The sequence below is a fragment of the Pezoporus occidentalis genome, unplaced genomic scaffold (assembly GCF_034315485.1).
Source record: "Pezoporus occidentalis ecotype Australia unplaced genomic scaffold, CSIRO_AGI_Poc_V1 ctg13, whole genome shotgun sequence".
Classification (NCBI taxonomy): Eukaryota; Metazoa; Chordata; class Aves; order Psittaciformes; family Psittacidae; genus Pezoporus; species Pezoporus occidentalis.
Window position 1 is genome coordinate 9,349,833 of NW_026913103.1, and position 65,557 is coordinate 9,415,389.

Consider the following 65,557-nt stretch of genomic DNA (forward strand, 5'->3'; position numbering starts at 1 on the left):
AATTTGAAAGCTATTGGTAAGCATAGTTTTCTGAGAAATATTCCCCTGGAAGACAGAAGCTTAATATTTCTTGTCATTCAAAACAAAATGATGAAAATTGCTGAAGTTCATAGAGTGCCTCCGACTTGGCTCTGTCCTGCCCATTTCCTACTCACCCCAGCTTGCAGTTCTACAGGAACACCAAGGTGACTTCTGATGCTTCGCAAAACCCTGAAAACTATCTTCATCATCAGGAAAATATGTAATTATTATATTGTACATTCAAAGTTGGTACTTATTTACCTACGTATTGTAGCATGTCATCAAAGAGTAAAATGGAAATGCTATACAAAGTAGTTTGTTCATTAGAAGGGCTCAAGTACTGTGACGACGTTAACCCCAAAGCGTAAAAGAAAAATAAAAGTGCCCACAACTTGGTAGTCTTTTCCTATCAGAATGTATTAGGGATAAATCTTCTGAAGTCAACAGAATTACACTGGTATAAAAGATAGCTTTAAAAAAAGCTCTTATTTTTATTAAGAGGATTTCTTATGTCAGCTGCTCCAAATCTCTAACTAAAAATACTTGGTCAAATCTGTCTTGATGTGTGACTGAATGAGAAATAAAAGAATGTGGCTCATTGTTCGGTTGGTTTTGTTTGGGGGGGGAAGGGGAAAACCCTCTTTAAACAGGGTATTTTTACATCATTTAGCAACACTCTCATAGGTTTTTGCACACTCTGATATTATGATTTTATGATCTATATAAGCATACAGATGAAAAGGTTAAGTATGTATGCCAAACTGGACCATCAAATATGCTTTGCCAAGACCAGTATTTTGCTTCCTATTTGTAGGAGCAGAAAAAGCCATTCTGAGGTGGAAAAAGGCAACAAACTGCTAAAATTGTCAGGTTTATTTGAGGCCATTATGTTCCTAAATTTGTCTGGGACTCTATTAAGGAGCATAAGTGAAACTAAAATTAGAACTTGTTACGAGTGAAATCAGTGTGAGCTCAGCACTTATATATTACGGAGTTTCAACTTTTGGCTCTTCTCTAAGAGCTGGATTCCCACAGTTCCTTCTCTGGCTTTCTCTGGAAAGGAGAGTTCACATCTCTTCCCTTGCTCTGCCAGATGCTTCTTAGAGTATCTGTCCTACTTCCCTACTTAGTCGCATCTGCTTATCTCCAGGCTGCTTTCTGATGCTGCCTAGTCAGAGGAAAGGTTTTCTGTCTGGCCACTCAGCACTAACAGTGCTGGACACCCTCTGAAATGGAAAAGGCTCTCTTGCTTCACAAGATAAACTCTTCTGCTCAGAAATAACTTCATTCAATCAATAAATACACCCCCAGTGTGGTCACAGATCAGCACTATAAAACCTACTTTTAATAAGGGCAATACAAGGTTTGCTATACCTTACCCCAGCAGTAAAGACAGTTCAGAGCACACCTACTTCTTTTGGTTTTATCACTGCTGCATTCATCAGAACCATTCCTGCTTGCTTTCTTGGTTTTCCTATAGTTTGTAGATAAACAAAGGAGAAGCAGCAAAAAGTTCTGACAGCATTTTTGGCTTGGATGGGCACAAATTGAATTCTGATAGACCTTTTTTCTTTTTTTATAATAATTAAATCATATTCAAGAACTTCCTCCAAATGCAGCCAAAATCCATCATTCATCATTTGTGCAACTCAGAAAACAGCAGGCCCCCATCTGAGAATGGAATGGCTCACCGAACGCCAGAAACTCCTTTCTTCTTCTCCCTTGCAGTCTTTGAATACCTCTTTGGTTCTTTGTCCAGCCCTGCCCTAAAAGCTGACGCAGCACCCACAGGTCTGAGCCTGCAATGGACCCTGAGCCAGATGCGTCCTGAAGCACCGGTACTATCTCTTACATTTTGGGTGTCACTTCCTTTGTTTCTCATGTTATCTTCCTAGCATGCCAGGAGAAGAGAGGCTCCCACATACCGCATACCACAGGCTGCTCTGCACTGACGCAGGCAAATTATCAGAGTTGCTAAAGAGAGATAACAACAAAAGGCCCCACCAGAATGAGTGAGAGAATATCCTGGAGAGAAAATTTTACAGCGGTTCAAGCAAAAAGAAGTAACTTGAATCTTAAACAAAAAGATGTGCATCTATTTCAATACTTCACTGAGCCTCCCTACTCCTTCCCAGTTTGCTTGTAACTTTTCCAGTTGCCCTCCATCTATTCCCAGAGACAGTAACAACATCTCAGTAGATACACACTTAAACAAGACTCCCCAAGGCAACAGAAAAAACAGATAAACACCATTTTCAAGTCAAGAGCTCCTGTCTCCCAAAATACCTCATACCTCTTACGTGGAGAGCGAAAGCCAAGTCTTCTGTTTTTATTGATATTTTCAACGGATTATCTAAAATTATCTCTCAAAGCAATACTTTTTGGCCTCATCCTCCCCTGCTTAAAATCAATGGGAATTCTGCTATTATTTTAAATGACACTGGATCAGGACTTTTAAGATTAGCTATTACTGTTCTCAAGCTTCAGCCAAACATTGATTATTCTGAGATAATACGGCTTTCAGTACTTACTGCACATAAATAATTGACTGCAAAGTCTCTCTTACTCTAAAACCATAGTGTAAAGAGGGTTCACTAATACATATCTTTTTTGTTGTTGTTTTTAAAGTAATTAAGATTACAGATGATGACACTTGAGAAATATGTGCAATAATCACTATTTCACCAAAGCTAAGTACAAATTGTGCCTCAGAAGAAAAACAGTAAGATTATAAGGAATACAAACACTCTTTCCCCCTTTTAGACTGTAACCTGTCAAGGTCAAAATGTTTAATCATGACATCTTATCAAGCATCTTATGGTACTAAGAGGATGATAGCTTCTCTTTAGCTCTGTTTTCATGCTTCTTTTTGGAATAGGTTTATTTGAAATCCAATTCCTTTGAGCAAAATCAAAACAGATAGATAATATTACAACTGTCACAGCACTGTGGAACAGCAAACAAAATGCCATTAATGTGTAGGTTTGACCTCAAGGACTTCAGAAATTGTATTTCAATATTCTTTTTCTCTACTTTTTAATTAATAAAAATAACTACACCTCATAGAATGACTAAACCAGCTCACAAGGTCATTCCTGTTATGCACAATGCTGTTCTGTTGAAGTAAGCAGGTTTGTTGGACTCCTGAAACATTAAGTGCACAGAAGTAAAACACTAGACTAGATGGACTACTGATCAAGCTGATCATGCCAATGAATATGTTCCTGTACCATAAGGGAGCCCATGAGAGAGAGACAATGCAGCCTTTAAACATATTTTGGTATTTAGCTTTTTCATGGTAAAGACAAACACCATCACAAGCCGTATGAATGCATCACTGCATGTCAGGTTTAGATCTGATAAACAGCCATGTAAAAGTGAAATGTATACTTGCAGTGCAGCTAAAACAAAGAAGCCTGATCAATAATGCAGGATGTCTCATTTATACAACCAGCTATTTCAGCAGCTCTCGCTATCTAATACAGAAATAATTGTTCAGACAATTAGCTGTTACCTTTCTCTAGCCCCAAACCAGAACACTTCCGTATGCTCACTGTATCACCTCTTCTATTAGTAGAGATTTCTAGCATGAATTGCTTTCACATTTCATAGAACTGCATTTCTTGCTTTTAGCAAATGAAAGCAGAAAAAATGCCTAAGTTCATCCAATTCTGATCAAATTGCAGCAAGCAAGAAGTAGGCTATGGTGCTGATAATAAAAAAATGCATTGTTATAGAAATGTAGCTGGAAAAGGGATTCTGAAGAAAATAGCTTATTTCTATCACATAACCAGAGGCTCATTGCCAGGTTGCTGTTGCCCTCTCCATCATCACTGAACAGAGAAACCTGACTGCCAGGTCATTCAGCTGAATAAAAAAAAAATCACTGTATTTCCGATCCATATTGCAGCAGCACCTAAGAAACCCACACTGAAACCAAGCAGAGATGCCCCCCTGCCCCAGAGAACTCACCATCTCAGAGCGGGCTTGGAGAAGCAGGAACTCCTGTTTCACTCATGTAGCCATTTCTGTGAAGACATCAAATCTCTTGTTCTGGGTGTCACCAAAATTTATAGATGAGGTTCTAGATCTGCATAGTGCAGCAGGTCAGTTCCCACATTCACAGTGGTCTCTTCTGATCACACATCTAAGCAATCCCTTCATACAGATACCTGCCTGCCAGAAGAACTGTAGGTAGCATACGCTTCACATTTCCCAAAGACTTTCAGAGCAACAACGAAGGGAATTATACATGGTCCTTGGTTATCAGCATGACTCAGCGCATGGGAAATGGGCACTGTGTTATAATAAATGCCATATTGGAAAGTAAAGCAGGCCAATATTGCCCACCTCCATACAGTTGTCTTTCAGAAATAAAAAAGGGCTTACATTTACATAATGATGCATCAAGACAGATCTTACAGTGCTTTGGAAGCTGGATATTGAGAGTTGATTACCCACATTGCTCAAAGTTAACCACTCTCAAAAGGCAGGATAGTAGCCATGCATCACCAGCAACTTTATATGGCTGTCCTCCAAAGGCCTGCTATGAATCACAGTTATGTCACAAATTTAAGCTAAATGTCTATCTAAGCAGACTGTAAAGGTCTAAGCTGTAAATTTGGGGAAAGGGAGAGGGCAGGGAAGGTGGTCTGAAAACCAGTGAAAATGTAAAAGATTCTATTTTATATTATTTTGTGGTCCAGCCTACTCCTAAAGCTGTGCTTAAATTGTAAAATGAAGAGCTGAGAGAAGACTGAATAAAATCTCCTAGTTCAAATGATCTAGATGGTGCATGTATCCTCCTTCCAGACATGAGAAATGCAGTGGCAAATGCTTCAGGGGATCACTCCCTGCTTCAACACTCGGGAATTATTTTGTGTACGCAAACTTCCATGTGCCTTTTAGTAATAAGCTGCCAAGAACTACAGGGTATTGGTATCTTCCCCTTGCACAAGTGCACAGAAGGAGAAAAAAATATCACAGTAGGATTCAATTCCCCCCCACTTTAGCCATCAGAGGTACAGATGGCAAATGACCAAGATGGTTGCACTGGCTACCTCTACGGTCAATGGCAAGATACAGGCATTTTCAGGGTGCAGTCCATCTAACCTATTCTATCACTCTCCTTAGAATGAAATGGGTGATGCTATACAATTGCTTATTTCTCTCCATTGGTTATAGACAGGTCAAGAAACGTGGCTTTGACAGTCCTATCCAGTTTTTAAGATATTCACCCTTGACCAGACGAATCCAGCCCAAAGAACCCTTAATTTTGTGGCCAATATGCCAGGAATACATACAATCATGGTGGGGTTTTTTTATACTTATACAACCTGAAGTCCATGATGTTTCCCAAGTTCTCTGTAACTCCCTACAGCCGATCCAGGAGGTTAGGAAGGGGAAGAAGGTGAAAATAGATCTTATCTGTTAATTGCCTCCTAGATTCTTTCCCTTTGTCTGTGCTCATTTGTCATCTTTCATCTTGTTTGGTATTTAGCCTTAAAATTCTCTGAAGCAAAGACTATCCTTTCATTCAAACTATTTTTAACCATGACAAGGGCTCCTAGACAGTGTAACTATTAAAGACCAACACTGTTTGCTGGGAACGCATCGTATCCTTCTAAAGGATGGTGCTGCAAGTACAGCTGCTGTGATGACAGTAAGCAGACTTTCAGCAACATAACTTCCCGTAGCTACTCCCAGAGATATATAGGCAGGGATAACTTCACAGAGACCTAGAGCCTGCACAGAGAAACTCCCAGACTAATGCAAAATGCATTTAATCGCACTTGTTTTGATTTCACAGAAATACATACTGAGGTCCTTCGGCTTCTAGTCTTTGGTACAGACAGATACTCACAGACCAGTGAAAAACTGTGCTGGTAAGTGACACACAAGATCCTGCAAGCAACCCTCAGCTGCAACCTCAGGATATTCACGTCTTTTTCAGGAGTGCACCACACACTGCTTTAATGAAGGCAGCCAGAGCTTTTCACTACCAAGCTAATAAAAACATTTCAATGCTACCATTTGCTAATGGACTGTACTTTTTTCCTGGGAATATCCTTTAGAGTTGTTTTGGTATTTTTTAAACATTTTAAATGCCATATCTAAATGTTAGATGGGAAATTCAAAAGGCAGCACAACTTTGCTACTTCTATTGGCTAGTATCAAATACCACCAACTGAAGTATGACTAGGTAACAAATGTTAGTATTCGATATGCCCTATCAAGCTGAAACATGCATTTTTAATTTTAAACAGAGCTTCACTGCAGCACTGAAGCAGGCAGAGCACCGATGAAAACAGATTTGCTGCTCTTTGATGTGCTGCAGAACATGGCAATACAACTGATTCATTACAGCAAATAAGGTCACGAGTCTGCCATTGATTTATTGGTTTAAAGGGTCGTGTGTGTGAAATCAGCTCACTCTGACAGGGAAAAGGAAAGCTCGGTGTCAATGTCTTTGTGTTTTAACAGTTTCCTGGCTCTCTGCTTTAGTTTTTCCACCAATGTTGCTTTAATGTGCAACAAAACAGGTGAAGCAATGTCCTTGGGAACTTTTGCAGCTCTGATACCCATTAGTGTGCTTTAAAAAGCTATATTAAGCAAATAATGAATTAAGACTCTTAGATGTGTAATCAGTAGTCCTTAGAGCATACCTTCTCTTTGCAAATGGGCAGCATAGGCAAGGTAGTGAGCAATGCATTCAGTTTCCTGGGGTGTACAAAAAGAGTCTTCTGTGCCTACCTTCAATTTAAGTTACTTACCAATCCTGCTGTCTGTCACACTGCTGGGTCACAGAATATCTGGGTGACGGTCTAGCAAATGTTTACATGAAGAAGTTTAAATCCTCCCACTCAACTAAATCCTTCATACAGAGTGGCAATCAGTACCATCTATAAATGAGTAATGAGCAAGCACTAACCATGAGGAAAGTGATTCATCAGTCTAGCAAATTAAAGTCCAACAGAATAAAACTGAATGCAGATGAAAGAGAGTGGAAGAGAAATTAAAACAAACACACAGGCATGGACACAAACTGATACTTTCATTATTTACTATATCTGGTATGTATCTTTGAGGGTACGGCTACATGCATTCTGCAAAGCTTCCTTGAATAAGACTGAGATTTGTCTGATCGGATGCACACAGCTGCAATGCCATATAGACACCCGAGCTGGATGTCTAGATCCCCTCAGAATCAAAAGAGAAAAAAAGGCCATTTTTAGACCTATTTTTGACAAGCAGCTCAGGACAAGATAAACTGACCACTCTCCTTGGTTATAATGGCAACCTAGACAACTATCTCAGATGCAGGCATCTACAGCTGCACTTCAGATCCTTACATTTGGCCATGTAAAGCTCACAGCAAAACCCAAAAGAGCAAAAAGACTCGTTTAGCAGCCTGGCTAAATTTACTTCATCTATTGCCTATTTCAACCACTACATCTTTTCTTAGAACATCGTTACAGATACTGAGGTTCTAAAAACAGGTTAAAAAAGGGCAAGGGAGGGTATCAACACAGGATCTAGAAGCCATTCTGCAGGCACTAAATGGCACCAGGACATCCACCAGTGCGGTATGGCTCTGTACGAACACACTGACTACAAAAGAAGTAGAGACACATCAGTGTGCTGCCACACCTGAATTACTAAGTTCAGCTGAGAAGCAAGGTTTGTCACTGAAGTCACAGAGTTACACTGCAACCGCATTGTGCCTGTACATAGGACCAGCACAGCTTTGGTGCCTCTGTACATGTTTCCTTGCTCATCCTGGAACTCACCCAATCAATCTGCCCGAGGCCAAAGACAAGACTTGGTTCTTGAGGCTAGGCTGACACACATCCTGGTTCAACACCTCGGCGCGCAACCTATTCATGCCCAGCAGTAACTATGCTCACCTCTGCTCTCCTTTCCCACCAACATACCCTTTCCTTCTACTCCTGTATGCAGACAGAGAGATCATTTCCAACAGCAAGCAGACATTCAAATACAATTTAGGGCAGGGGATCACACTGGTCCCCAACTGAGCAGTCTGCAGTTGTTTGCAGAGCAGCCACTGGTGTGAAGTCTCATTAACTTTGGTAATGTAGCAAGTCCCAGTGATTTCAGAAGCATTTAATCATGTACTTACACGTTGCCTGAGCAGGGGCGTACATAAGCACACATGCTTTGCTGATTACAACAATTTTTTGACACTAAGCACACACACTGCAGAATGGTATCGGGATTGTCAAGTACAAGCTTAGAGAGCCCAGCCCTTGATCCCATGATACTTAGAGGTGTTTAAGTTAGTGGGCTGTGACAGAATTCACCATGAAGGTTCAGAGAACTGCCTGAAGTAATGTTTGAATCACTGATTGGTTTTAAGAAACAACAGCAAGCAAGGAAGGTTCTAACCCTAGGAAAGTATAAATGCAATCCTTATTTTTAAGAGAGGGTGGAGGACTCAGAGCATTTCAGACCTGTCTACCTAACTTCTATCCCTTGAAACGGAACAAATTATTAAACAACAAGCTTGTAAATACCTGGAAGATGATGACAATTATTAAACAGTCGAAATTGGTTTGTCGTGAAAAGACTCATATCAGCTGATGATAATCTCCTTCTCTGACAGGATAATTGCTCTAGCAAGTAAGTGCAAATAGCAGATATGATGCATATTGACAATGACAAGCTTTTGACACTGTCCCACACAGCATTTTCGCACTAAGCCACGACAGTGCATTCCAGGGGTAAGCAGCAACCCAGTAGGTGCACACAGCGTTTGAAAAACTGTTCTCAAAGCTCAGTAATTGGTGGTTTGCTGTCAATCTGGGAAGGTTTCTCTGGAGAAGAACCACAGGACTTTGTCCTGGGGCCAGTTTTATTTCCCACATCCATTAACAGCCTGGGTGATGGCACATGGGTGTGCTGCCACAGCTCCGTGGTGACATCAGATTGGGGAAAGTGGCAAAGTGCTCTAAGGATGGAAATAGCACTAAAAACAGGCCCCAACAATTGAAGCAGAAGCCAGACAAAATACAAACCAGACAACGTTTTGGAAAGAGAAATCTAATGAGGGCAGAAAGTTAAATATAGAATAGGAAATGACTGTGTAGGCAGAAAACAATGTGGGAGATCACAAACTAAAGAGTCAACAATGTAACAGTGACACAAGGAGTAATTATTCCACTTAGCTCTGGCAAAGTCCCAGCAAACGTAGTACTGGGTTGGGCATTGGTCACTGTAGTCCAAGAAACATAGCAGCAATCCATAGAAGAGCCATATGACAGCAAGGAGCATTTAGGAAATACCGGTTGTGAGGAAAGGTGAAGGAACGGGGTTTGCGTGACTTAGAGCAGTAAATTGAGAAATGAAGAGATCAAGGTGGAACATTATAGCAGCACTCCAAAATGTAGGAAGCTGCTATAGAAGATTTGATGGCCATTGCTCCACCCTGACAACTAGAGGAAGGACAAAGATCAGTCAGATTTGCAGCAGAGATTTAAATTGGGTATTAAGATTCAATTCAGTTAGCACTGAATTGCACTGAATTCAGCTGCAAAGCACTGAAAGACTATTTCAGAGGCTGTGAAATCTTCCTCCCAGAAGCCCTGATCCCACTTCCTTTGAAATAGCACATAGAAACTTTGTATGATTAATAATACTACCAAAGGTGTATGTGGTCATCAGCGAGTCTGAAAGGTCTGTTTGGTCTCTGCAAGCCAAAAGTTACTCAGCTCCTAATAACTCTACATCACCACAACTCCACATCGCAATGATTCAATGTTTCTGTAAGCATGGACTTGAATGGCAACAGGATCAGACCTACATTTTTCCTTATACAATGGTGCCTAAGTAATGGAATGTGTGTCTCAGATCTCTTAATGTAACACAATTTAATGCAATTTTTGTATCTGAATAGTATGCATAAATCACTGCAAAAGAAGTGCCCTCTCACAGTAAGAAGAGAGCTACTAAACTGTGTGTCCTAGACAAAGGAAATATTTTTCAAGTGGTTTGCCTGAGGGGGGATTTAACAGAGGAAGTTAATGCATTCCAGCAAGAATCTCCATCTCTATAATACCAGTGGATTAATTGTAAGTAAAGCTAAAGCCATGAGTGAGGAAAATTTGCAGCATAAGGAATGTTGATGAAAAGTGTGGGATGGTTGTTGAAGATAAAAACATAATTTGAAACGAATTTTAAAATAGTTGTATTTTTTTTCAGCATTTTGTTATTCCCATGACTCACTGTCAGCTATAAGAATGAGGTTTCCATTTTATTCCAAGAAATCATTTTTGAATCAAGAATTCATTACATTTCCATCTTTTCATTTTCACTGCAGTGGTTTCTTTCTCTGTGCAATGATTTTATCATCTGATTGCAATCAATATTGCTGTAAGAGGCAGTACATGTAGTTCATCAGCAGTCAGAGAATGGTAAGGGATTACAGAGCATTTATACTATCCAGGCTTAAAATCCATCCCTTACTTCCTCCTGCCCTTTGCCAGCTGTACCTTTTTTTCCATCTATTGGCACTGGCATCTGTATTACACCAAAGGTTTTCAGTATTAATTTGCTGAAGAAAGAAATCCATGAAATATTCGTTTTTTAAATAAATATGTTGCTGTAAAACATACTCTTGGAAAGCATTTTTATGCTTTATCACAGCAAAGAGCTGTGTGCCACTATTAAGTAATAAACTGACCATAAAACAGCTAAATCACAGAGCATCAGCAATGCAGAATGCTGATCCAACATGAAAAAAAAAGTCTTTATTTCATTTACCTCACACCTACCAGCGAATTCTTCCTTTACCTCTTAGCAAGATACTCACAGTAGTTATGTCAAATAAACTCCCTCCCCAAGCTGTTTACAAAACCTGCCCTATCCTGACGCCAAATCCCTTTTTCTGCACCCATGAAAAATGATCCAGTTCTTAAACACACAAAACTAAAAGAAGTGCTACTGTGGAATCCTCCTAATGTAAATGCTTATCTTGTCAAACGGGAAGGGAATGAAGAAAAGAACGCAATGAGGGGAACACATTTCCATCTCCAGGATTCCCTTTCTTCCCTTTAATTTTTTAAGTACAGCTAGAACTCTGTTAAGATCGTCTCAATGAGAATAAAACTATTAAGGATTCAGGCAGTGTGCACTGGGAAGTGAACAAAGGAAAATGATAAGCAGAAAAGACAACTGGAAAGGAAAAAAGGCACCATTAATTACAGGTAATAGCACTGTGGTTTGTATTGAGTTATGTAAAATGAGAACAAAACCACTCCCTTGCTTTTAAGATAGCTCTGAAACTATTTTGTAGGAACAAAACTTTTTGAGAAAACAGCTCAAGCCATGACCCAGGCTGTATTTTCAAATGGGCTGTCCCCCGTCGTCGTTAATTTGCTCCCTCTGGAATAAGAAGATTCTCCATGGGGTCTGAAAATGGATGTTGCAAAACTTTCTGCTTTCTTCCTCCCAGCTCATGCAGAAGACAACCTACAGACCACACCCTGCACAGCTGTTTTGTTTCCTTGATGCCAGACAATTAAACCTCTTTGATTACTGAATAATATATATAGACATGCATCAGTGATTTTGAATATGGGTGAAAATGGCCTCAGCCTTGACAAAAGCCAGCAGTATCATTAAAAAAGGTGCGACTACATGAGATTAATTTTCTTCCCCCTTTTGGAGTTAATGTTTCACTTGCAATCAGTTTTCAGGACCTGATCCCCGTCCTCAAACGTACCATTTTTCTGTTTTCTTTTGTAATGTTGTGGAGGAACACACAAGTGCCTTAGAAATAACACTGTTTATTGTCTAACATGATAGCTAAGTCTGTTTCAACATACTCAGCAATCAGTTAACACCAGGTTTTCTTCACATGGCACCATCCTTTAGCTTGAAAAGCTTTTGTCCTAACTGATGCTGACTTTTAGTGTTTCTAGGCTGAAATTATACTTCTTCTCACCTTTTGTTTCGCTAAGCTACATGAACCATTTTTATTCTCCTCTCATAAAACAGCACCTCCATTTTACTGATCATCCTTTGAGTGTTTCCCTGTACCTCCAGCAGTGTGAGCTCACCTTTCCCGAATAACAGTGACCAGAATCACACAAATTGTTTCAGACAAGATGAGACCAATGTTTTTATCTGCAGTATCGAATGGAAATAGCTGACCTGGCATGTTGTGTGATTTTAGTAACTTTTTTTGTAGCTGGATCATATCTGTGACTTGGTCATCATCAACCAATACAATGAGCACTTTCTATCCACTGTCACTTCCAACTAATGAGGCTCCCCCCTATCAGAAAGTACTGCTATCAGTCTCCTTGTGTGTTGTGTTATTAAAATTGATTCATCCTATTATTTAGGTTCTCAAGGTCACCTAGTCTTGATCCTTCTCATATTGAAAGTGTCTCACTATTTTGTGTCATCAGCACATTTCATTATTACAGCTCATCTTTTTGTACCTACATCATTAATGGAAATTTCTGGCTGAATAAAGGTCTTCTGATGTTTCAGATGGGTATGCGATCCATGTTTTCCTTTCATCTCAAATGTGGAAACATTTGTTTTCATAGCTTCTTTCTCATTAGCCGCTGCTTTAATTTCCTTTGTAAGGAAACTCAGCTGGGCTTCTGGCAATTCTCACTTTATCCTTAACCTTCTTAATATTTTTCAAGCAATCATTTTGTTCCATTCCCTTCAAGCTTTTGATTGTTCCCAATAACCCTTTTGAAGTGGCTATTTATCCAGCTGGGACTGACTGTCCCTCTTGAGATACTTGTTTTTCAGAGAGACTTGACAGATGCCAAGCCTTCTCCACATGCAAGTCCTTGACCACCTAGATGCAGCTGTCGTCAGCAACTCATTCCCCTAATTTGTCAGAATTTGACCTTTGAAATTAAGGACCACAGTAATTAACCTACTTTTGCTCCAATATTTTCCTAATACCTTACAAAAACTATTTCTCTTCAGACTTTGAACCTTTGATATTGGACATCTCCAACACATCTTCATGCTCTCAAACAGAAGATCTTTGCTGCATTTCCCCAACGCTGACTCAAACAACTTCTACTTCATCTTTCCTATCCTTTGTTTCTTTATCACATTGTAAATTCTAATCCTCCATCAATCCCCTTTGCCTCCCAAACACCATGGATGTTTTAATATTGGTGTACTCCTGTCCCAGGTTCTGTTCTGTCCTATCTTCTGTTATGTTGGGGGTTGGACTAGATGACCTTTGAAGGTCCCTTCCAACCCATACTATTCTTTGATTCTATGCCTAAAAGATCTAGCTTTGTTGCCAGGGCTCCAATGATACATAAACATCACAGTCGTTTCTTGCTAACACAACATTCTCCCTGGAAGAGTTTATAGTCCTTCTCCCAGCTACCATCTACATACAATCTAAGTAACACTTTCATCACTATACCAACTTTTTCTCCTTGCTGTCATCCTAACCTCTGGTACTCCTCTTGCTATTCATTAGGATTTTTCTCTTCCAGCATCTTAAAACCCGTAGTGGGACATCACATAAATCGTTTCTGTTTTTTTTTTAAAGTGATTTCAAGCAACTATTAGGTAAATAACCCACATACAGGGGATCTTAGATCATGAAGACTCCTTTTTCTCTTACACATTTATAGCCAGACCCAGCATCCCAAAACATACAACCAGAGCATCTGAAGAGCCGTAAGATACGCCTCCTCCTAATGACAGGTTTATTTGAAACATGAGAATTGAAATGTGGAGTTAGGAAAATACCACACTGTGGAAATACTGAGTCAGTCAAGGAAGTGACAAGAGTAAGAGTGGGGAAGAGTGTATCTAAATCCCAAAGGAATTTCTGATGATGAGGAATCTTTATTGCCACAAGCCTTTATCTTAAATCTGTATTTCTAGCACATCCTAGTAACAAGCCTGTCAATTCCTTTTAACAGGAAATTCCACCTTTGTAGTGGTGTAAAACTCGTGTCCTTCCCCTTCCAGTCTTCCATCATTTTTTTTATTCTTTCTCACTGCCTCTACCCTCTTTTTATTATTTATACTGTTTCAGTTGGTTTGTTGTCATCTTTTCCTCTCCCACCTCCCCAGATTCATTGCCCTTCCCCGTATGCATATCTTCCTCATCTTATTCTTTCTTCTCTGTATTTTCCAGCCCAGCAAATGCCTTCCTTGACGTTATTTCCCCTGCAGTAGTAAGCCTCCTCTCTCTTACATTAATTTTTTCACTGATAGCCTGCCTCACAAATCCATGGAGAAAAGAGGTATCTGAACAGACTGTCTTCTTTGCACAATTTCTTTCTCTCCTGTCACCACCAGGCACCAGTTTTTCTCTTCTATGAGCTCTATCTACCACAACGTATAATACTCTTATTCACTGCCGTTTGTGGTTATTCCTTCTACTTACTAATTCCTTCCTTGGCCTCTCAGGTGTAAGCTTAGCAATTATCTGCCTGTGAACCACGATTCTCCCTTGACCAAAGCCCCCGGAGGCCTAAGTGCAAGTCCTGTTCAGGATAGACAGCTGAAAGGCAGGGTCCTTTCTGCTTGACCCTGATGAAAACAAAACAAATGACCCTCACCCTACCATCTCCAAGTGCTAACCTTTTGCCTGAGCAAGAAATTCATATTCCATGTCTCTCCTTGCTTCCTGGCCTGGGCTCAATTCAGAAAACCCTCTGGGCAAGGAGGAAACAAGACAGCAAGCTAAACCAAGGACTATAAGTATGAATTTGGCTTTTGTGGTTTACCCTGAAGTGAAAATAATTACACATATCACAACATAGGACTGAAAGAGTTATCCATAGGAGAAACTGTTTGAGCTCTTGTAGATAAATTAAGTGATTGGGAAAGAACAAATGGGTCTTCACGCAGTTGCTTCTAGTATTTGCATCACTCATTAGCACTCGTGCTACAAGCAGTTTAGTGGTGAGAAATACATACAGACCAGACATTTTTCTGGTACTACGTTAAGCCTTAAATGGGAAAGTTGGAAGTTTTATCTTCTGCTGCTTAGAACAGAATGGGTATCATATACAACAAATATCAGAAACTTAGGTTTCAGGCTTACAACAGCAAACAAAATATTTACTTGGTTACTTGTATGGGAAACTAGAAACACACTACTTTGGGTTTACTGCTATGACCCAGAATGTGACCATTTTTGGACCAGACCCCCAGGGCCATCTCCAAAATGGTGCATATTTAATACTATCACTGTGAATGTCTACAGTTACAGAATAACATTTCTGCAAACTCAGAGAAACCTCTTTTCTTTCTAGCTCAGATTCAACGTTCAGTCCATCACACCGCCCAGCTTTCAACTGTACACAGTTGAAAGTAGGCAGCCCCATTTTTCCTTTGTGACAAAGAGTACATAATTATCAAATCAGTCCAGTGGGTATACAAGTTAGCTGGTGTAGGATGTTGTATTAGACCTTGTCCAAGCAAGACTGGCTGCCATACGTAGGAGCCTGCAGCTACAGTCTCTTACAGCCAAAAACCTCTGCAGCCAGTTGAAGTTAGTGCGATACAGTAGTATTCCTTATTTTTCAGATAACGTGAAATGCCCCACTTAACACACTGCGCATTCTATCACTGCTGGCAATTTAGTCCTGACAGACAACACTCTTGCAGCAGTAACACATTTCTTCCTCTGTTCCACAGTGAACACTGGCGACACGAAGAGTGTGAAGTCATCAACCTGTGTCAACCTATACAGCACAGAAGACTACAAAGCATGTATCCATGCCAATTCAGTTCCCATCAGGTCCATGTTTTCCTCCTCATCAGAGTCAATGCCTCAGGCCAACCACTGTGATGGGTGAGTTTCCTCTGCTTCTTTAACGCCCATCACTGGAGCTCTCCACTGATCTGAGGACACCAGTAGTGCGTGAGAGGGTTCTTGGCACAGCACCAGGATGGTGTGGGCAACCAAGCCCTCCAGATCTCAACTGCTTCACTTGAAGAGAAAAACCACACTTCTCACTTCCAGTTATAATAAAAGCAGGTGGATGCAGGTATGAAGACAACAACTCGGCGGCATCCTCGAGGCTAGCACACTCTGTTACCTCCTGCAGAGGAAGAAAGTGAACACCACGCAGCACAACTCCAGCAGGGCTGACCACAGCTGACTCGGCGTCATGTAGCCTCCTCGGGCAGGAGCATGGAGAAAACAGCACGGCCTCCCAACGCAGCCTTGCACCACACTGTGGCAGCTGGCGTGAGGAAAGCAGCTCCAGCGCTACCAGTGCCCACAGAGCTGGAGGGGCAGCAGCGATGGCGGCCTCAGCAGACCCCTTCCTGCCGGGCACCACCGACAAGCACGCACCGACATCGCCACCATTTCCTGCCGTTTGCCGCCAAAACCCGTCGGCGGGAGGGTGGGGAGGGCAGTCACGTGGGGGCTGGCGCGTGGCGCTCCCGGTCACGTGACGGGCGGAGGCGCGCCCCCTTTCGCGTTCTAGCCCCGCCCCCCTGCCCTGTTCTACGCCGCGGGGAACGCGCGAGCGCCCCCTCGCCCCCCCCCCGCGTCGTCTCTAGGCACGTGACCCCTCCCTGGAACGTGGCATTGTGTAATCACGTGACCTGGAAACGGAGTGGTGGGGGCCGAGAGGCCGAGGCAGCGGGGGGGGGGTTGCGTACGCGACAGAGCGGGGTGCGAAGATGGCGGACGAGGAAGCCGAGCAGGAGAGCGGCAGTCTAGGTGGCGACCTCCTGGAGATGCAGCGCCTGCGGGAGCGGCTGGTGGAGCTAGAGACGGGGCTGCGGGAGAGCCCCGAGCCCTCCGTGCAGGCGGCTACCGAGTACTGCGCGCAGCTCTGTCAGGTCAGGCCGCCTCTTCCCTTCCCTTCCTTGGGCCCGCCCGCGGTCTTCCCTCCCCCGCGGGGTGTGTGTATGTGCTGTGTGTGTGCACGGGTGACAGGGAGTGCGGGGGGCCGGGCGGGAGCAGCGCCGCCCTCGCCGAGGCGCCCCGGGGGAAGCCGCAACCAACGGGCCGGTGCGGCGGTTGGCCCGGGCGGGTTGAAGGGAGTGGGGGGGGGACGGGGACAGCGCTGGGAGTTAGTGCCCCGGGCCGGGCTGGGCTCCGCCGGGTGGTTGACGCCGCCGCCGTTCATTGTGGGCTGAGATGAAACGGCCCGCCCCCCTGCGTCGGGGCCGCTCCGGGCCGGCCTGTAATCCCCTTCCCCCGCCTCTCCCCCTCCCCGTCCATCCCCGGCGGCCGCCCCGGTTCTCGCGGTCTCTAGGCCCCTTTGTTGTGCTCTGCGGCTCGGCTTATCGAAGGGCCCTTTGTTCCTGGCGGTGGCGGACCGAGGCCCCCCCCCTCCCCGTCCCCTTCCTTTCGGCACCCCTCCTCCCCTGGAGGCGAAGGGAGAAGGAGGGAGTCGGCAGTCCGGGGGATGGAGGCTCCGCTTCTCCGCCGAGGGGTCGCGGAGGAGCTGAAAGTGCGTTTCGGGTCCCGTTTGTACGAGGCTCCCGCTCTGTGCCCCCCGACCTTTCCCCTCTCCCTTCCCCATCTCGTACCCTGGAGGGATAGCGGAGTTGTTGCCATCCTGGGAAAGGGGGCGGTGAAGTGGTGGTTGGCTACATTAAGTCTCTGGTGGTGGTGGGCAGGTCTGTGGGTCTGCGATGCTGCTCGTCGTTTTCTCGCCCTGTCAAGGGAACGCAGTCACACCTCAGGAGAGGACTCCTGGGCTGGCACCGTTGGAAGCACCATTGTGTGTAATTAGTCTGGCTGCGACTGCCTCGGGGAAAGGCCTGCTTCTCGAGGGCTGGTCCTGTTCCTAAAGCAGGGATGCTGGCAGGTGTGTCTGCTGAACTGGTGACCCTGCTTAGTATCCCTTTCTAAACAAACTTTGTGGTGCTAGCTCTACAGTTAAAACAAACTGATTCATTTTAGTCATGTATGTGTCTATACGTTGCCCCGATTTCCCTTAGATGGCCTTTCTCAGCTGGGTATAAAACAAGTCCTTAATTATTTTAGGCCGCAGAAAATCACAGAAATGGCTACTTCTGCAGTCTGTCTGATAAAAGCAATGATTTTGTTTACACATCTCTGTCATCCATTTATGGAATGTAGGCAAATTGTTAAAAGGTGGAAGGCATAAGAATGAATTCACATGGTTGGTTTGAATTGTGTTTGATTTGTGATTTATTTTTTTTTTATCTCTTTCCTCAAAGAGTTGATTCTTGGTGGTAGCCATTGTACCATGCTAATTTACATGTCTGTCACTTCTGGATTTAACTGGGGTCTACTTTTTGCTAAGCAGGGAAATTGACTGCTAAATATTTTAAGCATATTCCTTTCTCATTTCATATATACAGGAGCTGGATTTCTCTTCAGTCAAAATTTATCATGCTTTATTTAGGCAGAATGTCTATGTAAGTGCACAGAAACAAGGTTGGGTTATGTTGGCTCAGATCACTGTGTTCTCAGTCTATTTAATCTTTGTGCCTGCTGTCTTAAATTCATACACTGGGAGGTGGAAATCTGACTTTCCTGGCTCCGGCTTGACTCTAGCTTGTGAATGAGCTGTTCATTGAACTGAAGTAGTTGGGAAGGTGGGAATGAATACACTATCATGTACAGAGTAGATTACTGGTCTGAAGCAGATTTATCACTGAAATTATGGGTGCATGTGCTTACTGTGCACTTCAGTAGTTGACTGATTTAAAGTGTAACAAAAATTAATTTTTTTATTTTAATGGCTGTTGCAAAAGTCAGTTGCAATGCCCAAGTTCACTAATTTTCTTAACCATAAACCTTTTAAAAACAAGTTTCATTGAAGGAAACAGTTGTGTAGAAACTGACTTAGATAAAAAATCTGTGCTGTTTTGAAATGTTATTGTCTCTTCTAGACCAAGATTTGTAAGAAGGCTGTATCTGTTTTTGCAGGCTGAAGACTGATACTGAAAGAATCTGATTTCAAATGGTGAAGCGTCTGTTCAGACCTTGGTTTATGTATTAAATAGAGGTGATGCTGGATGGATGGGGTTTTATACTAGTTCAACAGAGATTTTTTTTTTTTTTTTTTACATCTGTTCACCTGTGCTGGTGGTGCCAAAATACTTATTCCACCTCTTCTGCAGTTTTAATCCTTTATGGGGCCTAAAGCAATAAAGTATTCATGGTTCATATAGTATGTTTAGCTTGCATTGAACAACAGAGGTTATAGAAAATCCATGTAATTGTGAAAGCCATCTCAGAAATATTTTTTAAGTAGCAGCTTAAAGACACCTGCCATGATTTCTAGGATAAAGTCTTTGCATATATATGCATGAAAGAATAATTTGGTTAGTCATGTATACAAAACTTAGAGTCTTATTTATATCCTAAGCCTGGAAGCGCATTGCTGAAAAAATATTTTAGTGTTTATCTCAGTATGATTTCACTTGCCTATTTTTTTTTTTTTTTTTAATGTTTAGTTTCTAGGTATAAAATAACTACAGAGAACTTGGAAAGTCTTGTGTCTTTATTTTGCCAGGTAGTGATGCTGGAGCCTAGAAACCACACAGCTTGTTGCCATAAATCAACTATTTATTTAATTTATTTTTTTTAATTGAAGTGCATAGCTTAATGTTCAAGAAATAAGCGTATTTTCATACTGAAGAAAGCTAAAGAATATGCAGCAGAGCACTGAAGGTTCCTTAGGTTCAAAGGTGAATAAGGGATTTTAGTACTCTATGCTCATTAAATTAAATGGGAATTGTACAGCCAAATCCCTTATCTGGTTTTGAAAAATCTCAATTTGAACTATTTTGGTGTTTATAAGGAAGACATTGACTCTTTTTCTTGATATCACACATGGTCTCTTACTCCAAAGAACATTTATCAAACTCTTTTGAGTGTGTAGACTTCCACCCTTAATTTTGTTTGGCTCAACAGCTACAAGTATGTAATATAGTCACAAAGTGCTGGAATGTGAATGTTGATAAGGTTTCTATTTTTTTTTTAGGTTTCAGCTCAATAAATTCTGGTGTAACCAGGTCTCCATCTCTTCTTTTGAGTGCACGCAAATTCTGGAGCTTCTACTTTTTAAGTAGGAAAAAAGTGTTCTCTTTTGAGTCCAGTGAGTGATTTCTACACTGAGCCAACCCTTAAAAGCTTCTGTTTTTATATTTCTGTGTTTGCACATTTGTCTCTACCACATTTTGTTTCTTCCTGGTTTCACAGTTGCTAGTTTTTTTTCTACATACATTAACACAAGTGTAAGATTTCCATCATAACTTCTAATAGTTTTCCATTTTGCATTCCCACGTGTGACCTCCAGATGATCTGCAATTCAGGGAGAGATGTACAGCTGCCAGAAATCACAAGGAATCTGCTAAAATGCAGTATACCACAGAGAATTCCCAAATGCACGGAGAAAAACAACTGTCATCACTCTGTCATCTCATGCAAACTTTGAGCTGCCTCAGGCAGTTTTGTGTTCCTTCATCATTGTAAGACCTTCTATGTCAAACAGTCATTATCTTATTGACTGGGGGTGGGGGAGAGAAAAAGACACCCCCTGATTTTTTTTTTTTTTAAGTTAAACTATGGGGAGTCAGGGAAGTTGTCTTGGTTTCAAGTAAAATTGTATGTGTGCATGCCTGGGTATAATGTGTATATGCTTAGCAAAACACCCTCACTATTTAGGGTAAGTCTAATCAAATGAGCAAAGTTGATTTAGTCCTTGTCCTCAGTAATGGCATTGAGCTTCAGTGTCATGCCACATCAGAGCTGGTCTTCATTAGAACTTCTGAGCTCTGTACTCTAAGTTTTTAATTTTCCTGTATCAAAGTGAGTCAGCCAGGCCATGATTCCTAACCTAATCATTAATAGGATTAATTATTGGTAAGCCATAGCTACAAATGCTTGTTTAACCTGTTGCCAGAAATTTCCAGTGGAAAACATTAAAAAACATCCCTGGATAATACCTTTCAGTTCAGTTATCTTCGCCTTCAGATCTTCCTCTGCACCCACTGCAGTCTAACTTGATCTCTAATTTCTTGCTGCAGTTTAAGGCTATGGAGATTCGTCCTATCCCATGTAATTGTGGAAAGTAGCACACCCCTTTTCTGTTGGAAGCACCTTAGATTTTCAAGTCTATTTTCAGTCTTTCTCTAGTTTTCACTTTTGTGAACAGAGTCTTTACAGTCCTTGATTTTATTTTTTGTCCCTTTTTGCTTTGTTACTACATCCTTATAATGGTTTAGAAGTATGTACCTGCAGGAATTCGGAAAGAAGGTGACAACTTACGTAAGATTTAGGATTTAAGTACTTTTCCTGTAAAACATACTATTTTTCCTTCCTAGTACAAAGAGTCCAGAGAAGAGTGATGGTTCTCAAAAGCATAAAAAATTAAGGTAGTTAAGAAGATGGTACAATGTAGACGGAGGTATTAAAATTAATAAAACTTTAGAATTTTGACAAAACACACTTTTTTTTGTATAAGGTGCTGCATATAATACTAAAATCAAGCGTTCCACTTAGTTACTGTTGGAAAGAAAAAAGATTGCCCTTTGGCAAATAGATGTTTAGTTTCATAGTTACCTTGATGGGCCCTGATGCACAGTTTTTGCTGGGTTACAGATGATGCTTTTACTGAAATTAGGAAAACCTCTCCTGTCAACAAACTACCATTTCCCTGAGAAATACTTTTAGCCAAAAGGTAGTACTTCCAGGGTATGAAGTGTGGTTGCAGTTAGTTTTCCTCCATAATATCCTTGGTGATTATTGCCCTTTCAAAGACTGGGAGCCCTTCTGCTTTCCATAGTCCTTCAGCCATTAAAAAAAAAATAAAAAATCTGAAGACTTCACTGTAGATTTCAATTCACCCGTTGTAGCTGGCTGTAAACAATAGCTGCACAGCTCTATGCATAAGTAGCTCAGTATCTAAATGTTTTAGATACTTTCTGTACTGGCACATATGTTCCTGCCTTTACTTTTTTCCCACAAATCCAAACTTTATTCCCCACTTTTGAATAATGTGTATCAATGATGTCTAGGCTGCTTTCAAAAATATGGTTGCTGAAGATTCACTGTTTAAAAAACATGAAATGCTGACTATGGAAAACACCTTCCTTATTGTGCAGGACTGTACAAGGAATATATACATATGTTAATGCTCAGTAAGGCATCTCATTTTATTAAAATATCCACATTGTGTGTCTCAGTTCCTTGATAAGGAAATTATACATCTGTTTGACTATTCAGTCCATTTTTTTCCTCTATCTCTCAATATTTCTTTCTGGTGGTTGTTAGCGAATGAATATCTCATAAACCACAGATCTTGAGGGAAGGCAGCAAAAAAAAAAAGAAAAAGCAGCTAAAAAGCTCTTCTGGGGCATCTTTGCTTCCATTGTGACTAAGCATCGGGGAATTTCATCTGGCCTTTACCATTTACTCTGCCATTTAAATGTCATATTTTTTTACTCTAGGCTTTATGCAGCCATACTATATATTGTAGGTGGTTTCTACATAAGACTTCCCTAAATTAGGGATCAAGCTGGAACTGATAGGAGACATAACATACTCTTTTTTCAGCCAAAGAAATTAGCTCAAATTCATGTATATACAGAGACTGTCTTCAAGAAATAGCGTTCCAGGTATTGATTTATATCTATGAAAAGCTTTCTGTTAGCATAGTTTTTTTTAAAAGCCTCTGTATAAATCCTTGAGCAGTTACAGTACAGTGTGTATAATTCTTTGGTTTCCATGAGCGAAACTAGCATTACATTCTTATGCCATCAGCTTCCCTAAAATGATGATGTACAATAACTTGCAAATTTAAATTTAAATAGCAGGTAAACTATGACTTTAAACTCTCTTTTGAAATACTATCCCCTATTAGGTCTGTGCTTTTGCATATGTTATTAGCTTAATGCTTTGTGTTTTAAGAAGTGTGCAGGTGTGTTTTTGAGGTGTGTAATTTTTTTTTTTTTTTTTATTCACCTTTCTGAATGTGCATTAAAGGCAGCTCCATGGTATTATTTCCAGGATTTTTCAGCTCTAATGGTGAACTGCAGTGCTTTCATTTGGGAAGAGTTAATCTAATAACACCTAGTACTTGGCAGAACAAAGGCATTCAGAAAGAAGGTGTATGTAGCATCAAAAAGGCAATGGAGATTTATAAAGTTATTCTCTGAAAATAAGCCTGATCCAATAGAAAATGGGATTAAATTTGCAAAAATGTGTGCCTATAGGTTTTGGTTAGGAATAGTTTAAACAAATTTCTTCTCTATCTTCTCTTCTGTGACTATTGTGCAGTCTTTTGGTGTATAATGTTTCTGGCTTCATGATTCTCAGTATGAAGCTAAGGTAAGTGAATCTTTAATCAGAGAATCAGCAAAATCCTGTGCTAACTAATGTAGTTCTTGTTTGATTATTTTGTTAATTATTCTGAGCTAGTCAGAGAGTTCTTTGCCCGTAAAGGGACTCATGTAACATGGGCAACTTCTGCCAAAGCTCCATCCCGCCTCAGATACTGACTCATGGTGTTCATTCTCTCCTAGCTGATGGACAGATGTATTTCTTGCATTGAGAAACTTGACTCCCTGGAGTAAAATTCTTTAGGATTTCTTTAGGATAAAGACCAGTGTTTATTTTGTAGCTACTATAATTTGGGTTGAATATAGAGTTTTTATTTGAGCTGATAGCAAATATGGTGTTGCTTTCTCAATCTCCTTTATATCATAAAGAACAAAATTTTGGAAGACTTCTTTTGTCTTCTGTTATTCAAAATGGAGAGAATTGATTCTAGTGAATGGATAAATCCTGTTTGATATTTATGTATCTAATACACTGAATACTGTTTTGATGAATCAGTAAAGTACATTCAGTGAAAGTAAGGAGTTCCTCAGTCCTGTGATTTCTGCATGTCTCAGGAGCTCATGGTAGCACACTGTTTTATAACAGAATGAGCGCAAGAAGATGACGACAAGAAGAGATTAAATGTTCAGAATCACAAAAGACACAATCTGAACTTCATTTTTACTTTAATCGTTGGAGGATGGCTCTTATGAGGAGAATAGCTGAGATAGAAAGTAGCTTCTGATTACGAATCCATAATACTGAAGATGATAAAACTTAAATATCCCAATTCTACAGACCTGGAACTTGCATAATGTTTTAGTTGAAACTGACTTGGCAATTGAACCTTGCTTTTGGATACCCATTCAGACTTAATGAACCACATCACTGTGATGGCTGGAACTCAAGAGTTCTTCTCAGGGTTGCTAACATATTCAGGAGAAAGCGTAATCTTGGCTCCTCTCCTTCCTTGCACATGGACACAGTGGCCATACCGTGACACTGGTGTAAGGATACAGTTTGCTATTAAGACTCTGTGTGAATCAGGTGGGCATCACCTTGTTCTTTCACAGGAAATACAGATCAGATAGAAGCATCCTTTGGGATGCCAATTTGACTGTCCTGAATAGACAGGCTTAAAATGGCAATTAAGTAACCTTTCTGCTGAGGAAGAAGATTATCAATTATGTTCTTATCAGAATTAAAAAGGTTTGAAGTAGCAGTGGGAGAAGTTGTATTCAGCTGATAACTAATACAAAAACGTAGCATAGATCAACTATAGAAATATTTGTAATGTCTTATTTGACTGAGAGAGCAGGTTCAAGTCACCTGTATTGAAGGAAATGCACGTATTTTCGGATTAGACAGTTATTTCTGTCTTACTATTTTTAACCTGCCCATATGCCGGTCTAATAGTTAAAAGAATAGGTAAATTAGATTTCCTGGCAGTGGATAAAAGTTTGCTGTAATGAGCATCCCACTGCATTCCTGAAATGCCAGTTTAATAGCCAACTGCTGAATACTGCTTTTAACCAAACAGACTAAAATATGAAGGTCAGGGTGACAACATTAAATTTGAGACCTGAATGAAAAACTGAATGAGAAAAATGTAGCCTAGGACTATGACAAGTTCATTTCTTACATAAGGATGGAAGAGAGAAATCAGATACTATTGGCAAGGTCAGAAAAAGCATATTGAATGCAAAACATTGAAATATTGAAGAGAAGCTTAAAGAAGGATAATTTCTATTATTATATATGGCAGAGTCTGAGACTTAATAAAGTAATTTCCTGGTATTATAAATAATTGGTTTAAAACAGTTCGTGGGTGTGAGCAGAGACTATTTTCTGCGTGTTTTTTAGTTCTTTTTCTAAAACTAGGTGGGCTTTGAATTTTAAGCAAAATAGTGACTGAAGAATAACGGAAGGAAGTGGCACCAAGGTAATTTCTCTTTTGTTTTGCCTCTTTCAATTTAATTATTAGCAATCTGATCTCATGCAGTGTGTTCAGCATGCCCAGGTGAAAAACATACAAACTGCTTGCACCTTCGGACTTACATTTGGGGAGAGAATTCTAACAGAAGGTTCTGTGTTTGGTAATTAACTTTCCAGAGTCACTCGTGTCTCTTCCATGCTGTGTTTTTTGTGGTGTTTTCTTGGTGATGGTAGATGGTGTAGTTACTGCTATGAGAGTCATAGCAGTCCCCCACAAGCTCTGCTATATCTGCTGAGGTGGTGTGTTGTTTTTTTTTCCAAAACCTTCCTCCAGTGTAAACTCTGCTTTAGAAATGTAAATGTATTTTTCAGTCTCACACTTAAATCTGACTTGGGTTTCTATCTGTAAATTGTGGGCAGTGGTACTTCCCTGCTATTTGGTGTTACATGCATTAGAAAGCAAATGTGGAATTTTTTTGTTGTTACTTTATCTACCTAGTGAGGTATTAATGAGTAACTTCCTTATAGAAATAGAAATAGTTGGGTGAGAGGCGTGATTAACTTTTTACGCTGTGTGCTGAAGGCTCAGACTGCTCATGTACTTACAAATTGAATGATAGCAATAGTTAAAAAACCCTCAAAAAGTTAATCTTAAGGAAAGAGTTTCTTTATGTTGTTGATTATCGTTACATGGATTCTTCTTGGACTTAGTCTTAACTTTCGTTACCAGAGATGTGCACTCATGAGACAAGAAGTTCACTTTGGAAGTGATCTTCTGATCATCCCTGCTTACCACACTTTGTTGTACGTTGTGAAGCTCCTTTGCAGTGTGGAAATTGAATGTGTTTTGGGTGAAACTAAACCATAGGCTGTGCTTCTAAAGGGATTGCAGGCAGTCTGCTTCAGCCACTAATAGCTATCCAGTCAATGGAACAAGCTGAAAGCTAGATGGAAGCAAGTTGTCCTGTGATGGATACACTGGGGATTTGGGTTCTCAGCACCAGCTTTCTGCTGTATGGATCCTTGTGCAGTGCATTGCACTGAAGTCTGTCTTCATGAGTTTTTCTTGGACTCGCTAATCCAGTATTTACTGATCTTGACTTTACTTTCAACTGTATAGAGAAGCTGATGGTGTTAGGATGTGGGTGTAAAGTGTAAAAGCAGCTGCAGTTTTCTGTTTGAAGGAAAAGGCAAAAGCAGTGAAAAAGATTGGAACTGCAGCCTATCAGTGGAGAAGAGGAGTAGTAATGGGAAAAAAAACTGGATAGCTTTGCAGCATGTGTGCAGAAATTGAGAATGAAAACTACTGCTTAAATACAAGCTTGTAGTAAGTGATGGAATTGAGACTCTGGCTTCAGTCCTCTCTTCTGGGCACAAGTCAATATCTGTAAGAATTAAAGCAACATCAACTGACTTCAGCCAAAGGCATCTTGGCTTTCTAAAGCTATACTTTGCTTAACAACTTCATTGTGAAACAATTCAGAAGGCACATTGAAAGTAAAAATAGCACATCAGCAACCTAATCTTGAAAGGTTTTGAAAACTAAAATGGAGTACAAATTGGGAGTGATGTTCTTTGATCATAACCATTATTTAAATAGTACTTGTACATTAGCAAAAACTATCATATTTGGTTATGTCATCCGTTGTAAATGCAGTCTCGTATTCTGTACCTGCTGAAGTTCTGCTACTTGATTCTGGATTGTGTTGTATTATAATAACAAATATGTAAGAGTTAATATTCTTGCAGCACTTGCCCCACTACAAAATCAAGTCAACAGTGCTAAGCCTTGGTAAAGAAATACTGAATCAGTTAACTAATACCATTTTTAATTTGCCTAATTAAACTGCTTTGGCAGTGAATTAAAAATACAACGCTGAGTTGACTTCCTGTAAAATGACCTCTCAGTGCACAGTTCTAAATAAACAGAAATTGATTTTGCTGACTTACATCCGTATAACCTGGTTCTGTAATTTTGGCACACCTGTGAGAGCAGCAGTATTTCAGATGGTGCTGCTCTGTCTGATGCTTGCAGTGCACAGGTTTGAAATACCCATGCTTTCCTATGTAAGTTTTGTTCTAGTGTATCAGCTAGAATCAGCTTGCCTGCAGAGCATCCCAACTAACAAAAAAAAAAAAACCAAAACCAACAAATTGGAAACAGGTAATTTGTGTTTGAGGTTCTTTGTTGGAGGCAAAGGTGAAAGGGAAATAAAGATGGATTAGGATTATGGTGATAGGGAGAAATGCCTTGATCAGAGGGTTGTCATATCACAGAGAAAGGAACAGATACATATCTTTTTCTCCCCGTCCTTCCCCCCCACCTTTCCTCTGTGATCTTTAAATTAGGCAGGAGATATAGTGGGGTTCATACTGTATATAAGCATGTGGTTTACTCTTTAAAATGCTTTAAAAATCATCTGTCACAGTATTAGTTTCAGATGTCTTAGATAATGAAGTCTTGGGCAATCTGAGGTAGGCTTGGCTTAAATTAGACATTGTTTAGTAAGGGTTTTTTCTTTTAACATACAGAACTAGTTCAAGAACTGTTCAAGTTTTTACTTGAATATTCTATTCAATTGGCATCTTAGTTGGGTAGTCTGTCCTCATACATTGTGGACATAAATGCTGGTTGCATCCCAGCTACTCCTTAGCTGCCTCTAGCCCTCTTGATTAAAATGTCTTTCATGGGAATCTTAACCCAGCAACTTTTGAGGGTTTTGGGTTTTTCTTTGAGTTGGGGCAGTTACCAAAAGACTCCTCTGGTTTTTTTTTGTGATGAAAGGCTTGTTCTCCATCTTCTGGTTAAGTGCTGAACAGCAAGGAGATAGCACACACACAAAAAAGTGATCTTCACCTCTGTATCTTTGAGGCTGACAGTAATGGTGTTTCAACACCTGCAAAGGTTGTTTTGGTGTCCCTTTAGGATGTAGCTTTGTGAAGTCCCACAGCAAAGAGATCACCTCGTGCTGATGCACTGGAGTCAAGAGGTTTTGTTACGAGAGATCTCTATATATTTTTAGTATCCCAACTACGTAATTAGAAAGAGAACATGGTTCAAAGCTATTCTCAACCATTCAGTCCATTTTCCTCATGGTACAGACGAGAAGCATCACAGGAAATGTTGCTGCATTCACTTAGTGAAGTTTTGATGGTCTGTAAATGCTTCTTGAACCAATTCCTTTTTAGACACTGGGGCTTTGAGGACACAACTACCCAGTGCATCTTCTTTTGTTCATTGGTAGTGCCTACTATCATCCTAGTCAACTAATCAAAATTAGAGATTTACAATGGTTCTTGGGGCAGGGATGACTTCAGCATTGCAAACCAGTACTAATGCCGCTCTTTGGAAGGAGAGATCTGTCTGTTTACTTATTTACAGGTTTGCTTTTATTTTGCCAGTTCAGTTTCGTGATTGATTTTTCTTTTGATTCGATATTGGTACAGGCATCGTGTCTGGCTATACACAAGAGTCAAGGCCACAAGTCCAACTTAGTTTGTAAATGATCATAAATTGCACTTCGAAAGCAGACTGTTACCAGCTTTCCAGGAATTTGAGCAATGCTGTTTTCATCACATGCTCAGTTCTTTAATGGTTGCAGCAGCCAGTGAGATTATGCTTCAGTCTCACGGAGTTTTACTCTGAAAAACACAGCCCTCAAAAATGTACTTAATTTGAATGAGATGAATGTCCAACTCCAGCCCAAGAATCAGCATATTAGCTGTGTTTCCCAGGAAAAACAAAAAGAGTTAATTCCCCTATTGTAAAGTCAAAAGACATCATTAGTGTCACAGTTGTATACCTAAACTTGATCAAGAGTACAGATGAAGTCATCATGTTTCTTGTATTTCATTTCTTAGGGCTTTTTCATGAACTCAGATGTCATTCCATCCTGTTATCTTTGTTAGGAAAGCAGTGTCTTATACAGTGGACATTCAGCATTGTTTGACTCCTTTATCTAAAGGCTGTTGCTCCAGAGCCCGACCTTTTTGTGTGGACCTGTCATCACTTAGCTACCTTTGCTGCTGCTGTGGAAGTTGATTTCACAGAGGGAGTTCTTGCAGCCACCCTTTGTGTGCCTCCTGAAGGCTCATCTCCAGATGATTGTATCAAGCTTGTTGCTTGGACTCTTCTCCTGTATGGATGTGTTTGAGGAAAGTCATTGAAATAGAAGTTTTGCTAGTTACTAGAGTAGTTTGGGAGGTACAGCTTACCTGTGTGACTGCTGTCTGTCATTTTCCGTGTCTCTTAGTTCCTTGAGCAGGGAATGGAAATGTCAGTCCTAGTCATGTTCTAACATACTTAAGTAAGCTTGCTCTTACCTAGATACCTACGGGTATAAGAACCTGATCTTAAGAGCTGAAGAAACATGTAGATGTGGACTGTACATCTGAAACTCCAGTTACTAGTAAATTATACCTTGTTTTAGTATGAAACGTATTTTAATGCAGCTTGGATATCGTAGGGCTAGTTTTAGCCAAGAGGGTTGCTCAGTATAACTTTTGGAAGTAGGAAAGCATCCTCCAGTGATTGCATTTCTACAGCAACGTTCATGTAAGGGTAAAAGATTAAAAAAAAATATATTGTCTGAATATTACCCATGGTTAAATATTTTATGCAGTTTAAATCACAGATACAATACTCGCTGATTTTTAGTGCACAAATTGAGATTATTCCCTTTTTTGGTGCATTCTTGACTGTGTAAGCAGCTGCTGAAATATATATGCCTGTTTCAGCCTCACAGAGGAACAAAACTTTGCTGCTGTGCTCTTGAGTACAGGACTTGGCTTGATTAACAAGCATGCCCTGACTAGGGAGATAAATAACTTAATGAGGCCCAAGGCTGGGGGTAAAATTCTCTCTCTTTATGGTTGTAAGTAAGAGCACAACAATGATTCATTAAGCAAAGCGGAATGAATTCGATTTTCTTTGTGCAGTTGCAGTGCTGTATAGTCTAGGGACATCCAGACAAGGAAATCTGACAAACTGATGAATACTTTTGAAGGGTGTGGTGGGTGTAAGTGCTTAATATAGTTCATGTAATGGTTTGGAAATGGCTGATCTAGATATATGAGATAAAAATAGTACTATTTAACGCTGAAATTAGTGTCATTATGTTACAGTGTAAACTGCTTGCTTTATATAGTGTGTTTGCATCTGTACACACTGCTTTTAAAGTTCAGTATTGGTAGTAACAGTTCACCAAATATTTTTTGTTAGGTGGTAAATTCTTAGAATTTTCTAGTGTGCTGATTATATCTACTTTGGTTTTAATTAACTACTATTAAACCTTATATTTTCAAAATCAAATGTCATTTGCTTCAATTTATCCTTATTAATCTAGACATGATTGATGTAGTGTTGGTTCGGCTTTCATAGGTTCTGAAGGTGCTGTTGTAGTTTTTCCCTAATCCAGTTGTCTGGTATTAATGACTAAATGGTATTTCTGTAAGTTCCTAGTTAGCTGGGAGAATTCCAGCAGGGTTCCTTCATAATGGGCCTATGGTTTTCAGTATCCTTCCCTGTGCATATTGGATACTGCCTAGCTAGAGGGGTTTTTAGCATGGCAGCTACCTCTTTCCTGCCCCATGAAACTTGAGACCTTCTGATTAGTTGTTACAGGTCTCCATGGTTACTTGTCATGGTTTGCTTTATGAATCAGTGTATCTCTAGTGAGGCTTTTTCTTCTTTAGATTCTAGGTGTTGCTGTCTTTTCAAACAGCTGGTGAGAATCCTCTTGGTATTTCTTCAGTCATGCTTCTCAGATGACCAATTGCTTAGTTACATCTACACACTTCCTTCTCCTTCCTCATCCCTTTCTTCCCTTTTCTGCTCAACTTAAAACTCTTGGAGACTTTCAGCATATGTTGGCCTGGCTTGGTAGCTAGCTTTGAATGTCCTTCACTTGCCAAAGCTTGCAGTAGTCTTGTTGCTTATTGCAGTCTTCTAAAGAGGACATTAACAAAGGTGGACATCCAAGGGGGACATGGTTGGAATGTTGACGTGAGAACGTTACTAGCTGCTCCACCTTTGTGTGTGTTTGAGTCCTTTTTTCTTGGCCCTGACTGAAATGAATAGAAGACTTTCATACTTTGGGTGATGGTAGTTACTCCATCAGCTTTTTGACTAATGAGGTTTTTGTGTATAAATGGTGTCTTTAAAATATTCCTTTCAGGACCATGTATAATCAATCCTGAACATACTTGTATTGGCAAGGCAGCAAGAGGAAAGAAATGTAAAACTAGTCCTCAAAGTAGAGAACTTAAAGGCTAATACTTTCAAATTTAATTGCTTTAGAAGCTGAGCTGTAAGGCTGAATGTCTAAAAAATGAGTTTTCACTCCATTACAAACTTCTGAAAAAAGTTGGTACATGTTCCCAGATACGCTCTTCAGGCTTCTATATTTGGAAAATATGAATGTGAAATGAATTGTATGGAGATACATGTATAGTGACAGTCATAACATTTTTATGCGATCAGAGGCTGGTTGTGTGTGGAGTCTAATTTCCAGCAGTTAACGAAACAGTAAGTTTTAAGGAAAACAGTCATGCTTTGAGAACAAGTGATTCATATTAAGGAGATAGGTAGTGCACTGGTGAGGAGTATAAAACCAAGAACTTACATTTGTTCCTGAATTTTGTTTTTTTTGTTTCGTGTTTCGTTTTTCCCTTTTCCTAAACAGACTTTGCTGGAGTATGCACAAAAGTGGAAAACATTAGAAGACCCTCTCCCCCTGCTGGAGGTGTATACAGTGGCTATCCGAAGTTATGTTAAAGCCCGACCTTATCTTACCTCTGAGTGTGAAAATGTAGCCTTTGTGCTTGAACGTTTAGCACTGTGAGTATGTTTTTTGGTTACTGAAAACAACCTGTATGGTGCTAAATTTTCACTGCCTAAATGCTTTCCCAGTCCAGTTCATAACCTATAGACATTCTAAATAGATTGGGAAGTATTTTCTTTCCTCAAGGTAGATGTTGAATGTGAGAGAGAATATCTTTGGTTGGAAATGGGGCAGTCTTGAGCACTACTCATCTAGGACAAGCCAATATCTCTGGCTTGAAACACTTTGATGCTATTAGTCTGCATGCAGTCTAAAGTGCATCAAACGTTTCTGGGTTTGATTTGGTTTTTTTTTTTTTAATGTTTCTCTTAAAGAGTTTGATTTTTGCAGTTTCTGCAAGTCTCCATGACCTTGTTTTCTTTGTATATAAATAAAGCAAACTGGTTGTGATTTGGGCATTTCAAACAAATAACTATTTGGATACTAGAATAAAGAATTGCTTTTTAAAAGGAAAATTTGTCTCAAATAATATTCCCATTTGAATTCCAGAAGCTGTATTGAACTTCTACTGTGTCTGCCTGTTGATTTTCCTGACAGTAAATGGGAAGAATTTCAGGCTTTTGTGCAGGTGAGTTTGATTCATGAAATGAAGACTTAATACCTTTTAAGAGTGGTTTGGAAACCTAGGGATATTAAGTATGTAGCATGTATGAGGACTGGTGCCCTGGTGGCTGATAGAGATCAAGACCTTTAGCTGGAAATCCTCTGAATGACAGCAGTTACTGCGGAGTATGTATCCTTTGTCTGTCATAGTTCATGTAGCAGCTGCACAGAAAATACTTTCAGGTACTTGAACTTCATGTTTTAAAGTATATTTGCCTATTAACACTGTTAGAAATGAAATAATATGTAAGTCATTCTTTACTATTTATGGTTGTACAATTGTGATGTATTATGAACGAAGGATCTGTCATTACTGCAGGATTGTTAGATCTCCCACTAACAAGAGCACTAGCTGGTTAAGGATTAGAGTTCTTCTTTAAAGGAGGGTGTTGAAACAAGTTGTGCTCCTCAGTATTTATCAGAAATACGTAGTAGGAGGTCCTACCTACAGTTAAAAATGGAAAAAAAAATTGAAGTGGGGGTTAGGGAGGAGGAAGGAATAATAGTGGAAAAGACCAGATACAGTTACCTTGGGATTCTCAGCCTAAATAACATAGGGGGTTGCAAGACTGATTTTTAGAGTGAATTTTGACTAGCAACTGCCTTATGTGAATCAATTCTGGAGAGATGTACATGGTGCTGGGAGGTTCCACAGCCTTCAGAGTGGGGAGAAAAGTAAAAGTAAAGGTGAGAAAGAGGTGAGCCCTTTCTGTTGGTTTTTTTTTTTTTTTTAAGGACCAGTGTTGTGCATTGGTACTTAAGCCACAGATTTTTTCAGGTATTTAGTGTGCTCCCAAGCATACATCTGCTTCCAGAATTTATTCTAGTATCTAAAGGCAGTAGAAAGAGCATAAATCTTTCACCTTTACAAAAATATTTTTTTCAGTGCTCCAGTGAATAAAAATTGAGCTTCTGAAGAGTCTGAAAATAATTAGAGTTCAGGCAGCTGATGCCAGACCAGTCTGTGAACCAAAGAATTTACTCATCCCTTTTTAAAAGGGAGTCCTATTCAAAATTTTGTTTCTGAAATTTAAGAAATAGTCCTGTTAATAAATCTCAAGGCAAGTTTGGGACACTCAATCAGCTTGGGTTTTCAGCCTAAATCTTAGGAGACAGGCAGAAACAAAACCTATGGAGGCTGGATATTAAGTTTTTTTGTTATATGTTTAATTCTTTATCCAGTGAGGGTGATTTTTTTTTTATTTGGCATAAGGTATAAAGAAGTATAAAAGACACATTCTCAGTATCTTTTTTTAACAATACTTCATTTTGTAAAATACATTCTTCAGCTTGCTCACAAAAGCTTGATGGAAAATGGCAGCCAGGAACTGCACATTTTAACTACTCTTACCCAAGAGAAGGGAGCATGGAAGAACCCAGTGTTGTGTGGTATTCTTTCCCAGGAACAGTTGGATCTAGATAAAGGTAAAATTTAAAATTATGATTGGAATAAAATATGTCTGAATATTTCACTAATACATTGGAATATTATGATGATACATGGAAGTTTTGAAGTTGAATATAGTTTCTATGATAATTTATAAGCTGTATCAGAAAATATACTTCTAGCATTGTCTGAATGCTGTATATTCCTAGAAACATGTGGAAAACAATGTGTTCCTAGGAATATACAAAGAGTTTAATGTTGGTATTTTGCATAAAATATAATCATACCCAGAGATCTCTTGCCATTTTCTTCATAAGCTGTGTGAAGGAAGATCATGTACAAGCTGTATTTTACAATGGGGTAAGTTCAGTACTGGTATATAAAAATTATTTGACATAAAACAAGAAAATAGGAAATAGAAATGAGAATGGCATTTACTCAGTGATGAAACACAAAGAGGGACATTATTCATTTGAAATTAAAGATTCATTTAGACCAGAGTTCTGAGAATGGCTACCAGCATTTGCATAGGGAAGAGTATATGATCCAATGAAGCTTTCAATAATATTTTCCTGATGTATTATTTCCACTGTTAATGATTTCCAATTCGGAAGTGATATCATTGTGTTAATAAGTCTTAGCTGTTCTTTTGATTCTTTGCCTGATAGGTTTTAGAATCTGAATGAACCACCACACCTAAGCATCTGTGGCTGTACACAGTTCTTGTATCACATAAAGTAGTTCCTCTACTGTCTGCCTACTTTTAGCCTGATGCTTGCTTAGGCTAAAATGCCTTTAGAAAATTAATTGAATCTCCTTTATTTATATTATTACAACTTCCTCAGGTAAGTCCAGTAAATATGTAATGTGATTTATTATTTACTTACAAAAGTCTTGCTTACTCTTCCACAAGATTTGCATTTTGCTGCTTTTTAAAATAATTTATTATGCTTCTGCAACAGATTTTGGATTGGTATACAGTTCTTGGAGTGCCCCAGAGTACTCTTTTACTAGCTTCATATCAACCACCTTCTAGCCCACTTTAACAGTAAGGTACTTCTGAGAGAGAGGTTTAAGTAATGCTTTACTTGCCATATATTTGAAGGTTTTTAAGAATTCCCTCATGAATTTGGTTTTGATGACTATTAGTTTTATCAGTGTTTCCCCCTCCCCCCCCCCAAAAAAAAAAAATTACGGACATTGTGGGATTCCTTTTGCTCCTGAATGTTGTTTATTCAGGGTGCTTCTGCACTGGACTTGACTGACTGACTTCTGTTAGTTACTACTTGTATCTGTGGCAAAATTACCATACTACTTATCCAGATTTTTGCTACTCAGTTGACAAGCTGTTACTTAGCTGTTGTCATCCTCTGTAAAACTGCATTGTTTTGTGTCATCATCTTGGTAACTTGAAGAATATTTTAGTAATTTGAAAACTACTTTAGTAATACCAAAAGTCCATAGCCCAGAGAGCTGACTTTCTTGTCTGTAATCCAGCACTCCCTCTGGCTACCACTCACCCTCTTTCAGTGGACAATTGTCTTTCAGCAGTCTTCAGCCTTAACTTCAGTCATTGGAATATTTGTAAACCTCACTAACTAAATTTTGGGTTTATTCTTAAAGCGGCCTTTACTATTTCAGAAGGTTTGTGTTTGGGTTTTTTTTTTCCTGATATAATTCTCTTAACCTTTTGTTACCTGTATTTGTTTTAGGGTTTTTTTTTTCAGGTTTGTTTTATTTCAATTTTGTTAGTCTCAATTATGACCTATTCAAAGTAATTACAATCTATTCAGAATCACTGAATTTTACATCAGTGATTAGCTGTTCTTGTAGGCCTGTGTTGCTGACTCCTGAAGGTCAGTTTGCCTCTTTGCGCCTCTTTGCATCTCTTGTAGGAAGCGCAGCTAGGTGTATGTTTCATCTCAGAAACAGATCCTTTTGAATTTCTCTGTTTTCAAATTGTACAAGCTCGGGACACTGTGAGAGACAAGTTCATTTTCTCTGACCAAACAGCTATCAGAACAGCTCTTTTGTTCTGATTACAGTCAAGTTCATAGAAGCATAGAATCAAGTTAAATGCAGGCTTGTCTGAACCTGACTATTCTATTGCTCTTCTAGTTTGGGGAATGGACTGTTGCATGGATGCCACCCCTATATGAGCAGGAAGTACTCACTTCCTAAGATGTTAGGGAGACTGTTCTCTGAGTACCATGTCACTAAATAATTGCTTTTCTCTGACTGCCTTGGGCACAGCTCAGTTTTCCTACAGGAGAAGGATCTGAGGATAACCCCACAAAAAGCCAGGGTGCTGCTCCTTTTTTAATCTGATTCTGATTATCCTTAGAGATTTAAACCTGGATGCCAAGAATTAACTTCTTGAATTTTTTGCAAGTTTAAATGCGATAGGCAGACTTCTGAAGTATGTCCCACTGAAAAGAGGTTCAAGGATACAACCATCACTATTCAGAGATCATCAGCATATGCTGCACTGTAAAATGTATTTATAAAATATTTTTTTAAAAAGCAAACCAAAATCTTCTCTGTAAGGCTCTTCCCCACCATAGATGGGGAACCTTGGCACCGTTTTTTGTCTTAAAATGACGTACACAGTTCAGTTACGAAATAAATATAATTAAAGCTTGTGTTTTGAATGTTAACTGTTAAAGCTTGCAAATGTTAACTGTAATGACTATAATCACTTGGATTAGAATAAAAGCTTAAGAGCTAATATGTAGCCTTAACCTCGAGGTCTTACCGTATCTGGTTGAGAAGATAACAAAAAATGTTCTGATGATTATGCAAGGTAGGCTGGCTGAAGCAGAAGACAGTAAAGTAAGGGGATTATTGAGGACTAGCAGATAGAACACAAGTCTCTAAAATATTAAATGCAGTAATTATAATAATAAATCAGAGTGAAACGTCTTGGGTTACCAGTATAGCTTAGTCTAAGGTCTTCCTGTATCTTGTTACAGAAATAAGGTAAAATGTTCCATTGCTATTCCAGTCAGACTAGCTGGGAGTAAATGCTGTGGGAGAAAGGATTACTGGTACCTGGTAGGAGGAAGAGCAAGGCTAAAACTATTGAATATAATTAATCACTGGGTCATTTGTGGTTTGACAAGAGTATGAGGTTTTTTTATAAAGCATTGGTAGTGACATTAAAGGAACATTTATTCTACTGCTTTAAAGGCAAATGTCCTCTAGTTAACACACAGGTATGGTTACTATCTACTAATTGTCTGTCAGGGCACACTAGTTTCTTCCTGCATAAATAAAAATCTGGTCATATCTTCATCAACATGGAGAGAGGAAGAAAGAACTTTTAAGAATATTCAGTCAAATATGCGTCAGTAACCTATAGCTGAGCATTTTTAATAGTGCAGAAGGATCCTAAGCAAATAACAGTCGTTGGTTGAAATGATAACTCAACCAGAAATCTCAAAATGCATGAAAGATAACACTGGGGTCTAACAGGCCTGATTTATCCAAAAGGCAGGATTTTCTGCCCTAAAATTCTGTGAGCTAAAATGATAAAAAAGAGAACGGTTGACCTAATTTTGATTGCAAGATGGGCTTTTAGTAATATCCTGTGTAAGTAGCTAGAAGGAGAAATCATGAGCTAAAATGAAAAGTCATGAATCAAAAACTAATGAGAATGGAAGGAAGCAAAGATAAAATGGGATGGTCTTTTTTCTTTCAGTAAACCTCACATTCAGTATAGCAGTACTCCAATACTAGAGAGGCTGTTAATTTTCCAGATGTTGAAATGACTTAATTATTTCATCTTTGACTTTGAAAGTCAAGAAAATATAAATTAGATGAATGGGCAACATGATTCAATTTCCTCATGGCCATGGCTCCTTGGCGATGTCCCTCTTGGTGCTGTATCTCTTGGTGGTTACCTTTCCCCTTTTGTAAAGAGCTGGGGGGGCGGGGGAGTCCCTCTGCTCTTCGTGTCACATATTACATGTTCTTGGTGGACCAGTTTCCCTGGTCTTGGAGCCAGCTGTTTGACACACATGTGTCTGCAGCAGTTCTTGGGGTAATAGCTCACACCAATCCTCACAGTAATGAATGGAAGAGTCTCAGCTCTTTCCCACTCATCCCTCAGGCAGTGGATGGAAGAGTCTTATCTCAACTCCTTCCACGCATCTCTGAAACAAAAGATAGGTGGATTTCCATCTCAGCTTCGCAGACCAATCTTTGAGACAATGGGCAGTGGAGTCTGATCTCAGATCAGTCTCTCACAGAGTGGAAACAAAATGCAATAGAAAATTCTGTTGTTTTTAAAAAATGAGAGAACGTGTCATGATACTAAGATGTGGATAATTGAAAACTAAAAAGGTTTTTCATGCAGTATGTAACTAGCTTGTGGAAACAGGTCTCACGGGGAGAGGATGATGTTGAAAGGATTAAACAAAATCGATCATCTCTGTGTCTGTCTAGTTTTATTAACTGACTAACTATTTTTGGGGTAGTACTAAACCTCATGCTTCAAAGTTGAAGCAATTTTGATTTTGAAGATCTGGATGAAACCTGAGATATATGTGTAAGAGTAGGTGGATTAACCTGTGCTTCCCTTTTTTATAGGATTCTTGTGCCTTACACTGAAGCACCTACAGTTGGGTTAGTGTAGCCAGTGGAGTTGTAACTCAGGCAGCAGCATATCTGCAAAATACAGTTGAATAAAATACAGCCAGTCCTGTGTCTTTGAGTCTTAAACTATACACAGTTGAATGTATACAAGATAAGCCTCTTCTTGTAGGAAACTTACTTGGCTGAAAAACTTTTAAAGGCGTTTGACTGCATTCTGTGTATTTATAATACAAAATATTTAACACCCATGGAAGGGACTTCAGATAATTCTGCACTCGCCACATTTATCCTTTCATGGCAAGGTCTTTAAAAGGCAACTGTTAGAAAAGGAATAGCGCAAATGCATGAAGAAGGATGTAAGAGTAGTGGTTTTCTGTTATGTGTCTTTCTATAGAACTATAATCAAAAGGTATCTGAATATTTTAATATCTGTATGCTTTCTAAATCTGTTTTGTGTGCAGCTATTTTGCCAAGAAATTAGAAAGAACTAAAACCTCCAAGTAGATAAAAGGTCCGTATTAGGGAATCCATATGATAAACAAGTTCAGTTCTAAAAGATGCTTTGTCTCATCTTTGCTTGATATCTTTTTTACCTTTTCTGACTTGTATAAATGAATGAGTAAATGTCATATGTTAAATCTGTAACCCGCTGTAAAACCTGTATGTGATACTTTGGATTTGTTTTCTTTCTAGTGAATGACTTTCTAGTATTTGAAGGCCCTATACTGCTGGATATGCGCATTAAGCACCTGATGAAAACAAAGCAAATAACACAGGCTACTGTCCTGGCAAAACTCTGCTCTGACCATCCAGAAATCAGTGCAAAAGGCAATTTCAAGCAAACCTACCTGGTCTGCCTTTGCTCAGGATCACCAAATGAAAAGCTAATGGAAGAAGTAAGTAAAAAATGAAGAACTTTCTTTAGACTTACTTTTTAATGATGATAAAGTCACTAAAGATATGTTGTTTTCCTGTAGAAGAGTTGGGTTTTGTTTTTAAATGTGATCTGAAATATTTTGGTTGAGTTTTGGTTGGTTTGTTTTTTGGTTTTTTTTGTGTGTGTGTGAGTAATTTTCAGTTGACTAGTAATGACTCAAAACACTTGAGAAAGTGTAATATTTGGACATTTTCTGGCTCTGCCAAAACTTTTATTTGCTTCAACTATTTTAAAGTTCTGCCTCAGATCTTATTAGTGAAGGAAGATGATGGCTTTCCCACTCTTTCTATTTTAACTATAGCCTTTTATGTAGTATGTAATACATAGGATGGGGCCCTTCAGATGCTACTTTCAGTTCAGAGAATAAATGTAACCTTTTTTGACGCCAACGCCTGGGTGAAATTGAAGGTGAAATCAGATATTTGATCTCATTTGGAACATAAAATCCTTATTTAAATGCAAAAGTCAAAGAAGAGATGGCAGCTTTGCTTTTCTGCATTCTTTCAGGTGACATCTTCATTTCTAACCCCACCCCAGAGTTCTGTCTGAGCTTTTTTTTTTCTCTTTTTAAAAGAAAACTAACCGTAGTTGTCAGTTTTCTTGTCTGCCTGCATCTCTCTGCTGTCTTTTTCTCTCTGTCATCTTTTTATTTCATTAATAAGTATGTTGAAATTGATCTTAAAGGGATGAAAACTATGCAATGTCTAGACATGGAAAAATTGCCTACCTAGATACAGACTAAATTCTGAAATGACAGCTTCTTATTGGGTGTGTTCTTCCAATATTCAGGATCAGATTGATCTTACCTTTCCAGCTTTGGCTGCTGCAGGCCCTGCCAGAACAGGCTTAGGAGGAGCTGGGACAGGGCTGTGTAATCTATTGTGTGTTTGCTCAATGGAACTTGGAATTTGTAACCCTGCAAACATGCTTCCTTCATTACTCAGCCGCAACATGCTCCCAAAGCAGAATGGGCTCAGTCAGTGAATGAACCATGAATCCCCATGGACAAAAGGAGTGTAGTAGTTTGGTTTGTAAGAATGTGTTCAGAGCAGATAATTTCAAACTGGGTTATTGCAGAGAACCTAATACAGAGATTTCCAAACCTTGGATTGCTTGGGTTACTTAGCTTTGCAGCTTCAGCTGCAGCATGGGTTGCAGTATTACTAGCCATTCTGGAAAGTTAGTGTGTACCAAGAGAAGGCAGATCTGCTATTAATATATTAAGGTGGATGTCAGAACTGAGAAGGATAGTAGTTTCACAGTGGGAGAACAGTAAGAAAATGGGAGACAAAAAGGGTAAACTGTAAATAATATAGCTCACTCTTTAGTGGTGTGGAAATTTTGAGATCTGTTCAGAATAAGCAGAAAAGTATCACTTGAGCTAATTTTTGTCTTGGATTAGTCTGTTTGCTTCAATAATGTGAAGAATTTAAATCTGCAGTATGTAAAAGCTAGACTGACAGTCTTAATGGCTGGACCTGTGCAGACCTTTGCTGGAAGCTGGGTCCCTTAGGAACAGTGAAATGCTAGAAAGGCATTTCAGGGAAAAAATCCTTTTATTGTAAGTTCAGTTTTTCATACTCTTCCCTAAGCTTTTAACTCATGGTCCCTGTCTGAGATGGGGCACTGAGCAAAGTAGACCTTCAGTCTAAATTCGTATCACAATTAATCCATCCTCTCTGAGGTCTTGAGAAATGCAGTTTTCTTTAGACAATGATTTTGAGGTTTTTAAACCTCAAATGATGTTCAGTGACGGGTTATTAGCACACTTACAGTGTCCATTTAGAGGAAAAAACAAGTTACTGTACCCTTCAAAATAGTAGTTTGACTGTGGGGGGCCAATAGCTGGATAACATGGTGCCCAACGAAACTGTGTTAACACCTTATCCAAAGTACTGACCTAGTTGGGTGTTTGGGTGGGCGCTGCTGTTTCTTGCTTTGGGTGGTCTTGTGGTTTCTTAAGAGAGACTTCGAACAGTGCTTTTTCAGTGGTCAAGTTATTTTTCAGCTGTCAGAGAATAAATACCAGCATGTCCTGCCAGATGTGCTAATTGATGTCAGCAAACCAGTCTGCTGAAAATCAAATTAGACAGTAGATGTAACAGGTGCTGTGATTCAGTACTGATACACCTGTCTAGTACTATCGGGTGACTGGTTTTCCCTTTGTTTTCTTACAAAACAAAGTGCTTCCATCATTGCTTGAACAAACAAGTTATGTTGCAGAGACTGTAATATTTTTCTAGAAGATGATTCAGTTGATATACTTCTTACTGTACAGCTTCCCTTTTTATCTTTGATTTTTTAAAAACACAGGAACAGTCATGTTGAACCTCAGCTTTGTTAATCATTAAATCATTAATCATTAAATTAAACCTGCTCTTGTATTAAAGCAGCAGCAACATCAGTGACTAGTGAACTGGGTTAGAATTTCAGGAATAATGTTCTTCTGTGAAGCTGCAATTTCAAGTTGTAAGTCTACTTAGTACAATTGTTATAGGTATGTAATATCTGTGAATTATTAATGTAGCTTAAACATTTTAGGTGACTGGGACAGTAAATACAAACAATTCTTACATCTGAGAAACAAGTTTATATTCACTTTAATAAAACAGTTTTTTTCTGGTGGTGTAATCAGTTTTGACACTCTAGAAACACACTGATTTGCTTTGAAACTTACCTCTGATAGAGTTAAATATTCATTAAATTCTAACTTACTGTCTTTTTGCAAAGGATCAGATGAGTGTATGTCTGAAAATGAAACCACTTACTTAGTCTTGGTCCTGTTTTCTTTCCTCCCTTCTAGATCTCAGAAGTGGATTGCAAAGATGCTCTAGAAATGATCTGTAACCTAGAATCTGATGGAGATGAAAAAAGTGCTCTGATTTTATGTGCAGCATTTTTATCTCGCCAGCTGCAGCAAGGAGAGATGTACTGTGCCTGGTGAGTTTGCAAATGGTTCTCTGTCTAGTGGAATAAAATTTAGTTTGGGGAAGGTAAAGCTGATACATAAGCCCTAAACTAACTTTCCTTAGCTGATAAAATCTGTGAGCTAAATAGGAAAGCGGTAAGGCAAAAAGTCTAAGTAAGTATAAGGAAAAAGTATTCGACAAGATTAGCTTCCATTATGGGAATTTGAAGGTTGAGTGTATGATGAGGCATTTACAGATGCCACTAGCTGGTTAATAATTTTTCTTGACACATAATCATAGGCTGTAGAAATAAGGAATCCATTATCTTCAGGCAGCAAGTCAGGATTATGTCAACATTGAATCACAAGTGGTTGAGGTTGGAAGGAACCAATCTCCCTGCTCAAGCAGGGACACCTAGAGCACATGGCTCAGGACTGTCCAGACAGCTCTTGAATATCTCCAGAGAAGAAAACTCCACAGCCTCTCTGGGCAACCTATTCCAATGTTTAATGTATTAAGTATTCTTCCCATCTGTCCTTATAACATAATATATCTTTCTCTAACAAACTTCTAGAAAAGAAGGAGCTCTTTATTACTATAACCAAAATAATAAGCTAGATAAACAGTGGTTAGGGCTTGCTTTCCTTAATGTGGGAACAAGTAAGTGGTCTTTGTTGGCAAGTATTTGAGCCACTAGGGGCTGAATTTCCAGCTGCTAACAGTTTGGTCATACTTACAAACCAGTACAATTCCTGAAGAATTTGCTTTGTTTGTGCACCTCCCTTTTATGTGCAGTAGCAGGAGCACATCTGCTGATGTAGAACTTTGCTTTAACAGATGCTGCTAAAGTTTTGGGTTACTAAATACTCCTGGCTATTTGCACCTAAGGAGGAATGAATTAGTGAATGAGCAGTAATACTCTTTGGCTTTGGGGGCTAATTTCTTGGTAAATCATCATTAGATTCAGTTCTTAAAGCAGAACAGCTCAAGAGAAATGTATCTAGCACAAAGAAGAGCCATTCTCCTAAAGCTGTTAGTAATTACTAAGAATTCTGAAGTGTAAAATTCCAGTCTGTGAAGAGTAAACTACTTTGCAAGACTTTTTTCAAGACCACATAATAAGTTGTAAATTATATAGTGTAAATTGTGGTAATACTGATTCTATTCTGACCTGTTCTTCTGGAATTGAGTCACTGTAATAATTTTGAAAATTAGGTACTATTAGTGTGCCACATTAATAAAAACTTTTCTCTGTAAGATAAGATGTGAATAAATTTAGTGGGTTTTTTTTTCCTTTCCCAAAGACAAAATGAAACTGTCCTCAACCTTGCCTTTTTAGATTAGTGGTTGCATTGCTGGCTCTGAAATACTGTTCTCTTGTTCTAGGGAACTGACTCTTTTCTGGAGTAAACTGCAGCAAAGGGTAGAGCCTTCTATTCAAGTGTATCTAGAGAGATGTCGTCAACTTTCTGTGTTAACTAAGACTGTTTATCACATTTTCTTCCTGATTAAAGTAATTAATTCTGAGGTAAGGATACTCCTGAAAGAATATTTTTGGCACTGTTAATGGAACCATAATCAGGGAAATTTATGAAAGCTGCTTAGACATCCTGTCTCTTGAGTAGCATCAGCTTTGGGGCAATCCTAATTGGTTTCAGGAATGGCCATAGTAACTTCCTTCTGCAGGTAAACTATAAGTTGATTCATTTTGAATCATAAAAATGTCTTCATTCCTTTGGAAAAAAAAAAAGGGGGGAGGGGGGATGAACAAGAGCTGATCCTAACATTCCTCTTCATTATTTTCCATATCTCAAATATTACAGAAAATGGAGAGGAAAGCATTATGAGAGGAAATGAAGGCTGGATATTAATATATAAGAAAATTACAGAAAGTTTAAAAAAATATCAAAAACCTCCTTTTGACTTGCCACTTTAAGAATGCAGTTTGGTTTGATAAATGAAATACTTGCCTTTTCTGGACATAGATCCAACACTGTATTAAAAACTGTTAATCTACCTCAGCTAACGTTGTGGTCTAAGTTCCCTTAATTCCTCTCATTAGTAGTTGCACTATTTAATGTTTATAGCTACAGTGAGTTCTCCTGAAAGCTTTTAGTTGGGAGGTTTTTGTAATTTGGTTTATTCTAAGAATAAACATTCCTTTTTCCCTTTTGCAGTGTTCTGGTCTGGCTAATCATGGGCTTCTAATCTTAACAAGTATTTTTTCCAAAGATCTGAGCTAAATTGTAGTTATAGAGGGGGAGAAAAATGTCACGGAGTCTTGCGATATTAAGAGCTCTGTCTGCGCTGTGCCATACTGATGTTTCTCTAGTGAGCTGTGGATCATTTCATTGATAGCTGAAATTGGAGACAATGTGGGTAGTGGACTTGTGCATTTATAAATTCAGCAGACTTTATTCTGATGTATACCACAGCCTCTCTATACATCCTTGGCAGCATAAAGCGACTGTAAAGTGGACATAAATGTAATTTATGTTGCCTGAGGGTATGAGAAAAGACCACATGACCTTTGGAACACTTAAATGATGGAACATTTAACTGTGCTTATTACTTCAGTTGGAATGAAGCCATGTGCTCATTCAGTTGAAGTCATTTGACTTTGAAGTGGCGTGATCTTTAAAAACAAAAATAAACCTTTATACTTTAAGTGATTTCTTTGTGAAGATCATGTGCTTCTCTTACTTCACCTGTACCATTTTTACTATTACACAGTGTTAACTTAATGCTCCACAGAAGCTCATTTCAAATAACTGCAACACAACTGGCAGGCTTTTTTTCATGGAAAAGGCTCAAGATTGCGCTAATAAAAGCTGAACACTTCTAACATACAGTTCTAAAGTCCTTAAGCTAGACAGAACATACAGTTGTTTTGTGGTTTAGTTGTATGCAAACTTTCACATTGTTTTAGTAGCATTAAGACAAATTGTGCAACTTGAATAGTATCTAAAGACAAACCATGATGTTTCTTAAAGTAAAAAATATATACTCCAGGGGCATGTTTTCTGACACTCAGCATTGAATAATAGCATCTCTTATTTGCAGATATAGAAAGGGTTATACTAAGCTGCCTTACTAAAATGAGTCTTGCTTTGCAGATTGATAGTGCTGGGCTTGCAACCTGCATTGAACTGTGTGTGAAAGCATTGCGCTTGGAATCCAGTGAAAATGCAGATGTCAAGATATCTATTTGCAAGACTATCTCCTGCCTGCTTCCAGATGATTTGGAGGTCAAACGTGCTTGTCAGCTGAGTGAATTTCTTCTTGAACCCACTGTGGATGCATATTACGCTGTTGAAATGCTATACAATCAGCCTGACCAGAAGTATGATGAAGAGGATCTTCCAATACCAAATTCTTTGCGCTGTGAACTTTTACTTGTACTGAAAACTCAGTGGCCTTTTGATCCAGAATTCTGGGACTGGAAAACTCTGAAGCGTCAGTGTCTGGCACTTATGGGAGAGGAGGCGTCCATTGTGTCATCAATAGATGAACTAAACGATAGTGAGGTTTATGAGAAGCTTGAGGATTCCCAAGAAGAGACTAAAGAAGCTTCTATGAATGGACTTGCTGGCACTTTTGGTGAAGCTACAAGTCTTCTTAATGATATTGGAGATGAAAAGCAGAAAAAGAGAGAAATTAAAAAACTCAGAGAGAGAGGGTTCATATCAGCTAGATTTAGGAACTGGCAAGCTTATATGCAGTATTGCGTGTTATGCGACAAAGAATTCCTAGGGCATAGAATAGTCAGGCATGCACAGAAACATTATAAAGACGGAATTTACAGTTGCCCTATTTGTGCCGAAAATTTCGATTCTAAAGAAAATTTTGTTCCCCATGTAACTCTGCATGTTAAAAATTCCAGCAAGGAGAGATTGGCTGCTATGAAACCACTGAAAAGACTGGGAAGACCTCCTAAAATAGCAACTGCCAACGAGAATCAGAAAACTGATCCTGTATCTAAACAGGAGCAGCGACCCATTAAGAAGAACAGTCTTTATTCAACAGACTTCATTGTGTTTAATGATAATGATGGCTCAGATGATGAAAACAATGACAAAGATAAACCTTACATACCAGATGTAGTGCCAGTTCAGAAGCCTCTCCCTGTTAATGAATTCACCTGCCCTGTATCATTTTGCAAGAAAGGTTTTAAATATTTTAAAAACCTCATAGCTCATGCTAAGGGACACAAAGACAATGAAGAAGCAAAACGTTTTCTTGAAATGCAAAGCAAGAAAGTGATTTGCCAGTACTGTAGACGACATTTTGTGAGTGTTACTCATCTGAATGATCACTTACAAATGCACTGTGGCAGCAAGCCTTATATCTGCATTCAGATGAAATGCCAGGCTGGTTTTAATAGTTATGCTGAGCTGCTGACGCATAGGAAAGAACACCAAGTCTTCAGAGCAAAGTGTATGTTTCCTAAATGTGGCAGAGTGTTCTCCGAAGCCTATTTACTCTATGATCATGAAGCACAACACTATAATACCTTTACGTGCAAAGTCACAAGCTGTGGAAAAGTATACCGTTCTCAGAATGAACTGGAAAAGCATGTTGAGGATCACAGCAAGCAACCTGAAGTGGTGCAGCAGCCTGAAGCAGTGCAGCAGCCTGAAAGCCAGACTAACCAGCCTGATCTCAGTCAACATGCTAATGCTAATGAAAATACTGATGGAGCTGCTGTTAAAGAGGAATTGACATCTACTCCGGATGACAACCCAAGTAGTTTTACCGAAGGAGAAGACATTGTGTGGAATGAAGTCAAAGCAGAACCGGCAGGGAATGAAAGTATAAATGCATCAGCAATCGTGCTGCAGCAAAGCAATTCCTTGCCTAATGATGCTAGTTTCGAGAAGTCTCGTACAGTGAAAGCAGAAGTGGTGATTCCAACAAGCAGCATTAAGGTGCCTGCTGTTAACCAGAAGATCCAAGATGACTTTGTAAAAAGAGGTAAATTGGCTGCTGCTGCAAGCAGAGTAGAGACCGCTAAACCTGAAACCCAGCAATTGTGCACATTGGCTGACCCTCGTCTTCCAGCTTTCCAAGAGAGAAAGGAAGGAGATTGTCTCAGTCAGACTCACAATATTCAAAATATTGCTGTGACCTCAGACACACTAAAACCAGAAGCCCTTGAATCAAAGAGCTTAGAAAGACAAGTGAACATTGTAAATCCATTCAGCGTGCAGAATCAGGTGGGATATCGAAACACTGTACCCATTTCCAAACTTGAAATTGAAGGCAGCATGAAGGCTTCAGTTAATCTATATAACCTGCCTTTAAAAACCTTAGAAAGTATTACTTTTATTCCTTCACAGCCTAACATAAATAGCTCTTTGGTTCCAGCTGCATCCCCAGCACCCCCAGTTGGGAAATACACTTGTCCAGTCGACGGATGTACTCGAACATACAATTCGTCACAGAGTGTTGGCAAACATATGAAAGCAGCACACCCTGAAGAATATGTTGCTTTTAAAATGCAGTATAAAAATAAGAAACCACAAAAATCCGTCGGTATGCAAAATGTGCCGAATGATGGGAGGATTGTTTATCTTGTGCCCACAAAAGTGGCCAATCACAGTGGTGCTGCTGTAATTGCACAGAACAAACCTAACTTGAATCCCACCGGTTCCAGTCAAGTGCAACATGTCTCAAGTGCACTTTTCCCAATCCACCTAGAAAATTTGGCGAATCCTGTGTTGCCTTCAGTGGGAAGTGTCATAAATCCAAGTTTGTCTGCTCCTATTAAAAGTGAGCCTGAGAGCGTTTTATGTTCACAAATGGAAAATCTGTCTGGTGCAACTTTACCTTCCCAGCTGGATGATCTAGCAAAAAAAGTTATGCCTCTGAATATTGATGGTGGTGGCGATCCTTTTCTTCCTTTACCTGCGGAAAATGGTCCGATGTCTCTCTTTCCCTCGACAGCAGAGAATCCTCCAAATTCAGTCTTCTCGCAAGTAGAAAATAACACAAATAACTTTTCATCACAACTAGAAGGAAACAGTAGCTCTGCTTTCACAAAAGAGGAGACTGTTGTTCAGCTATTTCCCTCACGACTGGGTAATGAAAATAACTTCATTGAAACCAGTTCTCAAGATCCAGCTTCAGAAAAGATGAAAAAGGATTGTGTCCGGAACCTGAATAGGAAAGAAAGGAAGCCAAAACATAACAAGCGGGCCAAGTGGCCAGCAATAATTAGGGATGGCAAATTTATCTGTAGTAGGTGTTTCAGAGTTTTCACTAATCCTAGATCACTTGGTGGTCACTTATCTAAGAGGTCTTATTGTAAGCCTCTCGAAGGATCAGAAATTTCTGCAGAAGCTCTGCAGGCCAACGGACAGTCTCTGCTTTCCAGCATGATTCTTTCCTCAAATTCATTAAACTTGCAGCAACCGCAGGAATCAGCCTTCAGTCCAGAGACGTGTTTTAAAGATCCATCATTCCTCCAGTTACTTGCTGCTGAAAATCACTCCACAGCCTTATTGAAGACTGTGTTTCCACAGGCCAGTGTGGCTAACTTTAATACTGGTGGGAATGAGGAAGGAAATCGGATTATAAAACAAGCCTTGGAAACCGCAGGCATCCCGAGTACCTTTGATGACACAGAAGCGCTTCCACACGTAGTTGCAACAAGTTGCATCACTGCTACAACTCAGATAAATGCAGCTGTTCTCCCCAGCTCAACCACGTCTCCTCTGGTGCAGCCAGCCTGTAACCCCAGTACCCCGCTAACTGACCAAAACAGGACCCTCAACACCAAAACCTCTCGACTACTGTGTAGGCGTTTGCCTGTTTTTGCGAGAGGGGACCCAAGGCTAAGCAGGTTTGAAGAAGACTTCCTCTATCCTGACATAAGTTTAGATCTTTTTCCAGCAGTGCAAAATCTTGCAGAGGACAGTTCACAAGTTTCTTCTATTAGTAGTCCCAGGGACACAGAATTGAGTAACTCGAGTAAGAAGGGAACCAGTGCTTCAGAGGAGAAGAAAGAAGAAGCTATTCCTTTGCTTCCACCCAACACATCACCAAAAGTAGCAGTAAATAATACAGTGGTAGGACTTCTAAACAAAAGCACTGAAGAAAACGTGCAAATGCAGGGAGAAGGTTTTCAGTCCAACTTACTAGCCAGTTGTGGCTCTCAAGTGGTGGAAAACCTCGCACAGAAACTCAACAGTGTTGACAATCAGTTATTAATGACCAGTATCAAAGAGAACTTCAAAACAGATCTTGAGGCTCATACAACACTCCCACCTTTAACAGTAAAAAATGAAAATGGGGATTCCGAAATGCTGGCTGTAAATTCTTGTGTGCAAGCAAATTCAGAGAAGAAGATTTCAAAAGGGAGTGTTCTGCAGAACTTTGAAAAAACTCTGGAAATGCTTGAAACTGCTTCGAATACAAACATACTTGAGGTGAAAACTGAAATTCAGGATACTGTTGGTGCTTCAGGACAGAAGTCACAAATAAGTAACGCACAGGCTTCTTTAGGAGGTTCTGCACATAGTGTAAAACTGCCGCAGTTTGCTGTGCATGTGGGGAATGTCAGTGCTGCAAAGAGTAGCTCTGCTCAGTCTGAGATGTCTCAAAAGGATGATACTCAAATGTTGGAAATTATGGAACGCTTGCAAAAACTGAAACTAGATGATGATCCACCCATTCCAGCCTCCCAGACTGTTTCCCAGTTTCCTCCAACAGATAAGCTAGCACCAGGAGTTCCTGTTGTATCGACTGAAAATAAAACCCTCATCCAGCTGTCTGCAGAGGCAAGCAACATTCAGTTCAGTGATAAAGTTAATAAGCCTTTTGTATGTCAGGATCCAGGCTGCAATTACAGTGCTATGACAAAAGACGCGTTATTTAAACACTATGGCAAGATTCATCAGTACACTGCAGAAATGATACTAGAAATTAAGAAGCATCAACTGAAGTATGCCCCATTCAAATGTGTTGTGGCTACCTGTCCAAAAACTTTCACAAGAAACTCTAATCTCAGAGCGCACTGTCAGCTTGTACATCATTTTACGACAGAGGAGATGGTGAAATTAAAAATTAAAAGGCCTTATGGCAGAAGATCTCAAAATGAGACCATAAACACAGCCCCACGGCCTGTTGAAATAAAAACTTTGCATCCACTAACAATAGGAACCAAAACTGCAGCTCCGTTGGTCAAAGAAGCTCAGACAAAGGAAGTTGTAGAGCCTGTAATAGTCTTGGAAAAACTTTTACCAGAAAACATTCCTGAAAGACTGGAAAAACCTCCCCAAGTGATTTCTGTTCTACCAGAGCAACATAACGCAATCTCTTTCGGTAGTACACAGGCAGAAGCCAAATTACACAAGGTTAGGAGGTACAGGAAGGAAAAAGAGGACAGAAAACATAGGAAGCCTGTACCAAAGTCTCTGGAGTTTCCCACTAGATATAGCCCTTACAGACCCTACCGATGTGTCCATCAGGATTGCTTCGCGGCTTTTACAATACAGCAAAACCTAATCCTTCATTACCAAGCTGTGCACAAATCGGACCTCCCAGCCTTCTCTGCTGAAGTGGAGGAGGAGAATGAGCGAGGCAGAGAGGAACGTGATGAGATGGAAACCAAACCTGTTGTCAAAGAGTTCAGGTGTGAGGTGAGCGACTGCTCTCACATCTTCCAGGAAGTTACCGGCTTGATACAACATTACATGAAGCTTCATAACATGACCCCAGAGCAAATTGGAAACATGAAACCAGCTCCGGAAGTGGGAAGGTTTTCCTGCGACCAGTCTCAGTGTAAGTCCTCATTTACAGCTTATATTAACTATGTTGTACATCTTGAGGCAGATCACGGCATTAAGATAAAGCCAAACAAAGTAGAAGATGACAGTGTATTCAGATGTGACTGTGAAGGCTGTGATCGTGTTTATGCTACTAGGTCTAACCTCTTGAGGCATATTTTTAACAAACATAATGACAGGCATAAAGATCATCTAATAAGACCAAGGAGACTGACACAGGATCAGGAAAACAATTCAAGCAAAGCAAATCAGGAGAAACCACTGAAGTCCAAACAGAGAGTACTAAAAAACAGATCGGGAAAAGAATGTAACAGGTTGTCAGGGAAAACAAAACTAAAGAAAAACCTGAATTTGGACAACAAAAACTCAAAAGGAATTCAAGCTGAAGAAAATCAGGGTTATTCACTGAAACGTGGCAAGCATGTGTATTCCATAAAGGCTAGAAATGATGCCTTGTTGGAATGTACGAGCAGGTTCATAACTCAGTATCCATGTATGATAAAAGGATGTTCATCTGTAGTTACAAGCGAAAGTAACATAATAAGGCATTATAAATGCCACAAGCTGTCCAAAGCATTTACTTCCCAACATAGGAATCTTCTTATTGTATCTAAAAAACTCTCTGTTTTGCCAGTGAAGGAAGACACCTGTGAGCAAGAGGAGACTGATAAAAAAAGTGACGTGAAAGAGCCTGAACCAAGTTTGATTGTGAGCAGTAATTCAAGCACAACTACATTACCACAAAAGGAAACTGAAAAAGGTGAAAAGGACGAAGTGGATGAACTGACAGAACTGTTCATTACTAAACTGATTAATGAGGACTGTTCAACTGCTGAAAATCAAGCAAAAATCTCTTCCAGTGTAAATAGTGACTTGCCAGAGACCAACTCCTGCCCCTCAGAAAAGCAAAAACTAAACTTAAAAAGAGCAAAGAAAGAAAAGAATATGTCCCAGAGTAAGAGGAGGAAAGTTGAAAAACCTGAGAAAGTGCCGCCCGCTGACATGAGCAGCACGCACAGGGAGGAGGAGACTGCTGTAGCCATTCAAACAGCTGAAGAGCAACCTGCAGCTTTTGACTGGAGCTCCTTTAAGCCAATGGGATTTGAAGCATCATTTCTCAAATTCCTTGAGGAGTCTGCTGTGAAGCAAAAGAAAACCACAGAAAGAGACTGCCACAGCACCGGAACCAAAAAGGGATCCCATTCAAATGCCCGAAAACACAACGAGAAGACCTCTGTAGCAAGTAATAATGTCACTTGGTCATATTCTGAAAATGAAACTCTCATACCGTTTGCCAACCCATCACAGCTTCCCTGCGGTGACAACGTAAAGATCGTTTTAGACAAGACTTTTGTACGGATTGTTTTAGAGAAGACTTTTAAAGACTGCACCGAGCGTGTGTTGCGGCAGCTTCAGGAAATGAAACCTGTCGTCACATTGAGAAAGACCGAAGGACACTGGGAGGATAATCCAGAGGTTTTAGCTGCAGAAGTTACTGTGAAGGGTCCCAAGGAAAGGGAGTCAAAATACTGAAAAACTAATGTGTTTAACTGTGAGATGTAATAACATTTATTTTGACTAGGAAGCCATCAAGCATGTTAGTAACTGTGGACCTTTGATTTTGAAGTGATTAAATCTAGCAAAAAACATGATATGAGTCATGTAAGTGTCTTATTTCTTTTTATCCCTATGGGACTTGAAGAACAGAGTAATTGCTTCAGTTTTGTAAATATTCCATCAAAACCTCAGCTTTATATCAGATTGTCCTTTCCATGAACTAAATCTTTGTGAATTGTCTGTGATTGTTCTCTTTCACCAGGTTATTGTTCATGTATAACAGTACTCTTTTATTATTTGTAGATAAATTTCTTTTTAGTATATATTTATTATTGTAAATCATTTGCTGCCACCAGCAGTCTATAAGTCTAAACTATTAAATTACACATTTATATTTGGAATTTTAATTTGTAACTAAGTAAGGTTTTGAAACTGTTCTTTAGTCATTTTAAATTAAGAACTTTTAAACTAAAATTAGCCAAGTCTGCCATATCCAGTTTTATTTTGCATAAAGCATTTATTTACAGGAGAGGAGCTGGATACAACCACATTTCATAAGGTAAACATACTGACACCCTCTCATTTTCATAAATTATAACATCCAGAATCTATGGGTGATACTCATATGTAGTTAACACATAAATATAATAGTTTTCTTATAGCTACATTTTTCATTGCTTTTAATTGGATACAAAGCATTTATGATTCCGTAATAAAAATTGAAATGTGAATAAAAATAGTTTGCTACATTGGAGATCTAAAACAATATTTGGTATTAAAGAATCCATTGTGAATGTTATAGAAAATTAGTAGTGTGGAGCAGTATCTATATTTGAGGTGGTGATTTGTGAAGTAGCCCAGTATTGCCTTAAATAAAAACACATTTCATTTCTTATTTTATACATGTGATCTTACAAAACTTATTTTTGTTTCTGTAACTTAGATGGGTGTATAGTTTAATTTTTGTTAAAAAAAAAACAAAAAGCTTCAGAAACCATTTTTGTAAATAATTGGTTTATAAAACAGATGGTTTATTTTGATAATACCAGTTTGGTATCTATCTATAAAATACGAGAGTCCTTATGCCATACCATTAAAAACTGAATAAATAAGGCACTTTCTGAAAGGGAAGTGAGTGTGATCTTACAGACAAACTCGGTGGGTGTGCTGTATAGATGGCATGGGCCCCCTCCGTGCTCTTCTGCCTCTTGCTGACTGTACCTGGCAGCATTCTCGCCACCTCTCTCCGTTTTCCACACTGGAATGAGCCTTGGAAGCGGTGCCACGTGTAGTGCCCAGGATCAGAGCAATTTCTCCATATATATTTCTGCTGCTAACCGAAATGACAGGTATCCGGTCTGTTGAGTAACCAAAAGCATGAATGCGTTGGTGGGACCTGTCAGTACCCAGGAATCTTCAGGGTTGGTTTTCATGCGTGTTTGTACTTAACTTGGATGGGACATGCCATCTGGATTGTGTGGTACCAAAAATTTTGCTTGGATTCTTCTCATATTGGATGTGACCTACCTTCAGTAATATAAAATAGTCTATCTTGGGAGAGATTGGCTTGATTTTTTTTTTTTTTTTTTTTTTTTCCCCTATAAACTTGTCTTGCCATGTGAAGCTTTGCATTAAATGCTACACTTGATTGCTCTCAAGCTATTCACCGGGAATCTTTGGCAGTTTACTTGAATGCAGAGGGCACATTCCTACAACCAAATGAAGTGACTTGTCATGAGGGTGAGGATTATGTGTGAAAAAGCAGAAAGGCAACAGCATTTCAACTTGGCATAGCCCTTGGTTTGCTGTCTGGTGCTAAATTGCATACCTTCACAGAAAGCCTGTGCTTCAATTTGAACAGAGCCCATTTGCTTCTCTCACTTCCAGTCCCTCCGGAGGGGCTAGCACTGGTAATTCTGCCAAATGAGTGAATCAAAGGTGCAGTCTGAGGGGTAAAACCACACCAAATCCTTGTGGTTTAACTCTATGAGAGATTGTTATAAGTGCATGATGTCATGTTTTACCTATGAGAGACCACGTAGTCTCCCTGGATGGAGTTGCTGTCTGGTACAGGCTGCAGGGGAGATCTCTTCTGCAGGAAGGTGAATCTTCTGTGATTGTATTCTGTGAAGAAAAGAGCAGAGGAGCTCCTCTGGAGAGGATCCACACAGCTTGCCCCAAATCTCTTGGTTTCAGAGAGATACGAAGCCACTGCAGTCACTGTTGACAGACCTCACATTTTTTTTTAGAACTTTATGTTGTGTAAATAAAATAGTTTCAACATTGACATTCTCAATGATAGGTACTGTATCAGTTGCAGGTTTTAGGCTGAAAACAGCATACTACTATTTAGCTACATGGTGCTATACTAGAATGCTATTAAAAAAAGGGGGGGGGGGGGGGGGGGAATTCCAATGTTATAAATATCCAGGAAATCATTTCTAACTTGGGTCTGAATTTCTGAGAATAAAATTTTTACTATTGTCTCATTCTTATCCCAATTAATTAAAGAGGGTGCTGCACCAGTAGAGTCAGTGCCCTGCACAGCACACTCCCTTTTAAGTGGGTACTGACAACCTGTCTAAAAAGTAAGCCAGTATGGTAGGGTTTTAAAAAAGCATGTTGAAGTGGGGGACTAAAGGTAGGGTCTGATTTAAGCTACCGTGTACTGCAGAGAGCACTGTAGTTTGGTAAAGCCACCTACAGAGGTTCCTGAGGAAATAAATTTGGTATTTGCATTTATATATTTTACCTCGAGTGATGTATAAAACATCCCAGTACAGCTGCGGCAGTGTGCCTGAAGTGACAGCTCCTCCAGAGTTCGGAACCATACCCCTGCTTTGCCACCCAGCCTTTCTCCTCTCCCTCCTCTCTGTCTCCATCTTCCAGACATATCACCCATGAACTGTGGTGCCACTGAGCAAAGGTGCTTTCTTTTAAACCCCTTGTCACCATCGGGAATGTGATGACTAAACCAGTAGTTTCACTGATGGGGAAGTGACTAATTCGGGGAGTCTGGATGCAGAGCACAGAACACAATAGGTTTGTGATTGAAAGACACCTCTAAACTAGCAGTCAGCCTCTCTTCTGGTTAACTCTGTTTATAAAGAAGTCTGATGTTTTCTGAGCCCTGAGTCAGTGTAAAAGCAGTGGGTTTGCCCTCACATGTTTTGGGGTGGTCATTCTTAGCAGGATGGTGGGGACTGTTGGTCCTAGAGCATTCTGCTGGGATGTCCTGCCTGTGGCTGTTGGACAGTGAGGGAGCGATGCTTGTAACACTGCAAACAAGTCATCGGTCCAGGTGAGGAAAAGTAGTTGGATATATTCTTACAATTAGTTCCTATGACAAAGAATTGGTTGGGGCTCTCACCTGTGTGGGCAGAGACAAGCTATATCCCCAGGTTTAGCCCCCTCACAGGCTAGAGAAGCTCCTGGTTTTGTCTTGCTCACCCCTGGCTGGAGCCTTTGTGTGGAGAAGAGGATCTGGTGAAGGGGTGGGAAATGGGGCTCGAGGTGGTGGAGATGGAAATGGAGGGAAGAAACAGCCAGCAAATGGGGAAATATTTTTTTTCTGTCAGAGAGCAAGGAGATTACTTAAACGGGGAGTTCAGGTTAGATAAAAGGAAGTGGTTTTTCACTGTGAGGGTGGTGAGGCACTGGAATAGGTTGCCCAAAGAACTGGTAAGTAAGTGCTCCATCCCTGGCAGTGCTCAAGGCCAGGTTGGACAGAGCCTTAAGTGACATGATCTAGTGTGAGGCGTCCCTGCCATGGCAAGGGGTTGGAACTAGATAGAGGACAGTCCTTTCCAACCCAAACCAGTCTATGATTCTATGATTCTGAATCCGTGTAAGACTTGGATCTTTTAATGTTTGCAGAAATGTTTTGAAATATGAATGAGCATGGAGCAATTGCATGGGCTTAGATCAGTTTCCTGCCAATTGCTATGTGCTTGAGGAGACTGTGCTTTCACACTTTGAATAGCACTTGAATTGATTTTTAATTCTTAATTGATTTGGAATATGAATACACAAAAAGGCCCTTAAAACTTTAGGCTAGGGACCGAGGCTACAAACTCATTTGAACCAAAAACTTCAGAGCAAACAACTTCAGGGATGGATGGGTGAGTGAAAGTGGAGCACAAAGGAGTATAAAGGCAGGGAAGAGGCTGTGGAAGGGAAAGAGCCATTAGAAGATCAAACGCTGGACAAGAGCAAGGGCTCAGAAAGTAGGTGAGTGTGTTTCTGTTCTCTCAGGTTAAATAATGTCTGGCAGAGCCACCTTGTGTGATGCTTATTTCTTTAGTAGCTCTATCAAACACCCTGATTTTGCAGGACACGCCGCTTGGTTTCTATGGGTAAGTCGGCATCACACAGATTTAGTCCATAATAATTTTTCAGACTATTTCTCATGTAAGATGCTGGTTTTGTCAGTCTCATCCAAGACTTGAAATGTTGATTTTTGGAATTTATTTATCATTTCATGGCTGTTGAAGACAGAAATAAAACCTTGAATATACATTCCAAAGAATTAAAGTTCTTGTTTTACAGGATTATCTGGGGACCGAGCAAGAAGCTCCACCAGCCACAAGAGCTTTAGGGGATGCTGTAAAACCCTTCAAGCCCTGACTTAGTAAACTTCAATATTAGCAGCTAATGCACAAATTTAATCAGAAACCTGTGTTGGCTAAACTGTTTGCTTCTGTTTTCTCTCAAATAAACCTTGGGTTTTTTTAAAAAAATGACTGAATACTTTTTCATTCATGTGCTGTCTTAAAATCTGTCCTCAATAATGAAAAAAAGCAGTCACTATGGAAGCATTTTTTACTTTGATAGTGTTGCCCTTGTTTTAAAAAATGAGGCATTAGGATACAAAAAAAGGCCAAGATAATTTGGGGTTTATTCTCCACCTGTGGCTGTCCCAGTTATACAGGGTTGCGGGGCAGTGGCTTTGCTTCATATGCTTCTTGGGGGGGGCTGTCCAGTCACTGCACAAGAGTTTCTAGTGGTATTTCTGCCATGAGCCATATTCTGTCTACTAGAGATTTAACAGAACATGTTCTGAGTGCTGTAAAGCACAGTCTCCATATGCATGCTGACTGAGCATCACTCGAGATGTAAAACTTTAACTGGCCACAAGCTGGCAAGCTGGTACCTGAGGCTGCGACTGTCAAGCTTAGGAGCAGCAAAAGTATTTTTACCTTTTGTAAAAGCAGGTTTATTTGGGGGGAGGGGGGGAGGAATAAAAAAAAAAGTGCATAGTTTATTCATTAGTTCTTAACTGAATTAACTGCTACACCAGGACTCATAAAAGTAATGCTTCCTAAGCAAAGATGGGAGGCGTTGAGTGAAAAAAATAACTAGTTGACATTCATCTGCTACTGTTTCCTTCTCTTTATCCTGGCTGAACAGTAACATTAGTTCAGCGTTAAGGCATGAACAGTAACATCAATTCAGCGTTAAGGCGGCTCTGCTTACAGCAGACGGTGTTTTTCTCTAAAAGGTGTATTTTGATCAGACTCAGTACTGAGGTATGTCCAGAGGTCTTTCATTCCAGCAACGGAAATGTATTTCAGCTACCCTGAAGTATGTCTTTTTAGGTGCCAATTTCTATCATCTCAGAAGTCTGGGTTCAACAGAAGACTAGATCCTAGAAGACATTGCTACTGAATGCCAGGACTACTGGCTTGCCATGTTGTGCAGGCTATTTCACCACTCGGATCCTGGGGAACTGGGAATGATCTTTTTCCATTAAATGCCACAGCCACGGAGCAGAAGAAAAGTCAAATTACTGAGAAGATCCTTGGTGCAGGTGACCAGGAGTTAACTCTGGTACACGTTGCCTGCACAAGTTTGAGCAAGTACCTTTTCTTACAGTACATGCTCTGATGATAAATGCCCTAAAAACTGTAAAGGGCTCAAATACCTTCAGAAGGAAATTCTCCATAAATAGCTTAATAACCAGGCCTGTCTTCATCACCATGGGCTAAACTAGATGTGTCTGCCACTTCTTATTTTCTTTCTTTTTATTTTAGGATGTTTTACAGTAGTCCAGTGGAATGGGCTTGTGCCCACCCAGCTCACTTCCACACACCAGCAGCCATCATATGCCAACGCCTTATACTCACTATTTCAACTGTTGTCAGAGCCATCCACTCAACCAATGCTGTACATCCTCTTACTGTTCAGCATCTTCATCAATCCCAAGTTCTTCCAACTCTCCATATAAAAAGCCTCTTTTTGCTTGTACCAAAGCAATCCTGTGTAATATTCAAAACACAGCTCATTGAGCAATTGTTTAGGTGTGATTTATCATAAGCATCTGCATTTATATTGAAGCTTCATGGAGTTTTCAAATTTCTATACCACTTGTTTCACCATGAAAAGATTTAGATGGTTCTATGTATGACATGCACAATGCGACTGAATTTATCTTCTCAAGTCAGGGGGAATTAACAAGACAAAAAGTATTTCCTACATAACTATCTATCTTCAGTTCTGTAAAGCACGGATTGGAAAAGCAATTGGCCAAATACAGTTTGTGCAGCAGGAAGTGGTCTCCAGCCTTCTTTCAAGTTGACAGGGAATTTTTTTCACATTCATCTTGCATATTCAGAGGCAGGGACAGGGAGCTGTCATGGAACCATCCTGCAGCTGTTGCTGTGTTGTGAATGATGGTTTCTGATTTGTGGCAATCACTTTCTGAGTCTTGATGTTTCTTTATGTATATCTTCAGATAGCATTTTACAGAGGATTTGAAAATGAGGTAACTTAATTCACTTACATTTAATACAATGCACAGGCAGGAAGTTGCCACCAGAAAATAGAGGAAAATCATCTTCTCTGTAGGTTTGGAAATACAGCAGTCTACAGTATTGGGACACAGTCTTATGTCACATTTCACAAGACGTGGTACTTCGAATCCATTGTACAATTTATAAAACAGAACAAGAAAAACTATTTCAAATCCTGTTTTTAAGATAAGGCTGACAAGGTAAGTGCACAGCAATCCACCATCTCTCTCTCCTGCGCTTTTATAAAGTTTCTGGTTGTGGCATTTCTCTCTCTGTTGTCTCGGTAAGCAATATGAAAAACAACCAAGAGTGAAGGGGTGGAGACCATGATAAATTGCAAAGCCCAAAGTCTGATGTGGGAGACAGGGAAAAAATGGTCAAAGCAAACATTCTCGCAACCAGGCTGCTTGATATTGCATTCAAATTCATCATGTTCATGTTTCCAGATGTTTTCTGCAGCTGCAACGTAAACCAGTAAGCGGAATATGAACACAACTGCTACCCAAATTCTTCCAATTCCTGTTGAATATTTATTCACTCCACTCAACAGATCACGTAGGAAACCCCAGGTCACTTTTCTCCTCAAGGAAAGAAGGAAATGCTGTACTGAAGAAACACAAGATCAGAGAGACACTTCCTCTTGGGCAAAGAAAAATGAGATGTTCATTCAAGGTGAAACATAAGCAGCAGCTGAAGCAATTTAGAATGATTAAGCTTTTAAAAAGGAAACCAACAACAACAAACTACTCTTAATTCTGATAATTTGAACCTTCTGAGGCTATTGCACAAACCTCATTTGCTGTTAAAACAGATTTTGTCTATCAGGCTGAAGCCTAATCATTCTATTAAACTGTCCTCTGCGAGTAAATGTCTGTTCTTCCTGCGGGTCTCCTGAGCATCAGGTAGAGATTTCTCCAGCAAGTTCAGGCTAGCATTCTACCACTGAGGTACACTCAGCTTAGCTCTGTAGTTATTCAAAATACTATGCAAAGCCAAATCAGATTTCACTTTCAAATTTCAGTATAGGAGCCACGTGTCCCACAAAAGGTTGACTACCAAAATGCAAATGTTTTTTTTTTTGCCTGTGGTCTAACTTCCCAGTAAACTTGTGCAGTATTTTAAATCCTGTTCTGTTTCACTGGATTTATTGTATTTCTTATCGTGCAAGAAGTGCACTAAGATTTCCTTAAAAAAAAATTATTTTTTTAATAGTTTCTTTTCCATACAAATCTTCCTCTGTCCTAATTCTGCAACACTTCTTTTGGAAAAGCAGTCTAAGGAGCCACCAGTAGTCAGACTCCCCTCAAAGTCAAAAAAAGCCCTGACATAATCACCAAGAGCATACAGTCACCTTCCCACCAGGCCCCACACTGAAGGTCTATGTGGATCTTTGAGGATATGAAGCTCCTTTGTTTTCTAAGAACAAAAAGTAGATGTCTTCCCAGGACACAGAATGGCTGGGAGACATGAGGAGGGAAATCTGAGATCCAGATTTGTGGATCTGAGATTCCAGATTTGTGTCTTCTTTTAACTTCCTCATCCCATCTACTCCTCCTGCAAGTTCTGCCTAGCAGGAGAGAAAATGTACCCCTTTGAGGCTGCAGTGGCACATGCAAATCCCACTGCTGCTGTTGTAGCTGCAGCTGGCACTGAAGGATGAGCAAATTCAACTGGGAAGTCTGAGCACAAGTAGCAAACAGGCCACAGCACCACAAAGGTCAACAGAGACGGAAAGCTCAGTACTTCTTTTGCTGTCCCTTGATTTTGCAGCCCATCATGACTTCTGCCTATGGCCAGAATTCTGCCAGAAAGCAAGGTCATTTGCCTGTTTGAGTATTCCTGCTTTGCTACCATTAGAGCTGTTGACTTACTTGAAGAGCTGAGGGACAGCTGCAGAAATGAGTATTTCGCTGATCTATACGGATGTTGAAGGATGTTGAAAAAAAGATGTTTTCACAAAGAATGGTTACCAAGCTACTCCTTTATGCTGCAGGTAAAAAAGAATAATGGAAATATCAGTTGGCTTATATTCTATCAGGCATATGTTTATATGCTTTTAAATACGTTTTGCAGGGTGGTGACTTTGTCATTAAAGAACTATTTCTGTCCTCCATGTCTGCAATCAGAGCTCAAGCAGGAGTTTAAATAAAGCTCTTCAAGACATCAGCACTACGGCTTTAATGCTTTCTAGATAAGTCAATATATCAGTCTCAAAGGAGCTGAATAGCAAAGCATTTTACTTAGAATATTACTGCTATGTAATAAAGTACAGACAAGGAAACAAAACATTCTCATCAGTGAGCATGTGTATTAACACGTGTGAATGCACCTTGTGGATGAGCTGACCTCTGGAGGAGATTTGAAGGAAAACCTCAAAAGGCCTTTACTAGGATTCACAATCACAGGAGAAGGGAAGACTGAATATTGTTATTCCATAGGAAAAAAGCACTGCTGTGAGTGGGCTTTTGCTAATGGCCATAAGATCTGCACCATCCCTTTCTAATGTAAAAAGCCTAATATCATCTATCAGTCCATGACTAGAGTTTCACCAGTTCTGAGCTTCCAGCTGAACAAGTCAGGACAGATATGCAAGATGTGCCATATAAAGGCTATTAGAGTAAATGTCACCCAGATTAATGAAGACTGAACTTTGAAAATGCAATTAATTCACTGAAGAATTGCAAAGAACATATGATACAAGAAAAAAAAATGGATTTCAAAGATGTGGAGTTACTCAACAAGTTGAGAAAATTGCCCTCATGGCACAGCACAAGTACAGACTAATGAAAAGTTAAATTAGCTGAGGCTAGAGAAGACAAAGACATTATATGGGCTGTATGAAGTTCAGAGCAAGGTGAGGATTCAGAGGACAAAAAAGAGAAATCTTCAAGTAAGCACACAACTGAGCAGTAAGAAACAGATGACAGTGGTATGAAGTTTTGTAACATTTTTAGAAGCAGCAGTACACATGGAAGCAGATGCCAAGAGCAGTGTCAGGGCATGGCACTTCAGCAAAATTATATTCTGACTAACATAATGACAAGAGAGGAGAAAGTGTGATCCACATCCTTGAAGCCAAAGGGAGATCTCAAGCTTTGCATTCAGAGGAGATGTGTTTTGTGCAGAATGAATCAAAGAGAGTCAGGAAGGGAAGCTGGCTAAAGCAATTGAGTGGATTGTGGAAAATGTAGATTACATCAAGTTGCATCAGGGTAATGGCCAATGTTGAGCCTAACAGTGAAATGACTCAAAGGTTTAAAAATGCAACACACAGGTGAAAGGGGTATCTATTTGGCACAGTGGACATAAAGACCACAAAAAAAAACTTAGCCTGTATTGGAAATTACAAAAGAGGCATCAGAAAGTCTTAAACAGTAAAAGAAAGATTATTTGCTCCAAGTGCTCAAGAAAAATTTGAATGGAGTAAGAAGTGAAGAGCATGGATTTGATGTTAGATTTACTTCAACTCCCTGCTCCCACACACATACACCTCAACTTGGACAAAAGCTGAAGATCAGAGATACATTCATTTGTTGTACTGATTTCTAGCTGAAGTACTAGGGATACGTGTGAAAACAAGGGCCTGTGCTGCTTCTGCTACCAGCAGGAAAAAGATCAGGTAATCTCTCTTCCTCCTCACATACATCAGTTATTCCCTAGATGTGACTTAAACACCCCACTACCAACCACACATACACACACACACTCTGTCTTGCTCACTAGAGACACAAATGACCAGAAAAGCCTCCACACCCCTATTTCCCTCAGACATTTCAGCGACTCAGTTTCAACCCTTAAGGCTACACGTGTGCTGTGCTGAGCAAAGAGAGCAACCTGAATGCACCATTAATTTGAGTGTACTGAGTGTAATTTGCTGAGTGAACTGTTTGAATAATGATACTGTTGTTGAATATAGTCTTCAAATAATCATTTCTGTCATTCAGTGAGGTCTGCGTGCTAATGTGCACTGAGTAACGTATCCATTGAACAGCGTAATGCTCAGAGAATTAATTCACCTAAATTTCCATCAGCTCTGCTAATGTCATTACTCTAAAAGCAGAAAAGGTACCTTTATGCAGAGGAGAACGGGGACAAAAAAAAATAAGAAAATGCAAGAACAAACTGGCCAAGGAGAGAGAAAGTAGAGAAAGAATCCAAAGTGTTAGTGGCACAAAGAGGGCAGGCAGCTCAGAGCTTGCAGAGCAGCAAATTAGAGGAAGAAGGTGTGGTATTAAGGGATATGGAGATGGAACAGTGAGCGCTAACAGAAAAAAAGACAAGCCTGGAAATGGTGGATCTATCATTCTGTACAGGCAAGCCAAATTACCCTCATAGGCTGAGAGATGGAAAAAGTTTATTTTTCTGAGAGTATTTTGCTGCACCTGCAACTTACCCTTTTTTGTTGTTTGATTTTTTTTGATGGGAAAAAAGAGAACTGTGAGTAGTGGCAAAAATGCTAAAGCAGAGATTAGAAGTCACAAAATCACAGGGAAGGGCATAGGATCATAAAAAAGCAGAGTTGATATCAATCTTGAGAGTTCATCCTCTCCCTTTTTCTTACAATTTAACCAAAAAACCACTGCAGCAATTTTTTTTACACACTAAGAATCATCTCAATGTTATGAGGAAAATAAAAAAAAAAATAAAATCATTGGCACAATGGTTTCCATAAATGACCAACCAAACAATGAAGCTTAACCTCAGATGTTCATTTAGTAACTTCATTTTCCTCTTATTTTGTTTGCTGATATAAGGCCGTGCGCATCCATTTTATGGTTGCTGAGCCTTTGTGCTTGTTTCATGGACCGCCCACTGCTTTCTTACTGACTGCCAGCAGTGTAAAGTCCACAGGCTGAGAAATACTGATTTGCTTCATTCTCTGACCCTAAGAAGGCTTCATTGTGCATATACTGTTCCTGACAGTTCAGTCTGCTCTTACACTGATGGAAGCTCCACTAGCCCCCACCTTGGTGCATCTACTCCAGTGTTCTGCTGCAGAAGAAGAGGGAGCTGGAAATCTCCTGGGAAAACAAGGTTCAGTATAACTCCGTTCAAAGTTACTCTACCGAACTGCATGTGCAGCAGCTATTCAAACTGTTACATATATGTGATAGGAACTGAAAAACTTGCTGCAAGTCATTAATCTTGCAATGCCTTTGTTTCTTGTTCAACAATGGAAGGTGACTTCCCAGTCCTTGTGAAAGAGCCAACAAGAGAAAACAGAGAAGTCATAAAAATTAACTTTGCTTTGTTCAGACAACTCATCACAAAATGAGTAAAGCTGTATCATTAACACACTATTGATACTCATTGCTTTCTGAGGCTCTCCAGAAACAAGTCAGGTAAGGCCTGACAACCCTTGGTGCCCAACGTGGGGCATGAGGGGTTGAGATAATGACAGATCTGTCCGGATTAATAGTCATTCATCACAATGTTGATTTATTGGCTCTCAAGGTTGTTCCTCTTGATCTCACAGTTTCAGTATATCGTATCTTACTTCTATCCGGTATTTGCTGTATTAGTGTTTTTCAAGTGTGGGGCTTGGGCTAAGGTTTTTGTCCCATTGTACTTTATGGTAATGACTTGTAATACAATAGAATCATTGATCATGAAACTGATCTGGCTTATGCTCCCAGTGTGGTCTCCACCTTTATACTTTGGGAGGTATATAATAGAAGTGCTTAGAAATTACACATCTTTTTTCTCCTTCTCAGGTGCTCAACCTGTGAAGGAGACACCCTTTTACCCTCCCAGTCCTCCCCCCAGACCATTTACATTTGAGAGTTTTGAAGTTTTTGAATGGCCTTTTAATGCTGTTGAGACTTGTTTGCTGATCGCAATGGGAATCACCATGCTAGCACGCATACAGAGTGTGTTTTGCCCATGACTGATTTCAA

At 39.7% G+C, this 65,557-nt stretch overlaps 2 protein-coding genes across 3 annotated transcripts; one reads left to right on the forward strand and one right to left on the reverse strand.

Annotated features, from left to right (window-relative positions):
• Positions 1-16,419: 16,419 nt before the first annotated feature.
• ZNF292 (zinc finger protein 292) lies at positions 16,420-53,769 on the forward strand. 2 transcript variants are annotated; one of them, XM_062608341.1, is made up of 8 exons: positions 16,420-16,848; positions 31,933-32,087; positions 32,581-32,659; positions 33,984-34,119; positions 39,371-39,573; positions 42,418-42,554; positions 43,910-44,051; positions 45,640-53,769. In XM_062608341.1, the coding sequence occupies exons 1-8, from the start codon at positions 16,687-16,689 to the stop codon at positions 52,843-52,845; spliced, it is 8,220 nt and encodes a 2,739-aa protein (XP_062464325.1). In that variant the 5' UTR covers positions 16,420-16,686; the 3' UTR covers positions 52,846-53,769. The 2 variants fall into 2 exon arrangements, with proteins under 2 accessions (XP_062464325.1, XP_062464326.1); XM_062608342.1 differs by lacking the exons at positions 16,420-16,848; positions 31,933-32,087; positions 32,581-32,659; positions 33,984-34,119; positions 43,910-44,051 and having other exon boundaries at positions 39,434-39,573.
• Positions 53,770-58,304: 4,535 nt separating this feature from the next.
• GJB7 (gap junction protein beta 7) lies at positions 58,305-60,273 on the reverse strand (the record flags this gene model as incomplete). Its single annotated transcript, XM_062608130.1, is given in 2 exon segments — positions 58,305-59,922; positions 59,925-60,273. Coding segments are annotated over 2 exon segments (834 nt in total), but the record flags the coding sequence as incomplete, so codon positions are not given.
• Positions 60,274-65,557: the final 5,284 nt, after the last annotated feature.

What these genes read in the sequence shown, in the direction of transcription:
- ZNF292 (XM_062608341.1), top strand. Translation starts at nt 16,687, where the DNA reads ATGGCGGACGAGGAAGCCGAGCAGGAGAGCGGCAGTCTAGGTGGCGAC. An exon ending in ACTGCGCGCAGCTCTGTCAG is followed by an intron (nt 16,849 to 31,932) that starts GTCAGGCCGCCT and finishes TTTCCTAAACAG; the next exon opens with ACTTTGCTGGAGTATGCACA. An exon ending in TTAAAGTAATTAATTCTGAG is followed by an intron (nt 44,052 to 45,639) that starts GTAAGGATACTC and finishes CTTGCTTTGCAG; the next exon opens with ATTGATAGTGCTGGGCTTGC.